At 35.8% G+C, this 72,089-nt stretch overlaps 4 protein-coding genes and 1 non-coding gene across 6 annotated transcripts; 4 read left to right on the top strand and 1 right to left on the bottom strand.

Annotated features, from left to right (window-relative positions):
* Positions 1-24,022: 24,022 nt before the first annotated feature.
* LOC136222137 (uncharacterized) lies at positions 24,023-29,908 on the top strand. Of its 2 annotated transcripts, none has more exons than XM_066009629.1 (5): positions 24,023-24,237; positions 28,350-28,585; positions 28,688-28,719; positions 29,054-29,233; positions 29,321-29,908. In XM_066009629.1, exons 2-5 carry the CDS (start codon positions 28,357-28,359, stop codon positions 29,591-29,593), a joined length of 714 nt encoding a protein of 237 aa, XP_065865701.1. In that variant the 5' UTR covers positions 24,023-24,237; positions 28,350-28,356; the 3' UTR covers positions 29,594-29,908. The 2 variants fall into 2 exon arrangements, with proteins under 2 accessions (XP_065865701.1, XP_065865702.1); XM_066009630.1 differs by having other exon boundaries at positions 29,054-29,228; positions 29,321-29,460.
* A 1,223-nt stretch (positions 29,909-31,131) lies between these two features.
* On the top strand, positions 31,132-34,090 carry LOC136222136 (uncharacterized). Its single transcript, XM_066009628.1, has 8 exons — positions 31,132-31,269; positions 32,047-32,174; positions 32,304-32,360; positions 32,458-32,550; positions 32,947-33,025; positions 33,139-33,263; positions 33,433-33,576; positions 33,675-34,090. The coding sequence occupies exons 2-8, from the start codon at positions 32,049-32,051 to the stop codon at positions 33,912-33,914; spliced, it is 864 nt and encodes a 287-aa protein (XP_065865700.1). The 5' UTR covers positions 31,132-31,269; positions 32,047-32,048; the 3' UTR covers positions 33,915-34,090.
* Positions 34,091-35,673: 1,583 nt separating this feature from the next.
* LOC136224311 (membrane-associated protein VIPP1, chloroplastic) lies at positions 35,674-43,393 on the top strand. The gene is made up of 11 exons (XM_066012608.1): positions 35,674-35,918; positions 36,441-36,562; positions 36,693-36,803; positions 37,060-37,124; positions 37,333-37,414; positions 39,130-39,204; positions 39,862-39,932; positions 40,045-40,127; positions 40,729-40,793; positions 42,053-42,133; positions 42,989-43,393. The coding sequence occupies exons 1-11, from the start codon at positions 35,771-35,773 to the stop codon at positions 43,085-43,087; spliced, it is 1,002 nt and encodes a 333-aa protein (XP_065868680.1). The 5' UTR covers positions 35,674-35,770; the 3' UTR covers positions 43,088-43,393.
* A 22,647-nt stretch (positions 43,394-66,040) lies between these two features.
* LOC136225333 (U5 spliceosomal RNA) lies at positions 66,041-66,152 on the top strand. Its single transcript, XR_010687052.1, has one exon. It is a non-coding gene; the product is annotated as a U5 spliceosomal RNA (small nuclear RNA).
* Positions 66,153-69,806: 3,654 nt separating this feature from the next.
* LOC136224951 (endochitinase EP3-like) lies at positions 69,807-72,080 on the bottom strand. The gene is made up of 2 exons (XM_066013376.1): positions 71,613-72,080; positions 69,807-70,346 (listed from the first exon to the last, which is right to left on the bottom strand). Exons 1-2 carry the CDS (start codon positions 72,034-72,036, stop codon positions 69,940-69,942), a joined length of 831 nt encoding a protein of 276 aa, XP_065869448.1. The 5' UTR covers positions 72,037-72,080; the 3' UTR covers positions 69,807-69,939.
* Between the last annotated feature and the right edge of the window lie 9 nt (positions 72,081-72,089).

Genomic DNA, 72,089 nt, shown 5'->3' with positions numbered 1-72,089 from the left:
TCACATCTATACAGAACCAGCTGAGTACATCGGCTAAGAAAAGGTTCCATCCAAATGCTGAGTATCAAGGTACTGGTCAGCGTAGACAGTACACTCAGCAGAACAACGAGTGTGACTGCTGTGGAAAAAGAGGACACACTATAAATGTGTGCTGGTATGCTCAGCACCATCGTGCTGATCAAAAGAGGAAATACCCTCAAAGGGTAATCTTTTGTGACTATTGTGGTAAAGATGGCCACACCATAAATGTATGCCGTCACAAAATAAAATATGATGCTTCACCTGTCTATGCTAACCAACGAGGACCCAAAAAGAATTGGGTACCTAAAGATGAATAGTTTAAATTGCAGGTGAGCCTGAGGTGCGCGGAGAAGTCAAAGCTATGGTACATTGACAGCGCATGCTCGAGGCATATGACTGGTGATGAAACTCAGTTCATCACACTTGTGCATAAACGAGGTGGAAATGTAAGCTTTGGAGACAATAAAAAGGGTAAGATAGTAGGATCAGGTACTATCGGAGGAAATCCTACTATTGAGTTAGTCTCCTTAGTCAGGGGTCTTAAATATAACCTATTGAGCGTGGCTCAGCTGTGTGACAGCGGTAGAAAGGTTGTATTTGATGCCACTGAGTGTCGGATACTCGAGGGAAAAACAAATGATTTGATTTTAACTGCCCCTCGTGTTGAGTTTAGAAAAGAAGTTTTCGGAAAACATATGCTTAGTATCAAAGGAAGATAGTTCCTGGCTATGGCATAGGAGACTTGGTCATGTAAGCATGGACCTCCTTGCCAAATTAGCAAGAAAACAATTAGTTGAGGGTTTGCCCAAATTTAGATTTGAGAAAGATCAATTATGCAATGCTTGTCATCAAGGTAAACAAACCAAAAAGTCTTTTCAAAGTAAAAATATTGTCTCAACCAAGCGTCCATTGGAATTACTACACTTGGATCTTTTCGGACCTGTCCAGCCACTCAGCTTGGGCGGTAAGAGATTTTCCTTGGTCATTGTGGATGATTTCTCTCGGTATACTTGGGTCATCTTGCTGAGTAGCAAGGATGAAGCTTTTGAGATGTTCTCAACACTGATCAGAAAACTTGAAAATGACAAAGATTTAAAATTAGCTCACATCCGAAGTGATAATAGCGGAGAATTCAAAAACCAACAGTTTGATGAATTTTGTGAAGTCAGCGGCATTGACCATAATTTTTCTTCTCCTAGAACTCCTCAACAAAATGGGGTAGTTGAGAGGAAGAACATAACATTAGTTGAAATAGCTAGGACAATGCTGAGTGAGAATAGGCTTCCAAAGTATTTTTGGGGTGAAGCTGTCAACACAGCATGATATATACTCAATAGGGCTTTAGTTAGACCTATACTTAAGAAAACTCCCTACAAACTTTGGAAAGGATGAAAACCTAACATTGGATATTTTTGTGCCTTTGGTTGTAAATGTTTTATACTCAATACGAAAGACAACCTTGCCAAGTTTGACTCTAAAGCTGACGAAGCGATTTTTCTAGGGTACTCAACTAACAGTAAAGCATATAGGGTGTTCAATAAACGAACTCAGGTCGTAGAAGAGTCTGTACATGTTGAGTTCGATAAAACTGACCCTGCAGGTAAGTCAAGTCAGTCTGCCGAAGATGACCCATGCTCAGCTTCCGCTGACCAAAATGGAGCCGCTGAGTCATTACCACACGGGCTGACCAAAGGTAAAAATGAACCTGAAATTACCTTTGCTGACCAATCTAAAACTGCAGAGATTGTTGAAACACCTGCTCTTGAAAACTCAACATTACCCAAAGAGATCAAGATTCCAAGAGGACACTCGGAGAAGTCCATTCTTGATGCTGTTGAGAACAACCTGATGACCAGAAATCAGCTCAGGAGATATCTCAGTAATGTTGCATTCATCTCAGTTCATGAACCAAAGAATTTCACCGAAGTTGAGCACGACGAATTCTGGATTAATGCGATGCAAGAAGAGCTTGATCAATTAAAGAGAAATGAGGTATGGGATTTAGTGCCAAAACCTAGGAATCAAAAGACCATAGGAACTAAATGGGTCTTTCGAAATAAGCTAGATGAACAAGGTAATGTAGTCAGGAACAAAGCCAGACTTGTAGCTCAGGGCTACAGTCAGCAAAAAGGCATTGACTATGGTGAGACCTTTGCACCCGTAGCTAGGTTAGAGGCTATAAGAATATTGTGTGCATATGCTAGCTTCATGAACTTTAAACTATTCTAAATGGATGTCAAGAGTGCATTTCTTAATGGAGTTATAAACGAAGAGGTATATGTTAGTCAACCTCCAGGGTTTGAAGATCCAAAATTTCCAAGTCACGTTTATAAACTCAAGATGGCCCTGTACGGCCTGAAACAAGCACCACGTGCTTGGTACAAAAGGTTAACCAGTTTCCTGCTGACCAGGAACTATGTCAGAGGTAAAGCTGACACAACCTTATTCATTAAGAAAAAGGGGAAAGATATCCTGTTGGCACAAATATACGTAGATGATATTATCTTTGGTGCTACTAATGAATCTATGTGCAAGGAATTTAGTAAACAGATGCAAACTGAGTTCGAGATGTCAATGATGGGCGAACTCAACTTCTTCCTTGGACTTTAAATTAAGTAAGGGAAGGATGGCATCTTCATTAGTCAGACCAAGTATGCCAAAGAAATATTAAAGAAATTTGATATGGAAGAATGTAAGCCCATATCTACCCCAATGGGTACTGACACTGTGCTTTGTTCTGATGAGAAAGGTAAGTCAGTACACAACAAGTTATATCGAGGTATGATTGGATCTCTACTTTATCTAACCGCTAGTAGGCCAGACATTCAGTACTCAATATGTTATTGTGCGAGATATCAAGCTGACCCTAGGGAATCTCACTATATAGCTGTCAAAAGAATTTTTAGATATTTGCAGAGCTCAGTTAATGCAGGTCTATGGTATCCAAACACAAATGACTTCACACTCATTGGATACACTGATGCTGACTATGGACGAGACAAGCTGGAGCGTAAAAGCACCTCAGGAGGATGTCACTTCCTTGGAAGCTGTTTAGTGTCATGGTTTAGTTAGAAGTAATCGTTAGTGGCCCTGTCAACAACTGAAGCTGAGTACATTGCTGCTGGAAGCTGTGTGGCACAAGTCCTATGGATTAAGCAACAGCTAGAGGATTATGGAGTACAAACAAAAAAAATCAAAGTCAAATGCGACAATAAGAGTGCCATTGACTTATCCAAAAATCCAATCAAACACAGCAGGATGAAGCATGTCACCATTAGGCATCACTTCATCAGAGACCATGTACTCAAGGGTGAAATCAAGCTGACCTATGTTCCAACAGATGAACAGCTTACGGATATATTTACGAAGCCTTTGGCTCGTGAGCAATTTAACATACTAAGAGAAGCTATCGGTATGTCTAATCCTCTTCAATAGATTTCTACGTTTAAATGAATGTTGAGTGATTTTTACATGCTGGGTGATTAGTGCTTAATGAGTAACTATTGTATACTGAGCTAATATGAATAACATAAAATCACCTTATGCTGAGTAGACATACATACTGAGTGATTACTATGAGCTGAGTTACTAAGCATGCTAAAATCCCTTCTACGTAAAACTGTGCACTCAGAACCTCAAAACGTTTAGTATTCTAGATACTGAGTGAATCCACTTGCACAATTAAAGCTAGCACGCGCATTTAAGTAGCCACCTAGGATGAAGTAAGCGTAATAAATAGAAAACACATGCCGAATGTGTCATAAATGCCAGAGATAACGGTCGATTGATCAACTCGAGGTGAAACCGCCATTCCGACCTATCAGATTAACTCGAAACGACTATAAATAGTGGACGAATTCCCACTAACTTCTCTTTACACTTGAAATCTTTGGCATTCGATTTCTCTCTCTCAAAATCCCAAAACTTCTGCATCTCTCTAATTCTTAAGAAAATCATGTCTAGCGATTCCCAGAACCATTCCGGTTAAGATTCCGACGACAATCGCTCCGATCTAAATCCTCCGTCTCCTGCTGAGCAGGACTATGAAGAGACTTCCACTGAGTCTTAATGACAAGGTCAGCATGACCAATCCAATGTCAGCACTCCCAGCAAAAAACCCCAAAGTTGACCAAGCAACTCCGTCAAGAAAGAAAAAGGAGAAAAAAAACAAGCAACCCCAAGAAAGGGTTTTTCTTCCAGTCTTCAAGAGAGTGCAAAAATGTAAAGTCTTCCGTTCCCGTTGGTTCTCCAAAGGATTCGTAGAAGTTGAGAAACCTTTCTGTGAATGGATCTCCAAAAACGGCTGGACCGAGCTCTTCAAACTCCCCGGTACCACTTACCCGCAGTTGGTAAGAGAATTTTACGCAAATTTAAGGGTTGCCGAAGATGATGTTGACCACTTAGTGACCAAGGTCAAAAACAAGGACATCACCATCACTCTGTCCTATCTCGCTAAACTGCTAAAGTTGATGGCCAAAGGATTAGAACTCAGGTGCACGAACGACTACACACGCATTGACTACCCAGTTGAGTTCTGTAAACCCAAGAACCATAAAGGCGAAATCGCCAGCACCTGCATGGGTCAGCCTCAAAAGATGGCCCACTATATCCTGACCAACTTCCTATTCCCCAAGGTCAACTCCTCCTCATCAGCCTCTAACTTTGAGCAGTGCTTCATTTGGCACATGCTGAATTATAAGCTGCTCAATATGCCCGTTTTTCTCATCGGCGCCTTCCAACGCAGTACCGGGACACTCATGATGGGTTCTCTCATCACAAAGATACAGCAAGATCACAAGGTCAGCATGATAAAGGAAATTGAGATTTCAGGTACGGAAATCACTGCAGCCATACTATTCGGCTTAGCCTACAACCAACCCATTAAGCCTAAGAAAGGAAAGGGGACTATAGCTGAAGAAGAAGCTGCTGATGAAAATGAAGAAGGGGATAATATGGTTGAAGGGGATAATATGGTTGAAGCAGCACATGATGCGCTGACCAAGAAAGGGAAGAAAGTGATGGGTGACAAAGAACCCGTTGACTGCACTAGGCAAGACAAAAAGAGGAAAGCTGGCCAATCCTCCTCCAAATATATTAACACAGCTCCGAGGAAGCTTCGGATAATCTCTAGTGCGAAGAAAGCTGCTGCTGAGCAAGCTCAAGGGGAACCTAAGTCAGCGGAGAAGCAGAAAAGGCAAGTTGAGCCAGAGGAAGAAAGTGAGGAGACACCTAATCAGCCCCTGAAGAGGAAGAAAACCTTCGGGTTGAAGCCAATAGAAGCTGACCCACTTGACTTCATGATTACTAAGGAATCACACTTCGTGCGGAGTCAAGAAATTGATCTGGAAAAAGTTCCTTCTGGTCAAGAGGAAGAACTGGGTGATACTGAGGGACAGCCTCAAGCTGACGTGATGGGTCATACTGAGCAAAGTAGACCAGTTGATACTGAGCAAGCTAAGCACCTCGCTAAGTCACCAGTGAAGGACAAGGTTGTGGAAGGCCTTGATACTGATCTTAACTCCTCCTCTGAGTCTCTTGAGTCTATTCCTGCTGATCCTACTCCACCAACCAAAACTCCTAAGGACAGTATGGACAAGCGTTTCAAACGCAAAGCTCAAAAGCCCAACCTCATTGATTTGTTGGATGACTCCCCACTCAGAGATCCAATCACAGATTTGACCGGACTTCAGTTCCAGTTCTTCACCAACGTCGTTGAACCTACTCCGGACCAAATCAAGGAAAAACAAGCCTCTGTTTCTCAAGCTGAGGAACAAGCCGGCCCAAAAGCTCCTAAGGGTCCAATTTCAGCCGACACTTCTGCTCAACCTTCCACTGAGCAAGTGCTCAAAGTCCATGCTGCTCAACCAAACGAGCTAGCAAAGGAAACTCCTGCTCAAGACAGTTCTGAGTTGCCTCAACCTCCAAAATCTACTCAACTTCAGACTGACACTGAGCATGTTCATAACTCTGCCGATCCACCTCTTCCTACTCCTACAAAGCAGAATGAAAATCAGTTAGCCCCTGCTGCTGACCTGGATAAAAGTGCAGCTGCTGACCAAGCTGGCACTACCACTTCCCAGCACCAAACACCTCCTCTATCCGGTGTTGACAAGATTCCGGCCCTTGAGCAAAACATTGATGAATCCTATGCTTACCTAAATGCTTCTGAGTCTGGCAGGAAAATTATTGACTCAGCTCAAGCTCTCCTTCAGGATATTCATCAAACTCACGCCGATGCTGCTGGGTCTGTTCATGTTGAGCCAACTCAAATCTCCTCTGTCATTCAGCTTCTGACCGAACTTAAGAGTCTCAAAGATTTGATGAGTGTCATGACATCTTTTGTATCTCAACAGCCCAAACAAGAGTTAATAGTGAAGCTGGCTAAACTCCAGCTGATGATGGTGAACCATATGAACTCCATCCAAGGTCAACTCAATGCCTTATCAGCTATGAACTCAACATATGCAACATCTGCTGAGGTCCATCAACACTTCTCCCAGCTGACCTCTGAGCTGACTAGAGGTCGTGACCTTATCTCCTCCTCCTCTCAGTGCTCCATCGAACAGATTGGTGAAGCTATTCGCCTACTCAACCTAAGCAAAGAGGAAATGGACACTGACCAAGTGAAGACCAACGAGATTCTGCAATGCACTCAATCCACCCTTACGCAGGTCCGGCACACAAATAGTCAACGTCAAGCATACGACACTGCCCTGCTCAGGATGTATCATCAATCCTATGCCCGGATGACAGAATCGATAACTTGGATCGGGAAATCTCAAGAGTATCTGCTAAGTATGCTCAGTGCCAACATTAAAATCCCTGCTTCAAGTATGGACGAGGGTATGCAGGTCTTCCAAGGTCTACGAGAGAGTACGAGTCAACTGCAACTGTACTCATCCAAACTGACTCGTGCTGTTCAACAGGGAATCTTCTATGCTCCTTCTCCTCCATCTCATGATGCTGGCAAAACGGGGGAGAAAGAAAGAACTCAGCAGAAAAAGGGGGAGATATCTAAGCCAGCTACCGAAACTTAGCAGAAACCTGGTTCAACTTCTGCTGACCCGCGCACCCACACTCAGCAACAACGAACTGCCCAAAACAAACCCAAGTCAAATCAAGTTCAAGCCAACATTAGGAAATAGTGCTAGCAATAGTCTATAGTGCTTGTAACTTGTATTTTATGGCATGTTAAGCTGAGTAATATGATTTGTAAGCATCTTTTATTCAAACTGACTTTATATATGCTGTCGCACCCTGGCTTCCGGTTTTTACGCAGGTCGAGGTGCGTGGCCGGCTCGATCCGCCTCTCTCGTGTTTAAGGTTTCGAGTCGCCACCAATCATCACTTGGGGATACGTGTGCGGGCGTGATTGGTCGCCCTATCTGTTTGGATTGACTCTGTACAATTTGGTTTTGGTAAGGACGGTCGTCGGAGAGATTCAAAGTTCGTTTTTCCGGTTACGTGTAGGGAAGAGATGTGGTCTCACCCTACCCCGCCCGACGTATCGGTACTATTGTGATATTATGTGTTTGCTATTCATATTGCTTTGAATTGTCAATATAAACCAGACACTCATGGATTTTGGGCATTGGGTTTAGTATTGAATTCTAATGACGTTTTCACATCGATTAGAATTACTTTGGTTATAAATTCGAACGACGTTTCCATATCGATCCGAATTAATTTAGTTTACGAGTTCGAATGACGTTTTCACATCAATCCGAATGAATTTGATTTATTTTCTATTGATTCGAAATAATATTTCGAATTGGTTCATTTTTTATTTTGGGACTACGTGTATGACATACACGTAATTTGTATTTTACGAATTGAAATTCAATTTGTCATTCGTATATCACATATACAATGAATAAAAATATGAATTTAGGTCCAAAATGTTTTGGATATATTATGAATTCAAATGACGTTTTCACATCAATTTGAATTAATTTTTATTAATTTTATTGACTCGAGATAACATCTCGAATTAAATTAATTTTGATTTAGACTTTTTCGAGGGATCTAAAATAACATTTTGAATCAACTTGTTTTTATATAAATTTACGCATATCATACAAAAGCGGAAACATTTAATTACGAATAAAATTACGAATATTAACGATTAGGCTAACAGACATGAAAGACAATTTATTATAGAAATTCAATTAATTAGGATGTACTAAACTATGCTAATAAAAAGTAAACTAATCAATCTAGAAGTCATTAATAAAATTAATCTAAACCTAAAGACTAATTGAATCACCTTTAAATTAATTAAAACCATGAACAAACTAAGCTAATGATCACATAAATAAATTTTAAACTTAAAACATCAACAATTAATTAAAGCATCAAGGTATAAGTTTAGTGGACCTAAGCAAAAATCGGATTGGCAAGTGCTGTTAAGCCCAAAATAGTAATTAAAGCATAAAAAAAAAAAACCCAAAGTTAAAACAAGTTTCATTTTAATCCTAATCTTAAAAACATGTGTTAAAACCTAAATTAGATCTCTCTTACCCTCACTTCATTTTCTTCTTCCTCTTGCCTTTTCACGAAGCCAGAGCTCGGCCTCCTTCATGGCGGCTTCATTTTTGGTCGACTCTCCCTCTACTCTTTCCTCCTTTCTCTTTTCGAAGTCGGGAACCAGCGAGAACGTTGACCAAGGCCTCCTCCGCCTTCCATCATCTTTGGCAGTACACTCAACACCGGAAGCGGCGGAGGTAACGTCCTTTTTGGCGGCGGCGAGACGGTGGAGAAACTGAAGACGTCCTCCACCGATTTGAGTTTAGTTCCGGTAAAACGCCTCCGCTTTGATCGTTTCTATTTTTATATTCTTATTTTCCTTCACGTTTCTGTTATTTCTTTTTGTCTCGTTTTATCGGTTTTATTCTGTTCAGATCTAACGATTTGATGGTAGGTGGTGGAGGTTTGTTGTGACTTCGATGAACAGAACGTAAAGAAAGGGGGCGACTGGTAAAATGCTTTAAAAATAAAGGGATGATAATAAGAAAATGAGAGACCCGGATGAAGAAATGACTTTGTATTGATATACTTGATCTGTTACATTTGATCTCCTGCTCTCTGTATCTACCTCTTCCCCTTGAAAAAAAGCCCTTACATTGTGTTTTTTTTTATTACAGCCTTTATCCTCCCCCTTTACATTACAGATATTTTCCCTCCTTACAGCAATGGATCCCTTTCTATTTATAGTAAGAAATTGACTGTGAATTATTGATCATCATTTTTATCTATTTCCTACTGTGCCTTGAGGGTTGTTTTGTCAATCTGCTTGCCTCATTTTATATAGAGTGAAGTTTCTCGATACTTGCTGAAATAATGTCATCTCTCTGTGTTGAATTATTGATTTTTCTTTTGGAAAAAATGCCGTTTGGTCCCTGTAATTGTGATTTTTTGCAGACTGACGCCGTTGGACTGAATTCTGACCTGAATTTGACCTGAGCGGACTCTGTTGGACTCGTGCGGACAAAATCCCGAACTTTGGAATTTGTTAGGCTTGAACTGATAGTTATTTGTGCCTTGGAATCAGCCTTGAACGGACAATTATCCGTGCTTTGGATTTTGTTGGACTCGTACGAATAATTCTCCGAACTTCCGATTTGTTGGACTTGTACCACAATGAGATAACTCAGCCATTTGAATATGATTCGGTCACTCTTTAGAATGTGCGTTCTGATCTTGCTTTTCGGGGACAACGGAAATTTTTGGGTATCTCAGACATTGGCGAGCGGGTCTTTGGATCTGTCAAAATTACTGTAAAAAAACAAAAATAATAAGAGAAATATTTATATACCAAAAATTCCATTTTTAAGCGTTCAATTGTCGTTAATTTATTGACTTTCAATTTTCGAATCCATTTGTTATAATTCGTTATTTAGAAATAAACTATATTCTAAACGTTTAATTATAATATAAATCGCAATCAAAGTCAATATTAACTTTAACTTTAATATACGATGTTACATCATAATTCGCAATTCAGACTATAAGCATTTCTAAATATAGTTTACGACAAATAAACAAGTATTGAAATGTTAATTCGATGGATTGACATCTGAACCTTAATTAATAAATTATAACTCGAATTCAAGCAAATTCAATTTTATTCAGAATACGAGGAATATATCTCGAATAAAATTCATAATAGGTTAGAATTATACCTTAATTCTATTAAGTTGCACTTTGAATATAATTCGATATTTTTACCGATTTATACCGAAATACGACAAATTAGCCTTAATAGCATAATTTTTCCCCAATAAATCATTTTCGAGATAATGCCATATATTCTGGATAATTCATGAATTGTTCAAATTTTGAGTGAAATTTATTAAAAACTTAAAAATTGGTCCGGACAAAAATGGGTATCTACATATGCGATGCTTACTTGTTGTGCTTATATGCTGATCTGTCATACTTAACTATTCATTGAACAACAAATTAAATCTTGTGAACATAAGGAATATACAAGTAAAAAAATACTCAGCAAACAACTCTGATACCTATATACGACACTGAGTAATAACTAAATGTTCCAAGCATTGACCTACTTCTGAAAGCTGGCATAGGCTCATCTAAATTAGATCTTGGAAGGTCTAGAATTGAACTAAGTCAGTAAAGGCATGTCTTAATTTCACTCGATTAAATCTTAGAAGGTTTAGAGTTAATTTAAGTCAATAGATGCAACCCTTACGGGGGAGTAACTTCAGAAAAATAAAAGAAAAAACAATTATGGGGAACTTCAATGTTGAGTTCCATAATTAAATATTTTTGCCAACATCAAAATGGGAGAGTTTGTTGAAACACCTTTCCACATGATTTTGATTTGACAAAATTATTTAAGTTAATCCCATGATTAAGACAATTAAATTTAAGTGCTTTGATTTAATTTTACTAATGTGTTTGTTCAATGTTGAGTATATTAATAAATGAGAACATGAATAAAAAGTAAGACAAAACGAAGTCAGCATGAGCCACAAAAGCTGAGTAGAACACAACTCAGCATCATAGAAGAAAAGTCTTCTTCGGAACAAATGCTTGAAGACGAAGCTGACCGAAGAAGCTGAGTAGAACGTAACTCAGCCTCGTCAAAGATAAAGATCGAAGGCAACGTCAATTAAGTCAAGCTGAGTGTTCGTCAGGACAGCACCAACGATCCGTTAACTAGAAGACAAAGCCCGACAAAGGTCTGCATCAATTCAGAAGCCTCGGAATTGTGCCAAGAGACCTTTTCGAGACACATGGATCAACTGGCGTTTTGCAAGAAGACAAACCTGGCGCTAGAAGACGAAACTGGAAAGCCTAGCGCCTGCTAAATTCAGACGACAGGATTGGCCTGCAAATCTGAATGCTGACCAAATGGATGACATAAGAAGACCGTTTGAATTCAATGGATATGTCCGAATTCAAATCATTGGAGCTTCAGAAATTGCTATAAAAGGACAAGTTCATCACTTGGATCCTTAGCCGAAATACAAGAAGGCACGGACAGAAAAGCAAATCTTCACAAGAGTGAAAATCCAAAATAGAAGCTGTCTAAATAGAAAAAGCAAGTTCTTACACCCAAATCCAATCTATGTGTAAAAGTCTAGAGTGAATATGTATTCATCTAAAGTGTTCTTCGTTTGAGAGAACAAATTTTGTATCAATTGTAAAGGTTAAGAGAGTGAAGCTGAGTACTCGGTTTTAGTACTCAGCGGTAGAGAAAATCTGAGTGTTCGGTCATAACGCTCAGTAGGGTTGAGTAGACGAATAGAGGACGGTACTCTTGCATACTCAATTGCTTTGTAAACGGTTTATGCTCTACCTTTAAAGAGCTCAGTAGTGGATTCAAAAAGCCCGGAAGGATTCTGGGGACTAGACGTAGGCGGTGAGGCCGAACCAGGATAAGACTGCTGAGTAATCTCTAACCCTTCTCTTGATATATATGTATATGTTGTTTGCTTAAATTACTCAGTATATAATTTGTATAAACCGACGCTGAGTAATCAGAGTGCTGAGTTGGAAGCTGACCTCAAGAGTTATTTCCCAACTCACAAGTGAAACAGTTCTAGTCAGCATCTGACTAAAGCTGTCTTACACTACGCTCAGCCTTGCTGACCAAAACTGAGTGAAGTAATTTAAAGAATTAAATTAAGTCAGCATAATTAAGCGAAAAAAGTTACATTAGTTCCTAACCCCTCCCCCCCCCTTGAAACTAATCCTATTACATTACACAGGACCAAAACTATTCGCAGACTTCACGAACTAATCGATTCGCGAGGTAGATCCAAACGTTTCAGACTCTTTCTTTTCGCAGATCTTCGCGAAATCATCGATTCACGAAGTAGATCGTCACTTTCCAGACTTTTTCTCTTCGCAAAGCTTCGCGAAACCATCGATTGCGAAGTGAATTCATGAAAAAATGTAGAAAAAACAACAGATACTTACATTTTTCGCCCCTTTCACCCCCAAAAGCGACAATAACAATATGATAACATGGGGAAAACGAAGGAAATAACGTAGAATAACCATTTTTAACATGGTAACAAGAAGAAAGAAACCAAGTAACGAACAGGAAGATGAAGAACCATGGCTTCGTTTTCTAGGGTTAGGAAGTTGCAGAATCAAGAGAGGAAGAGAGGAAAAAGAGAAATTCATTGTGATTTTGGCGAAATGGTGCAGATTTCGTGCAATTTAAAGGAAGAAAGGAAGATCAAAAGTCTTCAAATCATTAATGCAGGAGCAACTTTTCGCGTAACCAAGGAGATAGGGGGAGCGGCCGTTCGCGAGTGGTGGGAAGTGGGAAGGTTAGGGGTATTATGGGAAGTCACACAAAATCAGTCTAGATATGTAGTAGGTTGAGTAAATGGGTTAAATATGTAAATGAGCCTCCAATTTGACCTAGTTTTGTAATTTTTCCTTAATATAATTATAAAATAAAACTCATTTTAACTTTCTCCTTAATTAGGTCATTCTCTCGTCACGCTTCTTATCTTTCCTTATATTTTTCATCTGCATCGCCTCTTCTCCTTATCTAAAAAAGAGTAAATTTTTCTCTTCATTCATGCAATTAATTCTGGGTTCATTTTCCTCCGTCTGTCTCCATCACCGGTTCGTTCGATCTCTACTTGTTCGTTCTCCTCCGTCGCTAACTCTATTCTTCCATTTCGTCTGCTTTTTTTCTTTTTCACCCAAGTAAACCAGCTTTGAATTATGCACGGCTGGTGAAGCAAGAAGAACAAGCAAGTTTTGATAGCTATTTCGGTAGCTACTATGTAAATTCTCATGTATCCACCATTAACACAAATAATGCTCATGCTATTCAGTTTTTGGCTTCAAATTTTATGAAAAAATTATCCACATCCAAGAATAAAAATGTACAAAAAGAACCCTTAAATTTGTAGTGTAAAAGAACAATTACATTAATTGAAGAGAAAGTTGAGGAACCTATGTGAATTGGTGGAATTGTTGCAAAAACAACTCAATGAAGAAAGGAAGGGGTGGTACAATGGAGTCAAGTAATTAAAATTGGCGGTATAGTTGGAGAGGGAGTAAAAGTATTTTTATTTGTAATTATAAAAATTATTATACATATGTCAAATTATAAATGGCCTGCCATACCATTCTAGGTGGTATCCTCTAGGGCTGGGCACAGTTCGATCCAAGTCGGGGAGTCATGAATCTCCAATATTAGATTGAAATTTGGAGATTAATAAAAGGAAATCTTCAGGATTGGATTAAAAGAATAAATCTCCAAAATTGAATTGTCCCAAAATTTCAGTCCAGTCCAGTTTGGGGATTCGGAGATTCGGTTCTGGTCCAATCTAATATAATTTTTCGGTGATTACGATAAATATCTAATATTTTAAGTCCTAACAAATAAATGAAAAATTTCACATACATGATAATAAAATATAGAATTTTATTATCTTACATAACTTGAAATAAATAATATTTTTTTAGGAAGTAAACAACATTCATTAAAAGTTACAGTAGACAACAGAGCTAAAAAACCAACAAAATCAAAGTTATAAAATAACAAATCGATAAAAATAAACAACCTTTAATTCCAAAAAGACAACACTCCAGATCACAAATCACCAAAACGTATCACAAAAATAATCATAAAAGTCCAGATTTAACACATGCATCAACCAAAAGAAAAGGAAAAAAGTAAAAAAACAAAAACTCATGTTTCAAGAAAGGAAGAAGATTTGAAGAACACCCAGAGAAATAGCAATCGACAGATGTTTGCATGAAGAGGGAGAATAGAGAGCAATAGAGATCCGAAGCTGACGTCTAGCAAATGAAGAACGAAATCCCAAAGCAATTGCGGATTTGATTATGAGGAGAAGAAAAGGGCCGGTGGTGAAGAAGGAAGAAGAAAAGAAGAACAGGGACTTTTCGTTTTACAATTCCGTGACAGCTAAAGGTTATAATGTTTAATAATGATTTTTATAACTTTTCGTTTTAATGATTTTTATTTAATAATATTATACCTTATTAACCTGCCTTGGAGTGAGGTTTGCCAGCCTAAAGATTCTGGGGGTCTGGGTATTAGGAAAGCAAAGGACAATAATAAAGTTTTATTAATGAAACTCCTTTGGCGTATGTGGCAAAACCCCTCCTCTCTTTGGGTTCGCCTCCTTTGTGGTAAGTATCGGAAAGACAAAATCTTCGGGGGCCCGAAAGAGAGAGTTGCTAATTGTTCCTTCCTCTGGAAAGGACTTAGTGCTGTGTTTGATGAGTTCTGCTTGGGAGTTGGCCTGGAGGTGGGGAATGGTAAGTCCATTAGTTTCTGGTTTGATAACTAGATTGGGGATAAACCGTTAATTGAGGTGTGTTCTTCCCCCCCGCCTAGTGATATACGCAACTGGAGGATTGCCGATGTGGTTGACTCGGAAGGGGACTGGATCTGGTCAAAGTTTGATACTTTCTTTAGCCTTGAGACTCTCCTTAGAATGCGGGGAGTGAAGGTGAGTAATCAAGAGGAAGACTTGGATAGGCACTGTTGGGCGCTGACTAACAATGGAGTTTATTCTTGCAAATCGGCCTTTGAAGCTTTCTCTCTCTTTAGATCTGATCCTCCCTCGGATGTGTGGAAGTCGATTTGGACCCTTAAAGTTCCTTTCCGTATTAGGAGTTTCCTGTGGCTGGGCGTTAAGGACAGGCTTCTTACTAATTCGGATAGGCACAGAAGGCACTTGGCTGATTCTGGAGCTTGCAGTAGATGCAGAGGCCATATTGAGACTTTGTGCCATGCTCTTAGAGATTGCTCTAATAGTAAAGAGGTTTGGAGGAAAATTCTCCCACACCATATTTTCTCTTCCTTCATGGCACATTCTGAGGTCGACTGGTTCTCTGATGGTGTTAGAGGAAAGTTGCTTCCATACATGGAGCATGGTGACATTTTCTTTGTTATTATCTGTCACCAAGTTTGGAAATGGAGAAACGAGGAGATTTTTGGAGATAAAACTGTTTTTATGACAAACTTAGCTGATTTCTTCTCGAAAAAACTTTTCTCTATTATCGATAGTTTCAAAGGAGAGTCCCTTGCCAGAGCCTCTCAATGTTGTGATGTCCATCTCGTGGGATGGAGCAGGTCAAGAGAGGGGGTTGTGAAGCTGAATACTGATGGTTCCTGCCTCAGTAACGGTAAGATTGCGGCTGGAGGTGTGCTTAGAGATGTAGGGGGCGTCTGGCTTTCTGGGTTCTCCCAAAATTTAGGGTTGGGTTCTTCCTTTTCTGCGGAGCTCTGGGCTATTCTTACTGGAATCAATCTTGCTAAAAGGCTGGGTGTTAAGAGGCTCTCTGTGGAGTCTGATAATTTGGAAGCAATCAAAATGATTTCTGAGAATCATTCTATGGGTCTTAACAATCGCAACCTCATCAAAGCTATTATAAGGCTTTGCTCCTCCTTTGAGTTCGTAGAGTTCAGACACATTTTTAGAGAGCAGAATCGTGTTGCTGATCGCTTGGCGGCGGCGGGCCATGAAGGGACGTTAGGCGTTACTACCCTTCCTGTTTCCCCTAGTTTCATCTCTCATCTTCTCTTAGAAGATAGGATTGAGGTTAGCTTCCCTAGGCTAATTCCTGGGTAGTTTGTTGTTATTCGTTTTTCTTTTCCTTTTCTACCAAAAAAAAAAATAAATTATAAATTTATATTATTGTAATTACTTTACCAAACCTTATAAAATATATAATTATATATTATATAATATTTCTCTTTATATATTATATAATATTTCTCTCTATATATATTTTATAATAATATCAAATAATATCATTTAAATTAAATTAAAAAAATATATAGTGGAAATAAAGTTAATGTATGAAATATAAATTTATTATTCCTAAACTTTCGGTTATTTCAGTCTAATTCGGTCTAATCCAATTCAATTCGGTTATAGGTCCGGTTCTAGATAAATTTCGGTCCAGTTCTTTGACGAAAAGTCAACGGTCCAATCCAGTTCGGTTTTCAAAAAAAAGTCAATAGTCCAGTCCAATTCCGAAATTTTTTCCTCAGATATTCGATCCAGTCCAGTATCTCCAGGATCCATGCCCAGCCCTAGTATCCCGGCACACTGTAAATTTTCTATGATTTGATGAAATAACATTAAATTAAATTATGTAAATTTTCCCGGCACATCACCATTTAAATTTTCCCAAAATAATGGGTGATGTAAATTTGTTATACTTTGTGAAATTCAACACTCCCTTTCCTTTTCATCACATGGATTGTTTTCAAACTTTTCTTAAAATATATTGGAGAAATAGACTTGAAAAGGAAAATGAGAATAATAGTTTTTTTTTTCTTTTCTTTTAATAGGTGAAAATTAAAATATTGCCTCCAACTTTGCCTTCATATGGGCCACAGAAAAAGCCCAATTTTGTCCAAGTAAAAAATCAAGAGGAACTTATTCGCTTTATTTATGTCCTTTTTTATAACTTTCTTTCACTAAAATGTCATCAAATACAAATATGATATATATTTTCATAATATCATATGCTTCAAAACACTATTCCTACAATATCAATATCCTTTCCAAAAATATGTATGCTTTCTTTAAACTACTTTTTTTTTTTTTTTGTATTTTTTTGTAATCTTTTCTTTAATTTTTATTAGTTTTATGAAAATTAAATAAAAATATTAGTTTGTAAACGAAGGAAAACTACTATTATTACTAAAGTATTACCAAAAAAATGTTATAATAAAGAATCATGTTATTTTTGGTACGTACAGAAGCAAAAGTTTTCAATAAAATATATTTTTAATGAAATTAAAGGTGAAGAATATTTTATATCCTTATATAATGAATTGCATGACACAATAACATTACTTTACATGGATTAAATTATAAATCCGAATAGCAATTGTTTCAAGTCTTCAGATAGCAACACAAACTTGCTCCTCCGAGAAATTTAGTGAAACTCAAATGAAATTATTCTAAAATATTAAAATGAAGTTTTCATTAAGTTTCACTTCATTTTCAACATGTTTTAATTGAGTTCTGTAAGAGTTTTAACCAATGTCACTTTTTGTGAAATGGAATGAAACACGTATAAAATTCATGTAGAAATAATTGAAGTCAATTTACAAAATTTACGAAGAAAGTAAGAAAAATGTTTTACCTTTTTTAAAAGAGTAAAACTCATATATTATTTGTCCATTCATTTTTTTTGTTTGTTTTTAAGTGTTGTAACCCACAAAATTTTCCATTACTTAATATTTTTTTTTTTACAAACAAATGAAGCCTTATTTAATAAAACTTATATACAACATTGCTAAAGACTAATAATATTGTTGATTACGGTGTTTGAAGTTATACTAGCATATAGATTCAAAGAGAAAAATTACAGTCTCTCATATACAATAAACTACGGTCATGTGGTCACACATACTTCAATCGTATGTGAGGGAATGTGATAATTTCATAAATCCAAAGTAGGATATAAGAGAGATTTAAAAGTAAGAAGAAAAACTGATTGATTTTTATCGTACATCCATACTTTTTTTTTATTAAAAGGTTGGGAAAGAGAGAAGGGGGAGACAGACATCCCAATTAGGTCGGCACCCCCGTCAAAACCCTCCCACTCTACCCCAAATATTATTAATAGGAAAAAAAAACGGTTACAGAAAAATCAAAACCACAAAAGAAATTAAGCGAATCGATAAACAGTTCGACCGCGAAGATTACAGAGGTACTCAGACAAGCAGAGAGTGGGAGGAGAATCCCACCACATGTAACTAGTTAACGTTCTACCTTGGTTGGCCAAGCGATCCGCAACGACGTTTCCTTCTCTGAAGACGTGCGAAGCCACAATATTCATTGAATCAAGCTGATGCAAACAGGTGAGCCAGGCTTGTCTGACTGACCACGAGACGTCCTTAGACCGGGAACGCAGAATCTGGACAACGTACGATGAATCGCTCTCGACCCAAAGATGATACCAACCTCTATCGAACGCAGCTCCGATGCCAGTGATCACTGCAGAAAGCTCAGCAGTAAAGGCTCGCGTGGTGGAGATTGGATATGCAAATGCACATGCGAAAGTCCCATTGGCATCTTAGAAAACTCCTCCACAACCCCCGTCCCCTTGGTTGCCAGCAGAAGCGTCAGAATTTAGCTTCAGCCAACCCGTCGGCGGGCGTTGCCAAACTACCGGAATAATGCGAGGAGCGCGGGTCATCCGCTTGTCAAGCCCAAGTTCCCGCAGAACATTTCCCTCAGAGGATGAGTTCCACATTCCGCCAGTTCCTAGTCCGCCCGTCTCCCGAATAAGGTGCCAGAGGCGACGAAGAACCGTGGTTATAACCGGCTTTTCATTGTCAAAAATCGCCCTGTTCCGAGCGTACCATAACATCCAAACTCCGTTTACAATAGCCGACGCCCATAGGTCCTGGACTTGCGGACTAAAACGCTGCTTAGCAGCCTCCTGAACCAGAACCGCGACAGAAGAGACGGTGCAGACCTGTCAACCAAAAAGGGAGCTAACGCCTTTCCAGACTTCCATAGCAAATTCGCAGGAGACGAGCAAGTGATTTGCAGTTTCAGTGTGCGCTTCACATAGGGGGCAGCGAGAGACAATGCAAATCCCGCGATGTTCGAGCCTATCATGAGTTGGGAGGGTACCATGTAGCTCCTTCCAGCAGGTAATAGAGTACGAGGGAGGAATACAAAGATTCCAAATAAAACGACACCAACGCTACTCCTCCGAAGCCGAGCGCAAAGAGGCATAGAAATCTTTAACCTTAAAGCAGCCACTCGAAGAAACCTCCCAAATGCATGTGTCAGATGGATCCTGCCCTCGAGTAATTGTCAATATGCTCGTTCGAACCTCCTACGGCAGGCTTGGTAAATCAGCCCAACCTTCATCTGTAAGGTAATCGTCCACTTGCGCAAGACACTTCCGCCTAAGCCGAATATCCAAATCAATTCGATCCGCCACCGTAGGCCTAAGCCAGTTCCCATTCCAGAAGTTCAGTTGGGATCTCTCCCCAATCCACCAAAAGCAGTTGTCCCGCAGCAGCTCATAAACATGCTTAACCGAACCCCAAATTGTGGAGTTTACCACCACTCTTCTCGGAAGACCAGCAGCAGTGAAAAAACGCCTACGCAGCAGCGAAAAGCACATAGAGTCCTCCTGTAAAAGACCCCATGCAGCCTTCCCAAGCATTGCCTTATTGAGAGTACGGAGGTCCTTGATACCAAGGCCGCCCTCCTTGATAGAGCGACAACAGACTTCCCAAGACACTGTGATCAACTTCTTAGTGTCAATTGAATCGGTCCAGACAAAGTTCCGAATACAGCGCGTCAAGCGATTGATCAATGCAATCGGCCATTTGTAAATAATGAACGAGTGAATGAAGCTACCTGTGATAACCGAATTAACCAACGCCACTCGGCCTGCAAGAGAAAGAGAATTACCCTTCCAGTGGACGAACTGCGCAAGAATTTTGTCCATCAGACCACGCAGAACTCTACTTCGGGGAATTCCAACAAAAAGAGGCACCCCCAAATACCAGAAATGAAGCGTCCCCATTCTGATATTAATAATGTCTGCTAAAGCGGATCTGCGACGGGCAGCGATACAGGTGCCGAAGTAGACTTCCGACTTTTGCCAATTTACATGTTGCCCAGAGAGAGAACTATACAGATCGAATACCTCTCGAATAGCCTTTACATTCCGTATGGTTGCTTTGCAGAACAACAGCACATCGTCTGCGTATAGCAGGTGGCTAGGGAAGCTAGAGGTCCTAGCATAGCCCATAGCCTCAATCCCGCCCGAGTCCCCAACATGAAGCAGCCATCGACTCAGAAAGTCATCAGCGATACCAAAGAGTAAAGGAGACAGAGGGTCCCCTTGGCGAACACCTCTAGTACACCGGATTAAACCGCTGACCCCCAGACTAGTCATTAACGAGATTCTGGCAGAATTTAGAATGTTGTATATCCAATCCCGAAACTGCGAGCAGAAGCCAAAGGCTTCCAGAACAACAAGCAGAAAGTCCCAATCTAGGGTATCAAATGCTTTCTTGATATCAATTTTCATTGCTAAGTTTCTTCCGAAACACTTTTTATTGAGCATGTTTACACCCTCAGAGGCAAGAGCAATACATTGATGAATGCTCCTCCCGGGAATAAAACTGAATTGTTTGTCAGTGATAATCTTTGGAGCAACCAAAGCTAACCTGTCCGCCAGAATTTTAGAGATGATCTTATAACAGAAGTTACTCATAGCAATTGGCCTATACTGGTCAATAGTAAGTGCATTACTAGTCTTTGGAATGAGAACCATCAAGCTAGAATTCATACCGGGGAGGATAAAGCCTGTAGTGAAAAAGCTAGTGACCATAGAGCACACATCCGGACCGATAATATCCCAGTATGCTTGGAAGAATGCCCCCCCGAAGCCATCAGGCCCTAGCGAGCTTCCCTTATCCATAGCAAAAACCGCCCTTTTTACCTCTTCATTATTCGGGCAAGAGGTTAAGGCGCAATTATCTTCACCCATGACCAGCCGCGGAACCACCTCAAAAACAGGAGAGAAGTCCTTGGTCGAGTTCTCAGGGCTCCGGAATAAGCTAGTGTAGAAGTCATTAATATGCTCAGAAATCAAATTAGGGTCGGTTACTATTTGGCCTTCAACCTGAAGCGCGCTGATACCCTTAGAGGCCGACCGAATGGAAGCAACTCGATGGAAGAAAGAAGAATTACGGTCACCTTCCTTCAACCAACGTATTCTACTCTTATCTCTAAGATAGACTTCCTTCCTACTAAGCGCGAGATCAAGCGCAGAGTGCACCTGAAGCTCCTGCTGATGAAGAGTCTCCGAGAAACCCTACTCTGTCAACTCAGCTTGAATCCGACCCAAATTCGCTTCCGCTGATTGTATATTCATGTTAAGGTCCCCGAAAATATCCCGATTCCAAGTCTTCAGAATAGGCCTGAGAGCCTTCAATTTAGCATAAAGGTATTGCATCGGAGGAAGATTAGGATGTAAACCATACCAGAAACCCTCAATGACAGACCGAAGATTAGGGTGTGACAGCCACATATTCTGGAATCGGAACCGCCTAACTGCCAGTAAGCCATTTCCGCAGGAGAAGAAGATCGGACAGTGGTCCGAGTGGTGCCGCGCTAAGACAGCGCTACTGATTTGCCTCCAGTAGTCAGAAAAACCAGATGACACCAGAACCCGGTCTAAACGGCATTCCACTCTAGCTGAGCCGGCTCTACCGTTGCACCAAGTAAAAAGTGGCCCCTCTGGGGGCTCGTCAATAAAAGACCCCTCCTCAATAAACCAACGGAAGTCTTGACAGGACCTAGCAGCCGGTGCGCGACCAGACTTCTCATGAGAGCCAAGCACTGCGTTAAAATCCCCCAGCACAGCCCAATTACCACTGAAACTCAACCGGAGAGACAAGATATGCTGAAATAGATTCAATCTGCTGTTTGCCCAGACGCTACCATAGATAAAGTAATAATAATGCAAGGAACCAAGCAGCTGAACCTGTAGAAGAACACATTGCTCATGGGAAGAGCATATAGAAATAAAACTAACAAAATTAGCCTTAGCAAAGACCCATAATGAGGGTCGATCCCTGTTATTCGTAGCCACTAGTTGTAGACCCAATCGCACCCATAGAGAAGGCTGCAGAGTATTAAAATCAACCATTGGCTCAGAAAGGCAAAGGATATCTGGTTTATGTAACTGACATAATTGCAAAAGGTATCGCTGCGTATCCAAATTGTGGATACCCCTACAATTCCAATAAATAACATTCATTTAAATCTTGCTGGAGGTTTGCTTACCCGCTTAGCCCGAGTTTGCCCTGTCCCCTCCGATTTTCTTTGTCTGCTTTTAGGCTGCGGGACTGATTCCCATGTGTTCTCAGAGTCATCATCTACCATATCAGCCCAAGATTTAGTGCCTGGTGATGCCTCAGGTTGTTTTAGATCCTCCAGATTCCCGTTTCCAGGCGATATCGGCTCAGAGGATGCAGGTTCATCAGTTGGCTGTCGAATCTGCGGGCTCCCCTGTAAAATAGGCTCATTGAGCTGCTGCCCCGTCTGCTCAACTTCATTCTCAAGTAGGAGCTGCCCTTTAGGCTGCAGATCCTCAACAATTCGTGTTGTAATATGTTTGACAATAACCTCTAGACTGGGGTCAGAATCACTTTAATATATTTATGATACATCCATACTTTTGATCATATCACAATCACTTTAATATATTTATGATGCTTAATTCTATTTTTATTATGATAGAACTTTTGCTTTATTATTGATAAAATCTTATCCTCATCCACCTGGATCCTCAACTAATTATAGATGTACATAAATTCCAGTCACATATAACGCAACACATTTCTTATATTCATATTTACAAATAGTTTGTGCGATCAATGTACGGTTACAACTCGTATACTATATCTTTATTAGGGATATATAACATCTCTATTACAAATATAGATTTGTCATTTTATTGTTACATTGAATTAAATTGTAACAATCTGACCCAATATCACGTAGACATTATCCGTTTTGGCCCAAATTTAATACATTGAGCCTTACAACTTTAAAATGCACATACATGTTTTAGAAATTCATCTTACTAGTAAATCTAATCACTTTCTTTTCATTTTCAATATGAGATTTAGTCCATTACTGCTAACATTGCCTTGGAGCCGCTCCTTACACATACTTTTTTATTCCAAAGCCATCCACCACAGACCGAATCATTGCAGATATTGTATGAGGCTATTGATTTGAGATTGTTTGTTTTATAGTGGGTCTTGTTTAGGTTATCTATTACTCCGTTCGTTCCATTATATAAGTCATTTTATAAAGTGAATTTTTTTTTCAAAATATAAGTCGCTCTAATTTTTCAAAAAATTTTAGTTTAATTTTTTTGATCCAATATTAAATTTTTGTATTGTTTTTCAATGTATATATATTTCTGAACATTTTAAGGTTTATTTTCCATCCATTATAATGAGAGATTTTTTTTAAATCAACCAATATAAATTTATTAATTTAATTTTATATTAATTGTATTTTTTAATTTGGGTGAAACTTATCTAATAAACATTTTTTAACAAGGTCATATATTAACATAGAGCTTTAAACATTAAAAAGGTACTATTTCCGTTCCATAATATAAGTCATTTTAGAGATTTTTAGATAAATTAAGAAATACAATTAATATAGAGCCTAATTAATAAATTTTACATTGGTTAACTTAAAAAAATTATCTCTCATGTAATGGTTGGGTAATAAGTATTGGAATGTTAAAAAATACATAGATTAAGACAAAAAAATTTAACGCTTGGTCTAAAATTTTTTAGAAAATCAAAACGACTTATATTTTGAAAAAAAAATCACTTTTTGAAACGACTTATATAATGGGACGGAGTAAAAGATACCACCAGTTTCATTTTTTTTACTCATTAAAGCCTTTAATATTTTATTTCTAACATGTTACAATCGATCGTTTATCCTTCCTCATTTTTGGCTCAACTAAACCCATCTCTCTCGATCTGCATATCGCCTCACCCCTCTCATATTGCTCTCTCGTTCTGTGTCAGCAGCCCCTCACCCCTCTCTATCTTTCTCCCTCAATCTGTGTCACCAGCTCCTTTCTTTAGACGGTAACACCTGCGCTCAGACCTCTCTCCGCCATCAAACGCCAGATTTTGCTTCAGTTTAGGTAAGTTAATTTCTTAATTTTGAATGGGCTTGAGGATTTTCCGCTTAATCTGGAATTTAGGGTTTAGAGATGGGTACACATTCAGAGTATAATTTAGGGGTTTCCCCCTTAATCTAGGATTTTTGAATGGGTTTATAGTTTATTATTTAAGGCATACTTTATTTCGAATTAGATGCTTCAGATGTTAGTTAGGTTCTAGTTCTAGTTGCAATAATTTATTTACGAGAGTTTCGTTTCTGTGTCTTCATTAGATAAAAGTAAAAGTAGCTGATAAATTCTGTGCATCTTTTTATGTCTGCCGAGTTCCATTGGATATGGACTTGAGTTCTATGGAATCTTTAAATCTGTAGTTTTATAATGGTAGAGACCAAATTTGAAGTTATGAGGAATGATATATGTTTTACATTTTGGCATGGATGAAAACCTGGAAACCAAATAATTAAATATGAATTAGAAATCATATAAATCTGTAGTTTTGTATCTGCCGAAGAGTCTTTTTCTCTAATCCAGTGGACAACAACTCACACTTTGTAACATTAGAGCCAATTTTTACCCATAACATCAAGCTCATACTTCCTCCTTCAAGTACCAACAAATTCAATAACATTTGTTTTTCTTCTTCTTTTCTTTCTTTCTTATTGACTCAATCAAGATGTAAAGTCTCAACTTTTAGTTTTAATTCCATTGTTATAAGGGAAATTTACAAAACTAACCTAATGGGAGACCCATTTACATTTTAGACCTATTTCAACACATGCTACCAAACTAGATATTTACTGTACATGTTTTTAAAAAATACCTTTAGTATATATATGACTAACAACACAAAATCACAATTCAAGCTTCATCTCTTTTTTTTTTTTTTTTTTCTCATCTCCTTTCATTCAAGCTTCATCTCCGACATCACTTTCAAGAATCAATCCAACTTCTTATTGATTTCCAACATCATGCAAATTTTTGTTATTTTTAATTACATAATAATCAAATGCAATTCTAAGTTAGTTGCAATAGTTTGAAGTTAATTCTGAGTTGGTCGAAATTTATGATTTTACTACGCATGAGGTTCGCAATTTATGATTTTACTACGCAATTCACGAATTGCGAAGTAATTTAACCTAGTTTTTTTTACTTCGCATATTGCCAATTGTGAACTTCTTGTCCAATTGCGAACTAACTTTTATCATTCGCATTTTATATTATTTGCGATCCAAATGCGAAGTAACTCTAGCATTTAGTACTTCACGATTGGCAAAATGCGAACTCACTTTGCCAAAAAGGAAACTTATTTCGCAATTTATACAAATTGCATAAATTGCGACACAATATATAAAATTGCGATTGGCAATACCTCAAATGCGAAATGGCTCTGCCATAATGTGAAGATTCTGTGGATTTTCAATCAAAATGCACTCAATTTCATAACATAAGGCACTCAATTTCACAATTGCGAACTATATATTCCATGTCTTTGTTTAATATGATAGGATTCTTATAGGAATTTGACAATGAATTTTGCTCATTTCAGTAGAAGTATGTCCACAGAGTTTGTTATTTGTTTGATCACGTGGAATGGCCAATGGAAAAAAGTTGCAAATAGCATGGCATATGTAGGTGGTGAATCAAAGTTGCTTCGGGTTTCAACAAAAATCAAGTTGGAGAGGTTAAAAGAGAGAATTTACACTTTTGTAGGTGTCGATTCAACCTCATTTGACCTACATATGTCCATGCAAGCAAAAGATGGTCCAAACAAAGATCTTGGCAAAGTAGTATCTATTGTTGATCGCAATGATGTAAGATGCTTTCTAGAGTATTGTTGGAAGAATCCGACGTATGTGATCCCACTATATGTTGAATTGATACCGCAAACAATAGATCCACAAATATCGCGAGGTCGTAAGGAAGGGAATGTTGAGACAAGTAATCCCCCGCAAGAAGATACATGTCCAAACCATGTGACATCAAGTATCGGTGTGACAAATGATGAAGACATAAAAAGGAGGAGGATTGATCCATTTCGGTGGCTTCCAGAGGTCCATGATGCACCCGTAATTCCTATTGTATCCAAAGCATCAATAGGGGTGATTGGTTTAAAGATGCATGATATATTCTTAAACAAACGAGAATTGCAAGATGCACTTAGAAGACATGCAATTCAAGAGAAATATGGATGGAAGGTCTACAAATCCAATAAGTCTTTGTTTGAAGTTAAATGTACACATGATATATGTAAGTGGCGGGCTAGAGCTATTGTCATACAAGATTCTAAGATGTTCGAGCTTCGAAGAATGGATAAGATGGACCAACACACTTGTCCCAGAGATCAATTATTACCACTTTACAGGCAAGCAGGGAAACGCGTTGCAGACACACTACTAACAAATAAGTTTGATCAGGATGATAGTGTAGCCGAAATACATAATGCAAAAAACCCAAAGAGATGAAGGAAATTTAACTTTTGATTTGGTGTTATCAACCTTTTGTATATTTTTTTTTTCGAATTTCGCCATGATTCGCCCTTAGTTTTGTTTCATGAATCGCTTGTTTTATCACAAACAACAAAGAGAATGCGAGGGGTTGTGAGAATAAGGCGTTTTGAGCTAAACGAGTATTGTAAATGTCTAGTTTGATAGCATGTGTTGAAATGAGTCTAGAAATGTAAATGGACCTTCCCTGTTGTTTTAGTTTTATAAAAAACCCTTTTTATAAGGGAAAATCGTTTCAACTAGTAATTAAGAGCATTTTATACCCTTGGCAGGTTGAAGAGTTGTAAATATTAATGTGCATTACATCATTTGCTTGCTCATAATTCATAAACGTATTGTACAATTTGAAAAATTGAGTAATGTCAAATCAAAGGAAACAAAACGAATTCAAAATTATTTAACGTATAATTAAACATTTAAATTTGTCACTTCATCATTTGGTATCCTAAATTTATAATCACACCTAAATTTTCAATTTTATTGGCTTCTTTGTTGTCTTGAGTTTTGACTGTTTTGACTGAGTTTGTGTTGGTTCATTAGGATTTCATGGTACTGCTTTTTTACATATGATACTGTTAAGAGTGATGGTGTTTTATTATCTCTTTTAGGTGCATTTAGCTGTAATATTTTTGCTCTGTTTTCTCGAACAGACATCTTGTTGTGGCGATTCAATATAATAAATCATGAACCTTAAGATGAGCAAAGACCATCATACTTTTGCTCTTTCGATGGCTGATTTATCATAGCTAATGTAGTAAGTCCATGGTTAAACAAAAAGGAACGCCCAAATTTTATGTATTTGCTAAGGGTTTAAATTGAAATCATTTGCTTTTCTATTATCTCAATGTTATTTGTTTGTCTTAATAGAAACTATGTTTCCTCTTCTTTACACCAAGGAGTCTCTTGCAACCCTAAACTTTGCTAGTTTTGAGGTAATTATGTTTGATAGAATCTCGTGGACCTTTTTGTTTGCAAATTGACCGCTATTAACTGTTAACATTTGGATGCGACAACTTAAATCTTTATTATGTATACAGTTTGTTGTTTTGTTTGATTGTAAATCCAGCTATGCCCATTATGCTTCTGAAGTCCGAGAACACCTAGCTGAAGTGCAGAAACATGTTGTTCTTATATTTTACTGTTGTTTGAAATTCTTGTACCGGAGTTCCTTGTCTATTATTTGATTTGTACTGATCTTTCCCAAATTGGGATTTTCTGTTTCTTTCACCTGCGCATGTGTTCGATTATTTTGGAATTTTCTTCTGTTTTGCTCTCTTTTTTTCTTAATTTTGTTGTTATAAACTAATTTGGAGCTAGGGATTTCCGGCTATCAATGTGCTTGTCAAATAGCAGCTAGTATTTCCTTTTCGTATCATCGAGCAATTTTGTTATTTTGCGGTCATATGCATAGGCCAATTGTATATATTCTTTAGGTCGTTTTCCCTTTCCTGCAGATGTAATATTATTTGGAGTTATTTAGGTAATAAGAAAAAGAACAAATTGAGGTTTTTTCCTTTACACTGCAATAAAATAATATATATCTGCCTTTTCATTTTCATTGATTGGGACTATAAAACTTGTTGATTTATACTTGTAATTGAATGTTTTCGCCGATCCTCCAATCTCTAGAGTAAAAATGGATGATTTAAAGGCGCGTCTAAAACAAGTCTTTGGCGAATCATCAGACAGTGAAGACGATAAACAGCAACTAACAAACAATGATCAAATTTGCCGCAACAAATCTTTCTTGACTATCGATCACAATCCTATTTGGGAACCAATTAAGGAAATCAATGGATTGTGGCTATGCCGGGAGTTCTTGTCTCCGCCGCAACAATCTATCCTGCTCTCTGCCATTCAAAATGGTGCGATTATTTCTTTTTTTACTTTCTTTATGATCGTAAATTTGGTAAAGCAATATGGATTTAATCTTTGAAACTTTGTGTTTCTCTATTCTGTGGATGCAGAGGGATGGTTCACAGAGAAGTCGATTAATCAGGTACATCTGCTTTGGATTATCTTTTATGGTTGAGCTTAAGTTTGACAATTTCAAATTTGTGATCAAATCTTATCTTGTATAAGCGATTTACGTTGAACTCAACAATTTACATGGTAGAAGAAAACACTGAATGAAGTATGGGTTTTGGGATTGTTGTGCTAATTGATGGAACAAAGTGATTAATTATCATACTGTGTCAATCAGTTTCTAGTAGACAATTAGGACATGTTATTTATTGCTTTATACCTGATTTTTCAAAATGTTGAATTGAAGAAAGAGATATAATCATATCTTTTTGAGAAATTGATTTATTTGATCTTAATGTTCCCTCTAGGCTATGAGATTCGGAGATCTTCCATCTTGGGCTACTGAACTCTCTAATTCCATACGTGAAGCAGTCCTCTTCAGTCATCAGAGTGATGAATCTAGTGATCAGTGTGTGCTTCCATCAGATTTGGTGTGGAGAGAACCATTATTTGATCAACTGATTGTGAACTCATACGGACCAGGTGAGGTGCGATACAGAACTCCGACTTGATGTTAACATTTTTTGACATTATATTTTATTATAGCAATGGGTGTTGAATGGTTACAAATGTAGGGGATATGTGCACATGTTGATCTATTGAGGTTCGAAGATGGGATTGCGATTGTGTCACTGGAATCGTCATGTGTGATGCATTTCTCAGAAATTTCAAGGGCAATTCCTGTTTACTTAACTCCTGGGTCGCTTATGATAATGTGGGGGGAGTCTAGGTACTTGTGGAAGCATGAAATCAATAGGAAACCAGGGTTTCAAATATGGGAAGGCCAGGAGTTAAATCAGATGACAAGATTATCAATAACCCTTAGAAAGCTTTGCTCTGTTGAATAGCAACACTGAAGTTTGGCTATGGTTGTTTTCCATGGCAATTTCAAGAAGGCTTAACAAAGGCAAGAGCAGCAAACATAGCCAAGCACACAACCAAACCAACTCAAGTGGCTCCTTTCCTAAACATAATGTCAATGGTATCCCAAACCCAACCCAGGGCTAGTTCAACCACTTAAGTGAGCTCAACTTAGTATAATTTTGTTTCTTTCACATGAATAGTTTGGAAGCTTTTATTACATTTGATAATTTGGGAGACACATTCTTTCTTACTTGACATGTACATTTTTTATTGTTATTCACACTTTTTATTTTCTTTAATGTGTTTTATTATATTTATTCTGTTTTTTTTTAAATGAGGAAAAATAATATATCAGAGAAATTTGAATCTGCATTTTCACTAGATACGATAGAAGTGTGAGTCAAAATCTAACCGTGTCCCAAATTATCACCATAAAATCAAGAAATAGGACGAACAAATCGAAACAGAGCGCTGAACAAAATTTAGCACAGAGAAAAATTGAGCCAAAAATCATAGGAAGGATTACTGGAATGTTTTTTTTTTCCTCAAAAGGTAACGTGTTAACTTGCTATATAGTTGTTCATCTCTTAGCTAAGACGGTTAATTTCCAGTCTGTTCGTGGTGTGTGTATGTCCACCACCCAATCTCAATGTTGTTATTTCTTCCCATTCTAATAATTAAGAAGTGTTTTATTTCAAAAAAGAAAAAAAAATGACACTAACATCAGAGACGAAATGATGTTAGTGTCATTTTTTTTGTGAGGCAATTTTCAAAGAATTAAGGAGCAGCGGCATGCGGCGGTAATCAGAGACGAAATGAGAGCCTTCCTACTATGTAGCAGCAGTTTTATTCCAGGTATCAAAGAACCTAGCATTATTGAAGCTCTTACTATTCGCACGAGTTTGATATGGCTTGCTAATATGGGATATATATCTGTTGAGTTCGAATCTGATGCTAAACTTGTGGTCGATGCTATTCAATCTGGGAAAACAGGATATCTCTAAGTTCGGAATGATTATACAGGATTGTCGAGTGTTGTTAAAATCCAACCCATCTTTTAAATTAGCTTTTATTCCTCGTTTAGCGAACAGTGCAGCTCACTTGGTAGCTAGACTTGCCTGTTCCAATGCTAGGGATTTCTTTTCAACTGTTATGCCGGAATGACTTTTGAACACAATTGAAATGGACGCGAGTCCATCATTTATATGATATTCATTTTTTTGGTTCAAAAAGAAAAAAACAGAGATTTGTTAAATCAATTGTGCATCCTACCATTCCTTTAAACACAAATAAACCATTTGAAAAACTATTGACATTAACATTGTTGCAAATGTAATTATTTGCATATTCAAAAAATAAAAAAAGAACATAATTGAAACCCGAAGAAACCAGAGAAGAAAATAAAATAAATATTAGCAGAACAAGTAAATTGATCGTATGCGAATCCAAATGGTTCGCAAAAACATGTTATTCTCCCACATCCCTACCAAAAACTAGTCAAGCGCCTCCCTCCCACATTATCTTCTTCGATTTCCCTGGACTGCCTCTTCTCTTCTTAGATTCGCCTGAACTCGCCTCCCACCTCTTCTCTTCTTCGATTTCTCCTGGAACCCGCCTCCGTTGTTCTTACTTCTCCGGCGTTCTCACTTCTCTGTTGAAGGTATTTCCATTTCTTTGTTGATTTCTATTTTTTTTTTTTTTTTTGTTTGCTTTTACTTATTCTCTGTTGTAATATACTATATTGCGGGTCTGTTGCTCTGTTGTAATTTGAGAATGAGATATAATTAAGACTTCATGTAAAACCAAAGATAAGCTCAGAGCCGAGACTAGGTAAATGTACAAGATAATTATTCACTGGATTATAATCAGAAAAAGATGTAACATCACATATAATATGATCAGTTGCACCAATATCTATGATCCAAGGCATATAGGAAGTTGGAGAATGAGAAATACCAATTGAGTTTGCTTGAACAGCAATGTTTTATATTTTTTTTCTGTGAGACTGTAGTTGTTGGAGTTTCTGCTTGGTAAATGCAGTCTGATCAGTATTAGGCACTGTTGCATCTTGCATATCTTCATAAGATTCTGATTCTGTAGATTCAAACACCTCCAGAACTAGCATAAGCAGTAGTGTTAACTTGATTTGCCTTGGAACTGTAATTCCTTGGTTTTGAATTATTAATTTCTCGTGTAAATTAATATAAAATTCATTAATTATATTACTGTGTTTGTTTAGTCGAAATTATGTTAACTGAATGAGGGTTCCATTCCATTCTATTATAACTTTGATTTCATTACTTCCTTACATTGTACAAAACTTAACCTAAGGGTGTAACATTGGACTTAGCTTAATTTGTTGCATCTAGCTGTCTTTTGATTTTTAGTAGACTCTTTAAATTGTTTGCTATTATTTATTTGATTGTTCATTGCTAAGAAATGGTGGGACTCTCTGTTGGGGAAAAACATTTTATAAATGGCGGCATTAGTCAAAATCTCCGCTCTGATGGTCGGAAAAGAGATACCCATCGACCAGTTTTTGTTGAAACAGGAGTCATACCTCAGGTAGGTAAGTCTTTTTCTATATGCATATCTATTTGAACTTGACATGGTAGAGCGGCTAAAGTCATTTATCAATGTCTCCTCATACCTGCATCCAATTTGCTTAATTTTCTGTTTATTGGATTGACATAGGCAAATGGCTCAGCACGAGTTCGAATAGGTGCAACAGAGGTTATTGCCAGTGTGAAGGTATTTTGTCTTCAAACTTGTTTGTGATTTTGTAGGAGATGCATATTATACGATTTTTCTTTGTATTCTAAGTGCATTTTGATTGGCTTAAGTGCAGGCGGAACTTGGAAAGGCAAGTGCATTGCAGCCTAACAAGGGAAAGATTGCTATATTTGTTGATTGTAGTCCAGTAGCAGAGCCAACATTTGAGGTTGTAGAATGTCTCTCCCTTTTAAAATTTATGCACTCTTAATAGAGGTTTAAATAGTATTGCCTATCCTTTAGAATCAGGATCAAGATTGTCACCTTTTATTTTGCATAAACACTCTTGTTAAAAGCATCTGTGACCAGATAGAAAGTACTAGGTTTTTCTATACTCTCAATTATTCATATGGATGAAGTTCCTAACATTCTGCTTAAGTAGCAGTTGGAAAATTTTCATATTTGTAGTTTGACTTTGCATATGCTTTTTCTCGCTTTATTCATTATCTCTATCCAGTTTTTTAACCTGACCATTTATCCATTATGAGGGACTATCTGCATTCGTTATAGCCAGTGTGATATTTATATTATTCACAAGTTAAGCCCATATTCACATCTTACGTAGGCTAGGGGAGGTGAAGAGCTGTCAGCAGAACTCGCAACTGCTCTGCAATGTTGTCTTTTGGGTGGTAAAAGTGGAGCAGGTTTATATTATTGATTGAGGAATATTAGTAACCTTGAACCTTTTGCTTTGCGTAACATTTTCTGTGTTACTTGTTGCAGCTTCTTAATAATCAAGTTGTTGAAATTTTCTCAGGGGCTGGTATTGATCCATCATCTTTAGTAGTTGCAGAAGGAAAAATCTGTTGGGATCTTTATATTGATGGCCTTGTCATCTGTTCTGATGGAAATCTTCTAGATGCTCTCGGTGCTGCAATTAAGGTACATTTTTTTTATAATGCCTGGATTTAACAAATCCTAAAAATTATATTTGTTAACGTGTATTACCATCACCAAAGTGCGTGCCAGAAAAATTATTTGAGCGAGTCTATGAGCAAGTATTCATTTATGGTTAAGCTGATTAGTATTATACTTGTTTCTCTTTCAAAAGGCTGCTCTGAGCAATACAGGGATCCCAAAGGTCAATGTTGCAGCTGGTGCATCAGGCGATGAGCAACCTGATGTTGACATTAGTGATGAAGAATTTCTACAATTCGATACATCTGGTATTCCAGTTATCGTTACCTTAACAAAGGTGATATGCAGAACTGCTTCTTTTTATGCTTTCAATTCAAGAACTGTACATAGCAGAACCATTTCATTACAACTTCTGCTTGCTGATATCTTATGTAGGTCGGAAGGCACTACATCGTAGACGCCACTACAGAAGAGGAATCCCAAATGAGCTCTGCTGTAACGATTTCTGTGAACAGGAAAGGGCATGTTTGTGGATTGACGAAACGAGGAGGAGCAGGTATTGATCCAAGCGTTTTATCTGACATGATATCCGTGGCACAGCATATAAGTGAGCAGCTAATTAATAAGTTGGACTCGGAAATATCTGCTGCTGAGGCTGATGAAGATGAGGTCTGAACCTCCAAAATTATATACTTAGACAGTAAACATGTATCCTGTGAAATTTTAGTGGATGATAACTCTTGTGTAACAAAAATGTTGGAATGAAAGAAACCACCACCTTTTAAAAAAAAATGTATGGACATCAATGGGGTGTAGAGTCTTTGAAAAGTCTTTTTGGGGAATTATATTTCAAACATAAACTATGCAGTTTAAAAAGTTGACATCCACGTATTTTGAGGTTGATTCCGTTAGTAAATACAGTCCAAATTGACTAATGGTATTAAAAAAAAAATCAAAGGGAAAAGAGTTAATTTTGTTTTTATATTTATTTATTTTATAAATTAACTCCCTTATTATCTAATTATTACTGGCAAACTCCAAACAAAAATAAAAATTCAAACTTACCATTTCTTTTCTTTCTTCCTCATCAATCAAATCTCTCTTCAAATAGTGATGGTAAGGAAATTGAAATTGTTAAGGTCTAAACTATCCCATAACCTTTATAAAAAAAATAAATTATTTTTATACTTTTTCCTAATAATTATTTACGGAGATAATTTTTCAACAATTGAAATAATAATAATTTTTTTATTATACTTGAAATTAGTTTTGAATTTTATAAAAAAAAAAATTAATTCTTTTTTAGTCAGAGGTCCTTTTAAACGGTAGGTCCTAGGCGATCGCCTATGTGGCTTGCCCCCTGCATGTACCTGATGGTCCCTTCTGCTATCTCTAGCTTCTCTTTGACTTCTGCCATTTGGATAGCGTGCTCTTGTTGTATTACACAGACAAATGTCATACACATATCCAAGATTTTCTACCAGTTGTTTAGAGATCGCGCTTAAGAGCCTTTGTTGTTGTGGTATCCTCCACCATTTCCAAAGCTAGATCGTGATCGACCTGAAGCTGTCAACGTGCTTCTTCTTTTGTCGCTCTTTAGACTCCAAACATAGAGAGTGTACTGGAGGAGGGAAGTTGAATGAAGCTGTTTAAGTGAGTCACTGTTTGTTAGGTCCACGCTCACTGCATTCCAAGACCTAAATCAGATTTAAAGGAAGATTTGAGGATGAACATAACAATAAATCAATATTGTAATGTAAGCGTAATGAATGAATGAAATAGTGTAACTTGAAGAGTGTTTTACTCTATTTATACTGTTATCGAGTTGTAGAAGACAATTATAAATTTAGGAGTGAGATGTGCCACGTGTCACCTGTCGATAGGTGAATGTATTTCCGTATATCAGGGATCAATATCTCCCAAACCCACTAGATCCGTGATTTACGTGATCAGGCGTGATTACTATAATGGATAGATCCTTGACATGGTCTTTAGAAACTTTCCGGACCAAAACCTTAAGATAGTGTCGTATTGAGCAGTTTCACTATGGTGATCCACATGTTCTCTCTTCTAGACGATGATCCTGACCTCATAAAAACCACATGGGTAAATTTATATTTCTCTATATCACGTAGCATTTAAAATACACATAAAATAAGTAATACTTTTTTTTAAATAAATTAAATGTTGAAAACTAATTAATTTAATATAATCCATCCATTCAAATCGCAACCATCGAATCTCCCTAATAGGTTTTTGCCTATCAAAATTATGACTTTTTATTTTTACAACACAAAAGTTTTTCGTACATATAAAAGCTAAGCGAAATATGGTACTTAGCCCACCCACTAGTACTGAAGGATCCGGCCCGTTCAGCAATGGATGAAAAACAGACCAAAAATATAAAAATAAATAAAAAGAATTAAGTGATTGTAGTAATATGATAATATCATTTCTTCTATCCAGAAATTAGATTTTCTGAAGCTATTTGTGATTCATAGGGGGGAGCAATCGGGTTTTGATTCTGAAAAATGGCCGCGAATTCTCAATTAATTACGGGATTGTCCTTGTCGTTGCCGTCACCGCATCCCTCCACTTCTTCAAGCTCCCACTGCGGCAGCAACACTCTCTCTATGGTTAAGCGGCCAAATCTCACGACGTCGTTTCTCAATGGCGGAGGTATCCTTCTTCCTTGACTGTGCACTCATTTCAATGGGGCTCTTACTTTTCTTTGATGATTGTGGCTTGCTATTTTCTAAATTGGAGAGAAATTTTTTATATTGAACTTTTGATTATGAAGAAGATCACCGTTGGTGATTAATTTGGACCAAGATAGGGTAATTGATTACACTGACAACTTTAGGGCATATGAAATTGGGTAAGAATCATCGAACATTTGAAAAATATGTATGGTTAATATAGTTTCTTATTCGCACCCTGCAGTTTTGAGTGAACTATTTTTAGCTAGAGCAGAAGCTGCATAGCAGGTATTAGGCTCTTGAACGAAAATCTTTAACAAACATAACTTTCTTTTGAAGAGACTACTGAATGAACTGTTCAGTAGTAAAATTGATTTTTGGGACAGAAGTTTCTGTTTTTATTAGTTAAAATGTATCTATTTAATTCCACAACTTACCACACTTTGATCTTCTTTGGCTAATAAGGTTGCCTTGGTTTTTTTTATTTTAATTTGTTTTGCAGTTGAAGCTTTAAAAGTTAGGATAAGGACTAGTCCTTCCAGTAGGTCTCATTGTTATGGACAAGGTGGAGGTGCCCTTGGCACTCGTATGAACCTTTTTGATCGCTTTGCTAGAGTTGTCAAGGTGATCCTTGGAATTGTATTCATATGTTTACATGATAATGCAGCGTCTTATATGCTGATTTTTGGGCTAGTACTATCAGTTCTGCAATTTGACATAACTAACATGATTTTGCTCTCTCTCTTAATTTCAGTCTTACGCTAATTCAATCTTGAGTAGTTTTGAAGACCCAGAGAAAATTCTAGATCAGACAGTACTTGAAATGAATGATGACTTAACGAAGATGCGTCAAGCCACAGCACAAGTAGGCATAATTTATGTTTTTTAAGCCTTTTCCTCATTCTGTTCCTACTTTTCTTATTTTGTTCACCTTATCTCTCATTTCAGTTTTACTTACTATTTTTGTTCTTTTATTTTATATACAACATAGTTAATGCTGGACATCTATTATATGATGTCTGTGGCATTAGCTGCAAAAACTTATGGCATCTGTATGCCCTTTCAATTTTCCATGTTGTGTTCTTAGTTTGAAATGGTTTTTGCCCTTATGGTCAACTTAGGTATTGGCATCTCAAAAGCGTTTGGAGAATAAATACAAAGCTGCAGAACTAGCTTCTGAGGATTGGTAAACACAAATGGATCTATTTATTATTGAATTATTTTGGTTCATAAGAAATAAGCTCAGACATCCAACCTTTGATTCCAATCTAGAATTAACTGCATTCAAACTTATTGAGCCAATTCAAACCAGATTCATTAGCAAAAGTAAGTGTAATTTGTAGTTGTTAGTGTGAACCAACAAAGCATTAGTTGCAGTTTATAATTCCTTGTAGGTACCGGAAAGCACAACTTGCTCTTCAGAAAGGACAGGAAGATCTTGCACGTGAAGCTCTTAAAAGACGTAAATCTTATGCTGTAAGTTGCCATCTTAGTAATATTTTTTTTCCTAATGTTTGTTCAAAGTATGGTTTGTGTTCTATTGAATCAACAATCTAGCAGATTTGATGGGTAGAATTGCATTTAACTAATCTATGTTGGTTGTTTTTGAATTAATGCAACTGGTTTTATTTGTAGTAGCACTAAAGATCATGTCTTTATCGGTTTTGCTTTCTTGCATGCTTATCTGCTTGTAATTCAAGCCTGTGTTCTATATGAGTATTATCAACAGACAGGACAAGCTACCATTTTATTGAGGAGATGCATGCATATCATAGCTTCTGATTTGTCGAAAAAATTCTGTTTACAGAGTAACAGAGGGATGGAGCGAATTATTAACTACTATCCTGGAAGAGCTAATTGAATATAAACTTTGTATCATAGATGTTAAAGGCGCAAGGCACACTAAGGCGCCAGGGGGTCCTGGAGCACAAGGCACAGGCGCAAGGCTCAGGCTTGCGCCTAATGAACAAAAGGCACAGAAAATGAAAGAAAAGAAGAAGATACAAACTTTAATTATCAATATTTGATACTAATGTCACTAATACTCTCTTAGTATAAGGCACAAGTTATGATTAACTAAAACACTCTTATAACCACACAAAACAAGACAAAACCACATAAAAACATAATATTAGAAAAATATCAAGTTAAGTGTTTATAACAGACTAAGATACTAGAATTTCAGCAGACTTCAGCTTGTTTCTTGCGTCGCACTGAAGAATAAGCTCCTCTTATTTCTTTTACTCTTCTTCCCTTCTATTTTTACGTCTCTCCTTATTCTCTTTTACTTAAGATCAACAGTTTAGATTTAAGTTTACTCATAGTTATTAAAGGCGCGCCTCGGCTAAGGCTCCAGCCTTAGCACCTTGGTCAGTAAGACGCGCGCCTTGGCTACCTTAGGGTAATTTAGGGTATTTTAGGGCTGAGGGTATTTTAAGGTTTTGAGGGTGTTTTAGGGTTAGGGTATTTTAGGGTTTTTTAAGTTCAAAAAATAAAAGAAAAACAGAGACAGACAAAGATCGAAAGTTTTTACTACACATATCGCAGCAGACATTATGCCTTAGTAGTTAACTAGAACTTAACTCATGCATTTTATGGTTTTATTGTTGGTATTTGACTATTTGTGACTAGTATTATGAATTTCTGAATACTTTTTTGGTGCGCCTCGAGTCGCTCGGGCGCGCGCCTTAAGTTGCGCCTTGCGCCAAGGCTCCAGGACCCCCCTTGCGCCTTAGTGCGCCTTGCGCCTTTAATAACTATGAGTTTACTAAATAGGATAAGTGGTTGAGATTAAATAACCTTTTATTTTAATGAGAGCAGTAAAAAAGTTAAAAACCTAATCGTCAATCGAAACACAAAGGAGGCGCATCTGAGGAGAGCCTGCAAAGCCAGGCGAGCTGCAATTGCCTAGGACTTATTACAAGCAGGACCTTGAGCCTCGCCCAAGGCGTGCCTTTAACAAATAGGTGCTGCATACTCCGATTTAGTTTGATGGCCTGTTTTGAGTAAAAGTTATTATTATCTTGAGAACAAGTAATGAGTAATTGAATGGTTATTTATTGTTTGTAACTGACTGATGCAATATGCTTGTGAATAACTACACAGATTTTTTTGGTTGTTAAAAGTTGGCCATATAGCATCATACCAAAAGTTCTTATGGAAAACTAACTTTTCTAGTTTTCTTATTTCAGGATAATGCTGCATCCATGAAAACTCAACTAGATCAACAGAGAACTGTTGTTGACAATCTTGTCTCTAACACTCGGGTATGCTAATTTTTTCATGCATTTGTTTCTTTTATGAATTGCTAGTGCATCATTGTCGTGTGGCTCTGTTTTTAAACTAAATATTTTTATGAATAGCCTTCCCTAAAATTTTACCTTTTTAGTCGTCAATACTTGAATTAGGAAGTATGGTTTTGAATGCAACTCTTTAAGGAACAAAATAGAACACGATATTGCAGGGCTCTCTTTCTTATGGTTAGATGATAATCAGGAATTAAATACCTTGATGGTTGCTGTGGAACATGAAATCAGTATAATCCTTGAATAGGTGAGGATAGAACTGGGGACTGTATTCCATAATCATTTTTATATTGCTACATTTTAAACTGTAGTTGAAGGAAATAAACCTGTTTACCTTAATAAACTTTTGGTCCTTTCACTTCACCACCTGTGGAACAGCAACCCAAAGTACCAATTTTCATAAGATTGCTGAGATTCCTTTTTCAGTTTTCTGATTGGAGTTTGGAGCCTCAAAATTAACCTTTTTTGCTTTTAGACAAGCTAGTTTGACTTGCCATGTTAGTCATACAAGTAATTGTAAATTTATAACCTATGTTCATCTTTCTTGATTAGTGTAATTATATATTATGAACCTGTTCTCTACATATAGTTGCATTCAGTGAATTCCATATCGTGTAGCTTCTGGAGAGCAAGATACAGGAGGCAAAGTCTAAGAAAGATACTCTAAAAGCACGTGCTCAGTCTGCAAAGTTTGTCTCTGCCACCATTCCTTTTATGCAGTCCCTTTTTTATAAGTAGCTCCTTTTTATGGATTCCAATCCCTTTTTTATTGCTGTTAATGGTCCCATTTCTATGTGCTAGAACTACGACCAAAGTGAATGAGATGCTGGGAAATGTCAATACAAGTAATGCTCTCGCAGCCTTCGAAAAAATGGAAGAGAAAGGTAAGGCGTTTTGAATTCATATATATATAAATATATATCAACTGACTGCAGTGTCCTGCTTTGACATTGTTGAATATGCTTGAGCAGGTGTGTATTTCTTTTTATTTATTGAACTCTATTTTCTGAAATGCTTGATTTTTTCTTGGATAACCACCGGCTTTCCTGTATTTATGAAAATGCTCTCTTTTTCTCTACATATATGTAAGCTTCTCCAAACATTATAATTTATATTGTATGATCAATTTCCTTGTATAATTTGCAGCTATTTATCAGTTTGATGTGTTTTCGGATAATTCTTGTAGTTGTTTATCAGTTTTGTTTACTGCAACTTTTTGCCCTTACTGCATGCCACTTCAGCTGCCATTAAAAAAATTGCTATTTTAGGAACTACTTTGAAACTGCATCTTAGCTGTTTGGATTTTGTGTAAAAGGTGCCAAAAACTGATGAAATAAGAATTTTGTAATTAAAATGTTCAAGAAATTGTCTTATTTTTAACTACAGAAAAAAGCCATAGAAAGCCTTACTTTTCCTATTAGCATGTTTAAGAATAGAGTGGCACTGATTTTGATTCTAACCTTCTCTCTTTCTTCGTTTTGATAGTATTGACAATGGAATCAGAAGCAGACGCTCTTGGTCAGTTAGCTACAAGTGAACTGGATGGAAAGGTATTGGTTATTTTTCATTAATCATCAATGTTTTGTTTGTGAATTTTCTGGAGTAACCTGTCTTTTGCTATTATAAATCTTTGGACTCTCACTCAAAGTAATGGGTTATCAATTTTCTATTCCGTGTGTGTGTGCGCGCGTGTATGTATGGAATAGTTGGCTGATAGAATTTGAGATGCAAACATTTTTACATGCATGCATAGGCTGACATCAATACCTATTGCCTGGTATCACAAAACCAGTGTATGCCTAGACACTTGCGCTACGCATGGAGTTCCTTAGTTTGCTTGCCAAACCATGGAAGAAGCACACAATTACCACACATTTAAGACTACGAATTCAGTTGAATGAGTTGAAGTTGGAGTTCATTTTATTCACTCTTATGTTCAAAACCATAAGTGGTTAGGCATGAATTATTTGTATTTCCCTTCTACGAGATGATATAGCAATACGATCTGTTACTTATTATTTGTATGTGTCTATTAACAATATGGACTCAGTTTAAGTCTTTTTCAAAATCTTCCAACTTTTCTTCGTTTGCAACTTTTTTCATTAGTTACAACATCTAAATGTCAAATTTATGATTTTTTTTATCCAATATGAGTTTGGAACTAGTAAACAGATTAGATTTCAACGAGATTTAGTATATGATAAACTTCTATGATATGGTGGAGCTTTACACCTAGATTGAAGAATCATAGCAGATCCCTGTTGTTCAAACGGACTTGTAAGAACATAGATAGGCCTGTCACGTCTTGCAACACAAAGGGGCTTACTTTCGGGTTTCTCTTTCTGCAATCTTTTTTTCTTTTTATGATATTCTTACTTTGTCTAATTATACTATGTATTTTATGCATTTCGTTTTCTACTATGCTATGCCTTTGGGTAAACAGAATTTTGTTTATAGAAACCCTTTTTGCTGACATGTTTTGATATCAAATTCCTAATGTTACTTTCAGTTTCACGGCATAATGAAAATTTAGAACTAAATTGCAGTAACAAAACACTAGATTGCAAATGGTGGATTTAGGTTATCACATGCAATTGCCTGTTTTTGGTTTGTTTGTACAGTCTTATCGCCTGTTGTTCTTTTGAAACATAAAAAATTGTCATGTAAGTGGCAACATTTCAAAACAAATTTGAATTTTGAAAAATATTCTCTAAGGTGAAACACTATAAAGTGGACTATTAAGTTGTTCTTTTCTTTTCGCTATTCAAAATATCTTATGACCCTTAAATGCTTGTCATCCCTTTTGCAGTTTGCTTTACTAGAGAGCACATCAGTTGATGATGATCTGGAGAACCTGAAGAAGGAACTTTCTGGTAGCTCAAAGTCAAAGGTACAAGTTAGACATGTTAATTTATGACTTAATGAGATATTGGGATTGATACATATATTATCCTTTTCTGGCTTTACGAGAACAATACTGTTAAACACATATAGAGGTGGCGATTTCTGACACGATAACATGATTTGTCGAGATAATCCGATTGAAATGCTACATTTGACATGATAGTTACTTTTGTCGTTTATATATATATTATCATATAGATTATGTAGATAATGTAACACAATTATGACACGATAACCCCAATCGCCACCTCTAAACACACAAAACCAAGCAATAAAATCATTTCTCAAGTGGTTATGTAGCTCATCAGCATATTCAGCCAGCAATGGGCGGCCCGGTCGCATTACGCGTCCCCGCTGAGCGAGGGTCCGGGGAGGGGTCCCACCACAAGGGTGTATTGGGGGCAAGCCTTCCCTTGCCAATTTAATTGGCAAGAGGCCGCTCCTAAGACTCGAACCCGTGACCTCTGGTCACACGGCAACAACGTTTTACCGTTGCGCCAAGGCTCATCAGCATATTCAGCCAGCAATAAAAAGAAAAAAATCAAATGATAATTATTTGATATCTACAGAAACTGGAATAGAGGTAATTATGGGCGATAATGTCGTTAGCATTAGAAAACTTGAATAACAGATACAGAATACTATAAGGATAAGAAAAGGAGATATTGGGTTTTGAAACCCTACCTTTAGTTTATATTTTATTTAGCAAGAAAGCAGAAGTAATTGAAATATTCTGAAGCTTTGATTTAATCATTTGTTATTAGTTGTTTTGTACTTTCTACTCCAAAATTCCTTTATTTGGTTTTTGCTGTTGATATAATAATCTTATTCTGAATGACAGAAAGGCGAACTGCCGGCCGCCAGAACCATGGCCTCATATCTTGATCCTCAGATAGAGATGGAGCTTAATGAACTGAGACAAAAGAGGAAGGACTTCTAAGAAATTTTCAAAACCGTACCTTACAAAGTTGGAAAAGGTCCTCTTTCTGCTAAAAACAAAATTTAACATTGTAAAGCCAAATAGACAGCCAGTTATGTATAGTTGCAGCAGACTCGATTAAACAGGTACCTATATTTTTTTTCAATTTTTTTGTTTTCACTCAAAGGACCAAGTCATCCCTCATAATTGTAATTTGGAATGAATTTTTATTTTGCAGTAAATTGTTGTTGTTCTGTTTGTTTATTAAATAAAACTTGTATTTGACATGATAATTTCGGATTATCGTATCAAAATCGTGTTACGGTATCTATATGTTTTATATAGTTATATATCTTATAAATATAAGAAAAATGATAATCGTGCTGGGTGCGAATGGGAAATTTTCAATCCTTTGGTCCAAGGAAGTATGCAGCTGGTCAGAAGTAGAGTTGGCTGCTAAGCTTGCCTTAGACAACCTTTGTATGCTGATTTTGCGTAAATGGCAAGTACTTTACGCATTATCTTATTTGAAGCCTATTTTGAGGAAATTGTGTACATTTGACTAAACAAATTTAGATATGGTGTGGAAATGAAATATTTCACATATTAAGTTGGTCAAAGCTCACTTTTGTGGTTGACCAGAAACATGTAGGGGACATGGGTTGTCTGAAAATAGATACAGATGGGAAAAGGCTAACAAGAAAAAATGGGTTCTTGCTGATGCAATTAATTTTATGCTTTTAGATATATGATAGATCCAAATAAGGGTACCCAATAAACAAGTTTAAGTGAATAATTAAAATCCAAATATAAGTTAAAGGTACCCAATAAACAAGTTTAAGTGAATAATTATGTATGGATCTTGATGTTTCGGAACTCGGAGATATCATCGGTATGTGTCGTTCTATTCTTTTTTCTTCTCGAGGCTCATTCTTGGCCACTTTTTCACGGAGACAAGGTAATGAGGTTGCCCATATACATATTCTTGCTCGGGAATCTTGTTTTGTTAATAATCCTGTGATTTTTGATTCTATACCAAGTTGTTTAGAGAATGTAATAATTAATCTTTGATTCTATACCAAGTTGTTTAGAGAATGTAATAATTAATCTTTGCCTTTTGACTCATTAATGAAGTTTTAATTCAAAAAAAAAAAAAAAAATTATGTATTAAATTTCTTTTCGAAAAAATTATGTATCAAATTTGAGGCTTATTAATGTATTTTTCTTTAAAAAAATAAATTATGTATTAAATGTACTTTTATTCATAACTAAATGTAATGATTTACTATCTCTCAGTTTCATAAGTTAAATCAAGTTAAATTTTATTTGCATGTATATATCTTAAGAAATTTTTTTTTTATAAAAATTGGGACGATGTGTATCTTAAGAAAATTTAATTATTTATATTTGAATAATTTAACAAAAGAAAATTACATTGATAGAATAACTTAATTATTCTGAATTAATACTTTTTAATCATTGTGAGTGAGATATGTTTTTTTGATAAAATTAATTTAATTTAATAAAAAATGTCTATATATTTTCTAGATCATCTCCATGGCTAGCAAAGTTGTACTTATATTTTTGAAAGGGAAGGTGTAATAATTTGAAGGGATATTATTAATTCCTGATTGAACAAAAGAAACCTAATAATTTTCTCTTTTTTTATCATTAAAAGAAAACTACTCCAAATTATAATTATAGTAGATATACTTTATAAGTAATAATTTATATAAAATTATAGTAGATATACTATACTTTATATAAGGGAGAATTATATTATATATTAACGTGGACTCATTCATGAATAAATGAAGAAATATAATAAATTTTCAGATTAATTTACTGTTATAGCTTAAGCTTACGTACCCAGTTGAACATATCCTTCAATTTAATTGTTGTTTATTATTTAATATCAGGTATCAAAATAGACCTATAGTTTTTGGAGAAATATTAATTTAGGCTCCACGTATAAAATAGCATAAATATAGGTTTAACGTTTAAAAAAGATATCAATTTAGGTCTTGATAACGGAACGAGACACGTTAGTACGTTATCCCTTTAATATTTGGAAAAAGCAATAAAAAAATATCTAAACGCAGACTCCTTCATGCATACAAAGATTAATTAGTTGCTAATTACTATATTACATTAACACGTACAAGTTTTTATATTATATAGTCAATTCAAAATTTCCAACCTTGAATTAAAAATGCAATAAAGGGCACTCACATTCTGTCAAATTTCTACATTACTCTATTCAGAATGGCCAAAATGTCCCTACACCTAAGAAATCCACATCATCACACTGTGTGATGCAATGGGGCAGGGATTCTCCGTCCCCGTTGATGATCCATCCCAACGGAGACGGAGAATCACCGATAAGAATCCCTATGGGACGGGAATGAGATAATTTTATCTCCAGTGACAGGATGGAGAATGGTATTCCTACCCCGTTAATCTCCAATCCCCGACGGATCCTCAATTATTTTCCTATATAATTAAAATTATACTTTAAATACTATAATTTATAACATTTAACTTAAATTAAATAGACTTATTTTCAAATAAAAAATTAAATGGGATCAATAAAATATTAGCCAATAACTAAATGAATATTTTTTCTAACCTAAACTAATTTCTGCCATTCTTTCTAACAAAATCTAGAATTAGAAATGAGAAGAGAAAAGAAATATATACTGATTTAAAAAAAAAATATAAATGGTGATTCTCCGCATGAACGGAGATATGGAATTGGAAAAAAATGATTTTAAACGGGGTTGGGGATTCCCCACGGGACGGGGATGGGGACAAATCTGTCCCCGTCTAACTCGTGGGGATGTGGACGGGGAATCCCCGACTAGTCAGAAACGGGGATGGGAAATGCATTCCCCGCTCTGCCCCGCTCCGTTTGCATCCCTAATCACACAAGAAGAAAACATCAATATATTCGCTGTTTCTTTTTTTAGATATTGACTCTTAAATTTTTCTAATTAATTGTAAGGATAATAGCTAAATTTAGCTCAATTCTATCATCATGATAAAAAGTTTAGCTCAAATTAACTCTCATGATTAAAAATTTAGTTTAATTAAGTGTGTGAGTGACCTAAAGTTAGTCGCTAAAAAACTCCAATATTTTTTAAGTTTTGAGGTTTTCTTTCGACTTAAATTGGAAGATGAACCATTGCTTCACTTTATCTTACTTTTTCTTTATCTAATAAATTCTTTGATCCATCTACTATAACAGATTTGGTAGTTTCTTATTTATGTGGAGTTTTTTTTTTTGTTATTTTTCTTCATTTATAGGTGGTTGTAGTCCATATGATTGTGGGTTGTCGCCTTATATAAGTGTTATAATGTTTTCCTTCATAGGAAAATAGAGTTTTATCTATCATTACATAGATTTGACTCATTAGAAGATCATGAAGTCATTCCTAAACAAAAAAACTAAAAAATCGATTCAAATTTGTTTGGTGTACTTCTGAATTGTAATTTTTTTTATTTATATTGAAATATACTATTTTTCCATAAATGAAATAATTTTCTTTCTCCAAAAAAATTCCAGTTTAATTCTATTATTTTTAAGTAAATAAAAAAAAATTAGTGATATAATACCGTCTAAAACAGTACAATTAATTAATCCAATATTTAGAATAGGGTGAACATCCTATAGGTAATTAGAAAGTTAGAATCTCTGGCTCATTGACGAGTCCCCTGCCGCCTTCATCGCCTGCCTTCCGCCGTTAGGGTTCAGCCCTGATTTTCATCACTGCCGGCCATGGATTCCCAAACCGATCGAAGCGACCAAGTCACCCTGGAGGAAGAATTACGAACTGGTTTAGTTCTGCAGCCAGACGAGCTCGCCGTTCCTCAACAGTCAAAATCGTGGAGCCTGCTTGGGCGATTCCTCACGGACCGGCCGATCAAAGCGGCGTTTATGAAATCGACGCTAGCAAATATCTGGAGTCAGTCTAAAGGTATATTTATTGAGGGTTTAGGCCCTAATCTTTTCCGTTTTGAATTCTATCACCCCTGGGAACAAGATAGAGTGGTTCAGGGGGGCCCTTGGACGTTTGAGCAGCAGCTGTTGATTCTTAATTGCATCGAAGAGGGACAAAATCCTATGAATATACCTCTCGAACAAGCCGATTTTTGGATACAGGTTCATGATCTCCCAATGGGGTTTATGTTGGAGAAGGTCGCCAAAAGCATTGGGAACTACATGGGCAGTTTTATCGAAGCAGACCCCAACAATTTCACGGGTATTTCTCGTACTTATCTCCGTATTAGGGTGTCTATTGATGTGAACATCCCCCTCAAAAGAAAAATGCAGATTAGCTTGTCTGGAGGAAATATCTTCTGGGTGAATTTTAAATATGAGAGACTTCCAACTTTCTGCTTTGTCTGTGACCACATTGGGCACACTGACAAGTTCTGTCAGGCTCTCCTGGAGGTTGATGACCCGAATTCAGTGGTAAGAGTATATGGTCCTTGGCTTCGGGCTCCTACTCGTCGCTCCCTCAACCAGCCACAGTCAAGATTTCTGCTTAACAGACCCCCCAACAGCTCCCTCTTGCTACCAAAACGACAGAACCAGCCTCAGGGGAAGGGTCAGGGGTATCAGGAACTTCATCAATTGTCCCAAAAATTGCTACTAGAGTCCCTCCAGGCTTCAATGCAGGGCTCAGTCAATGTAAGGTTGCGCTGAAGGGAAAAGAGAATATACTAAAGGGGGTTCCTCAGCAGTCCAAATTTTACAAAACAAACACAAATGATGAAGGTATTAAGCTGTTCGACCCTAAATGAAAGAGAGTATTTGGAAGGGAAATCAACCAGCAAGACACTCAATCAGGTTTTATGGATTGTGAAAGCCCCATTGTTAAAGAATTGGCGGGTGTGCTAAACGAAAAATTGGAAGCGAGCCGGGCTAATCTGGCTCGCAAGGACCCATGAGCGCTCTCTCCTAGAACTGCCGGGGGATCGGGAACACCTGGACAGTTCATCAGCTGATGGAGCTGGTTTCCATCTTTCACCCCGAATTTATTTTTCTAGTGGAGGTCAAATGCAATAGACAGAAGTTGGAGATCCTTCAGAAAAAGCTTTCTTTTGCAGGTTTGTTCTTTATAGATCCTGTTAATCAGGGTGGGGGTCTTGCTCTTCTCTGGAAATCTGCAGGTTCAGTCCAGCTCTTGGGCTACTCTCTAAATTTTATTGACTTCAAAGTTTCCCTTATTGGTTTGCCGGAGTATTGATTAACCGGTTTTTATGGCTTTCCTGAGCGTGCTAGGCGGTCAGATTCTTGGCAGCTCCTCCGCAGTCTTTATACTAGGGACTCGGCCCCCTGGGCTGTTATTGGTGATTTCAATGACATGCTCTCCCAATCTGAGAAACGGGGGTGGCAATAGGAATCCTTTGGCTTTACTTCGGGGGTTCAGTGAAGCAGTGGTGGATTGCGGTTTGGCTGAAATTCATATGTCAGGATACCGTTTTACGTGCGAAAGGGGCAGAGGTACTGAGAACTATATTGAGGAGAAGCTAGACAGGGCATTTGCTACAGCGGCTTGGCTTTCCTTATACAGTTCAGCTTCTGTTCGTAATGAAGATGCATCCTGCAGCGACCACTCTGCCCTTCTCTTACTCCCTATGTCGGCTATAGCTCCTTCTAACAGAACATTCAGGTTTGAAAATGCATGGATCCGTGAGGATGATTGTGATGATCAGGTGAATATAGCTTGGGTAGGCGCATCAGGGGTGGATTTCTTAACAAGAAAAGCAGATTGTGGCAAGAAATTACACACTTAGGGTAATGCAGTACAAAATCGCTTTAAGCTCCAGATCCGTCAGTGCAAGCATGACATCCGGCGCTTCAGAAACTCTTTTAATAGCGATACCAAAGACAGATTGCAGTCTGCACGGGTTCGGCTTGATGAAATATTGCTCCAACAAGAGCTATACTAGAAGCAAAGAAGCAAAATAAATTGGCTATAGGCGGGTGACACAAACTCAAAATTCTTTCATGCAGCTGCAAACAGTAGAAGACGGAAAAACCAAATCAGTAGGCTGCAGGATAGCTCGGGCAGCTGGGTTGACTGGGACTCTGGTTTATCTTCTTTAATCTCTAGCTATTTTACGGATATTTTTACTTCCTCGGGTTGTGCTCCTGACCCTATTCTGCAGAATGTCCAATGTAAAATTACTCCTGAGATTAACGCGGAGTTACTAAAGCCATTCACTGAGGCCGAAATCAAGCACGCCCTATTCTCTATGCATCCGGATAAAAGCCCGGGTCTTGACGGGTTCAATCCGTATTTTTATCAACACTATTGGGGTCTTGTTGGGCCTGATGTGGTTAAGACTTGTATCCAGTGGCTGAATGATGGAGTATTCCCCGACAGTATGCATGAAACTAACATCGTTCTGATCCCAAAGAAGAAGGTGCCTGAAAAGGTCTCCGACCTACGACCAATTGCTCTATGTAATGTGATTTACAAAGTTCTAGCTGAGGCTATAGCTAACATGCTAAAGAGGGTACTCAATCTCATTATCTCTCAATCTCAGAGCGGTTTCATTGCAGGTAGACTAATTACAGATAACATCATACTGGCTTTTGAAGTGAACCACTACCTGCAGGGTAAAATGTTTGGAAAGCAAGGTTATGTGTCTCTAAAACTTGATATGGAAAAAGCTTATGATCGGCTTGAGTGGGAGTATCTGAGACGAATGATGTTGAAGCTGGGGTTTTATGAAAAATGGGTATCTCTGGTTATGCAGTGTGTCACCAAGGCAAAATATAAAGTCATCCACGATAATCATGTGATGGGGCCGATTCGACCACAAAGAGGTCTCCATCAGGGGGATCCAATTTCTCCATATCTCTTCTTAATATGCGCTGAAGGCCTCTCAGCGTCTCTATCTGCTCTAGAGGATCAAAATCTAATACACGGGTGCCGTGTAGCAAGGTCAGCTTCATCTATATCTCACTTATTTTTTTTGCTGATGATAGCTATTTGTTTTTCAAAGCTTCCAGGGAGGAGTGTCTCACAGTCCAGCAATGCCTTAATTCATATGAGGCTGCCTTAGGGCAACATGTCACTTCTCCAAGTCTTCAATCTCCTTTAGTAGGAACCGTAGTCATACAGTGTGGGCGCAGCTGAGTTCCTTATTTGGGATTTTGTTGGATGCATATGCAGGCAACTATCTTGGTCTACCATCCCTAGTAGGGAGATGTAAATCAAAGGTCTTCCAATTCGTCACTGATAGAGTTCGGGCTAGAATAACAAGCTGGAAATCAAAACTGTTGTCCCGCGCTGGAAAGGAGATATTACTCAAATCAATCATTCAGGCTCTTCCCTCCTATGCCATGAGTCTGTTTCTTCTTCCTAAAATGCTCTGTGCGGAATTAGAACGTATGATGAACTCGTTCTGGTGGGGCTCATCAAGCTCAGGTAACAAAGGCATTCACTGGAAATCATGGGATAAGTTGTGCACACCAAAAAGCGAAGGGGGTCTCGGATTCAGGAAATTAAGTCTTTTCAACTTAGCCTTATTATCTAAGCAAGGGTGGTGACTCATTTCTCACCCGGATTCGTTGGTAGCTAGAGTCTTCAGGGCTAGATACTATCCCTCTTCATCCTTCCTTGCAGCTTATACTGGTAATAGGCCGAGTTTTATTTGGCAAAGTTTGTTAGCCCCGCAGCCTGTACTGGCGGCGGGGTGCAGGAAGGTAGTTGGAACTGGAGATTCGATAAATATATGAGAGGATCTATGGCTGGCTGACCCGGTTAATCCGTACGTTGAAAGCGACCTATTCACCGGCTTGGGCAGCTCAACGGTGGATAGTCTGCGATTGGTTTCAGGGGAGTGGAATACTGATCTGATCAAGGGTATTTTTGTTGACAGAGATGCAGCTCTAATTCTAAATATTCCGCTTAGCTTGCGAACCGTACCGGATGCCTAGGAATGGATCAGGGACCCAAAGGGGAAATTCACGATCAGAAGCGTCTATAAACAGTTGTGGAAGGACCAGAGTAACGCTAACAGTGACATTCTCGCGTCTGATAGGATCTGGACGGATATCTGGAGTCTGGAGGTTCCTCCAAAGGTGAAAAATATGGTCTGGAGGGCTTTGTCAAACTGCTTACCGACGACGATAGAGCTGTTTAGGCGCAAGGTTCCGGTGAGCCTTAAGTGCCCGATGTGTGATCAGGATGAGGAGAGCGTCTACCATACGCTGGTTGCGTGTCATAAATCGAAGGAGGTGTGAAGCCTCTCCCCGTTATCGGTACTTAGTAGCCGTTGCTCTAATTTCCGTGAGTTCTGGGAGGTAATCTTTAAAGACTTTTCGAACCAGGTGGAAATTTCTGCGATGTGTTGTTGGTTTATTTGGCTAAACAGGAACAACAAAGTCTGGACCTCAAAGCAGTTCCCTCCGGTAATCGTTTACGGGATGGCATCATCATACTTGGTGAGATGGAAGGATGCGCAGGTCCATGTCAAAACGCCTGCCATTGCGGTTTCGTCCGCCAGGCCAAAGTGGCAACGCTCCCCTCGGTTTCGCTAAACTCAACGTCGACGGAGCTATTTTTCAGGGTGAAGGTTTTGCTGGTTTCGGTTTCGTGCTTCGAGACTCCGACGGTCTGTTTCTGGCAGCAGGAAATGGACCTATACAGTGCAGCCTTGATCCATTTCTGGTGGAGGTTATCTCGTGTAGAGAAGCATTGAGCTGGCTTAAAGATTCTGGGTGGCAAAATGTTATGATCGAAACAGACTCTCAATTACTAGTGTATGCTCTTCAGCGAGAAACTGGTTGCAGTTCGTCTCTTGGTTTAATCATTGAAGATTGCAAATCCCTTCTAAAGGAAATTCTTAACGCATCTATTTCTTTTATTTATAGATCAGCAAACTTCGCTGCTCATTCTGCAGCTAGAGCAGTTGCATCTGCTTTTGTTAGGGAGGTCTAGTTCTCTGTGCCTCCTCCATGTATTTGTTCTGCTCTTTATTCTGATCAATAAATCTTCCTAGTTCAGTTTCAAAAAAAAATTAATCCAATATTTATAGCATGAGGATAAAATTTACTAGTAAAATTTCTCTCAATTTGAAGAAAGAAAGAATAGTAATTTCTTGCTTTATTGTACATTAGACTGGACAATGTGCAAAACTAGTTTTAATCGTTACCAGTTAATAACAATTTTATTTTTAATGTTTAAAATAGTATAATTTTATCCTAACGTTGACAACTAGTAACAATTTTACCTTTAACATTCGCAAATTAGATTAATGTGAAAAATTATTTGTTTAATATGGCATCTCATTCATTAACCACATAATCTTCCGTACATACACATATTATTTTATCATTCATCATAAGTAGACATTGTTTAAAGGTTCTATCGTGGTGGTGCTGACCCTCCAGAATTGCCTCGTGATTTGATCGGAGAAAAAAACAAATATAAAAAAAATCAAAATATATATTCTTTTCCATACTAGTAAAATGGGCATTTGATAAATTCAAAGATGGGAAGTAGCCTATGTAAGAGGTAAGCGAACATAAGCAGAAACATGACTAATTCAAATAACATTAGTCAACACGTTGTTAAAGCCTCCAAAACGACACTAGCTTACACACAATACAACTCCAAAACGACACTATAAATACCCAACCCAACCTTTTCATATCTCTTCATCACACTCTCTCTCAATTCATCAACATCTACATCTTCTTTCTTTCTTTCCTTCAACAACAAAAACTGATCATCAGATTCAGACAGCTTAATCTAAAGATGAAAACGACTACGTTTTTGGTGATTTTGTTCATATCTTTGGCTATATTTAGCCAAATTGAGGTTGAGGCAGGCAGGGTTTTACAGCAAGATTTTGCAGCAGAAAATCATCTGGAAAAATACTCAGCTGTAGGTGTTTATGACAAGGCCAAGAACAGTATGGCTTTTTGGTTCCAACGCCTGGCTTCTGGACCTAGCCCTAGAGGCCCTGGTCACTAGTTTTTTTTTTTTCTTTCCTTTTTTCAGATCTATACAAACAAACACCAAATCAATTGGAAAAAAAATGTTTTTCTTTTTGTTTGGGGGTGAAGACAATGTAAATGAAATATACTATTAATTAATGATTCTTTCATTTTAATCAATTCCTCACCATTTCATCTTTTGCTAATTGGGTAATTAAGATTATATATATATATATTTCCGAGGGTTTAAAGAAGAATTTCAATTATACTTATTGGATATTTTAGGTGAATCCAATCCGATCCAATTAAACCCGACCTATTTATTGATTATAAATAGGGAAGTGATGAAAAGAAAACTTACTTCTTTTATTCTTAGAAAAACAAAAAGATAAGTTCTTTTCTCAACAATTAAAAACAAAGATAATTATGCAATTTCAACTCTTACTTTTGGTTATTTGTTCTTCTCCGTGAATCGAATTGAAAATTTACTTGAATGTCTACAATATGTATTTATACTGTGAAACTAATCTATAGGGTTCCACAATTATTGATGTGATCGTGTTGTTTGATTCATATGTTTATATATTGGATATGATTAAATATGTTTTAATCATTGTTATTTCAACATTACTTGTGATTAGTGTTTATAATAAAGGACGAATCCGCTATTTCAACTAGTGAAGGAAAACTATATATATAAAATAATAAATTTACAAAAAATCAACAATAATTATATAAATTATTTCGCTTACAATGTATCAAAATGAATTACGTAAATTAATACCTTTCGTAATTGTATTCTATGAGTCTTTATATGTACAAATCATTCATATTTTTTTTCTACAAGTCTTCATATCTTTCATAATTTTATCATTGTGCTATCAAATATTTATCTCTCAATATATGTAAACAAAATGAACAATTATTAGTAAAGAGAGAAAACCTAATGTCATCTTTGTCGTCGACCTCTTCTTTCCCCTATTCCCACATCACAGCGTTCATGTTCCGTCGGATGGTAGTGTTCCTGCTCTGACACCCAAAGCTCGCCCCCTCCTTCCTATCCTGAAACTGACCCGGAAGAATGATATCAGATGGAACCTTGGCAGGGTTCCATTGAGTATATGTATGCAATCCTTTATTCACGAGCATCACAAAAGCCCCTAAATTGATCTAAGAATGGTCCCAGCCCTGAACGGATGCCCTAATCTTGAAAATTTTAGGAAAGAATGTTGGTTATATTGCCTTATGTCAACGTAACTTTTGAATTATGGAAACCTGAGGGTGAAGTGGAGATGGTGGACCTAAAGCATAATTTCCATCTCATTACCTTTGCTGAAAAGAGTGATGGATAAAATGTTATTTATGATGGACCTTGGATGGTTTAAGGAAATTATCTAACGGTGCATACTTGGTCCCTGAACTTTTCTCTATTGGAGGCAGTTGTTGATTCGACCCTTATTTGGGCAAGGTTTCCTGAGCTTCTGTTGCAATATTATGAAGAGGATGGTTTGATGATTGGAAACTCTTGTGCGAAAGCTATTAAGGTTGATAAAAACATCGCACTAATTACTAGAGGTAAAATTGATTGTGTTTTGTGGAAATCAATTTGTCAAAACCCCTTACGACTCAATTTATTTTCAAAAGGCATTTGTTACCACATTGAGTATAAGGGATTGTACATTGCTTATAACAAGTGTAGTAGTTATGGCCATGCGAAGGAGGTTTGCTCCCATCCTAGTGCCTTACATGACACAACTATGAACTCCACAACCATAAACTCTATGACCATATCTATTACTAATGTTGCAAATAATAATGGCCAATAGGCCATTGGGAATGCTGAAACAAACACCATTGCGGAATATAAAAAGGAGGAGGAAACATATGGAGCTTGGATGATTGTTCCGAATAGGGGGAGAGTGTAAAAGTGGGGGGGGGGGGGGGGCGAACCAATGTAATTCCAATGCATGTAATGGGGGAGAGTTTGGATGTAAAATGGGGGACAATGTGTAGGCAATCGGGGGCAGTGGTGAATGGAACATTGTAACGTCTACTGTCCATTGGCCTCGAGTTGGTGTAAGAAACACTATAAGAGGGGTGAGTAGTCTCCCCGGGACTTGACACTAGGATAGTCTTAGGATCTTCTCATCTCCCCCTACTGCTACAGATAGGATACTGACAGTGTAATATTAGTGTGTTAAGATTTTGGATATAGGAAAAGTCGTTTGGCCGTAGACCAATCTCAGCCCAAGGCATGGGCAGGGCCATCTCAAACGTCGGGCCAAAGCATCAACGAGAAGTTTTTCCAAGCGGCAAGGAGGATCAGGCCCAATGGTGGCTAGTGGTGAATGGAACATATGAATGTGCATTGAAGGCATCCTCATCCACCAATTTCCTAACAACACTACCTCTATCCGCAGGACAATCCACAATTGGTTTCGAAGAGCTGCAGCACACTTTAACAGACCTCACCTTAATAGGAGAAGCACATAAATATTGACTAAACGGTCACTCCCTCCCCACACCCTCCTCTGAACCCTCCACACAATCATCATAGCCATGCCCAATTTTACCACAACAGTAACAAAAATTAGGCAATCTTTCATACCTGAAAGAAACCCAAACACAAGCCCCCTTACTGTTCTTAACCATTACCCCTCTCATCAATGCCTTACTAATATCCACCACCACTCTCACTCTCACACAATTACTCCACGAATCCACACTCCCTTCATCAATAGCCACCACTTTACCAATACGTAATCCCACCGCCTTAATTGATTCTAAATCCCTTCTATTCAATGGGAGATTCATAATTCGAACCCAAAATTCACATGAATTTAAAGCAATATCAGCAGGTTGTTCATATCCTGTTAATTCTTGGAATATAACCAACTGCCTTTCAAAATGCCAAGGCCCTTCATTCAACACTTTATCCATATCACCCTTACAACCAAACTCATAGAGAAATAATCGATCCCCAAAATCTTTTAACTCAAAAGAAAGAATTCTCCATCCGATCCGAAATGCCCATGCCATCCCTTTCAAATTAAGAGGTTTATGCGATAATACCTTTCCAATCACCCCAAACTTCCTGACCAGACCATCACCACCTCTACTCGATTCCAGATCCAAAATCGCCCCCTCCGATTCCGATAGCTTGATATTCTTCAACATCTGATCAATCTGATCTGCCATAATTCGAACCAAAAGAAGAAAACAAAACAAGCACATAGGAGCCAGAGAATAAAATCAACACACCACCGACGGAAATCGACCAAAAATGGCAAAACACACCTCACACTGCCCTAGCAGAGAAGGAGAGAAACAGACCACAAGGACATATTCAAATAAGACTACACAAGTGAACTTTGTTACTTGAGTAACAATTTTCTGGGAAACACATTAATATATATATATATATGTATAAAATTAATGATATTAATTATAAGTTATTCCATTTTTCTTGTCAAGTACTTAGGAATTTTTGGATATTATATATTGACAAATACTAATATTTATTCAAGCACATGCTTTGAAAAGTAAATTAAGAAAGACTAACAAAATTTATAATAGTTTACAAATTTTATTTCAGAGCTGGCACAAAATTTAGACATCCATTAATATATTTTTAACAGTCACACGATGATAATTTTATTTGCACTAAATAGAGTTTGAATCACATATATAATTGGATCGTCCAAAAAAGATTTAATGTGTTAAAAAATAAATGAACAATAGCCTAATATCTCTATTTAACAGACTACGAGCTTAATTTATTAAAAAATAATTTATCGTATGGTTAATATATCCATTAAATGACTAAAAATTTAATAAATTAAATTAAATTGATGAGAATGTAAAATATACATTTTGATTTTCCACAAGTTTAGCATAGAAGAAAATGAAGTAGGTCTTCAATTACTAATTATCCAATACTATGTAAAATTATTTGATAATAACAAAATAAAAAGAACTTTGAATGAGATTGGTATGAATTAAATGTAATTTGGATATTAGAAAGTCATACATTACATTACCCACCAACTATCTTCAAATGTTTTATTTCTATTTCCATCATTATTCTTATTCAGATATGAAGGCTTTCTCATCTCATAAATACACTTCATTTTCCATTACGTACGTCTAACCATTTTTTTTTTCTTATTCAAAATATGAGAATTGTATTTAAATTAGTCAATTCAAAATCTCAATCACGACTTTTCTTTTTATTATTTTTCTTTTATCAGGGATGATATCTCTAAATTTATCTACAATTTTTTTTTTTTTTTTTTGAGAAATTAACCAAATTTATCTTTAACATTTTGAAGACGTGTATAGATATATCCATGATAAAATTGTTTAAAAAAAGAAAAAGAAATGATAAAATTGTTCTTAACATTTTTAAGTTGAAGTAATTTTGACACTAAATAACAGTTAATGTATTATTTCTTACATTAAAATTACATTTACACTGTTCCAAAAAGGTTAATCCAAAAACTTTAATTAAATGGTAAATTTGATTTTCTTTGAAAATATGGGCAACATTAATGAAAATTCTCCATTCGATTTGCACTCCTAATTTTCACACGTGGCATGGACAGCGTCAGTCCAGAAAGATGAGCTGGCAGCTGGTCCAAAATTAATTAAAAGAGATTCTTCAATATCTATACATATAAATCTTATGAAACACATGAATTTTCAATCTACATATTACTTATCATACTATAATTTGATTATTAATTAACCATTTTGCCTATTCTTGACCGTTAAATATTGTTCAAACACATGCTTTTTAAAATAATTAAGAGGACTGGAAAATGTATAAATTTGTTAGCATTTGGTCTCTTAATATTATTTTCCACTAGTTATAAGATAATATTTATGGGTTCAATTGCCATAAATGAAAAAAAAAAATCCTTCCTGTAGAAAAAAAAAATGGGGTGGAATATATAATTTTATGGGATAAAGTTTAAATTTCTCTCATACGTTTTTAGATAAGTATAGGTATATCGTTAATATAAGAAAACCGAATTTTTTTTATCTTCAATATTTTTAACAATGAGTAATTTTGAATCCATATAGTGGTAGAATCTTTAATTATCCGGACTATATGGCTGGATTTAAAATCTTTTTTTATTCAATCCATACACAAACTTAGTCCGAGCTTAAAATATTTTTGCCCACCGTTTTGGTATCGATTAGGGCAAAAAAAATCACACAAGGGTGGATTAGGGTAAAAGCATCGATATAAGGGATAATTTACGACGATTGAGGGTGTCCATATACTCTCGTGCCCTTTGTCTAAATTTTGTTATTTAAATTAAAATTACTCATATAGCATTATTTGAATTCAAAATTATTTCAAATTGAAAATATTAAGTATAAAAATCTATTGTTTATTATCCAATAGTAGACTAGAACTTGCTGACAAATTTTTAAATTTCTACATATAGCACAAAAGCCTCTCAATTTGACAGTAATTTTAAATTAGATGTCCTATACTAAATAAGTTATTGACTTTTTTCTATTTGAAGTTAATTTAGACTAATTTTAAATCAATACTTGCAGACGTATGCTGAATTTTTTGCTTAAAAATGAAAGGTTCACTTTTACCTAAGAAAAAGTTTAGGTTTAAAATTTATTAATTATTTCTCCATCAAATCTATATAAGAAAAAAATTAAATATATAAAATTGACATATTAAAAGTTGAAACATAGCCACGTGAATTAAAATATTTCAGCAGAATCCAATCCACCTACCTTCAAATGTTATAATATAATTTCAATTACTACAAAATATTTGATCATCTTTTAATCCCAAATCATGTGAAGGCCAATCATGTTTTAAATAGAATTTAATTTCTTTTCAAAAAATAAAAAATAGAATTTAATTTGTTTCTTATTATATATATTATATGTGGTGTTTTAATTAAATTAATTGGTCAAATAAAAAATTCATTGGACTGAATATTAGTATATGGTATGGTGGAACTAATTAAAACTGTTATCCTAATTTGATTTCAACATTGTTACCAACTTTGCTTGGATGACCAACTGCTTATTGCCACATAATCAACGTCATCACATTTAGTTGAATAAAATATATTCAAAATTATTCTCTTGCTATATGACACATTCAACACAAGATCACACGAGAAAAAAAAAAAGAAATATAATGCAAGATTATTATTATTGTACAAAATTATTATTATTATTATTATTATTATAATTATTATTATTATTCTGATGGATGTAAGACAATTAAATCTTGTATATTCAATAACTAACCAAGAGATTAGATGGTATATATAAAACCTTAAGGTAGAATCATAGTAAAACAATAAGTAGTAAGTACTTAATTAAAAATTAAATGCTTAAGTACTTAATTAAAAATTAAATGCTGAAAAATATAACTACTGAAAGTATCATCAGATGATGTAAACATAAGTGCTAAATATAAAATATTAGTAGTTGAGATTATTTAACTTACGATATTAAAGTTAAATATTTTTACTTATTATAAGTGATTTTAACTTGATTGACTAATTTAAGTGGTGTACAACTTAAATTAAATAAGTGTTTAACATCTTTGATAAAAAAAATAAGTGTTTAACATTTTAATTTAAGTGATTAAATTGGTTATCAAACAACACCTAAGTCTAACTTTTCAGTCACATCCCCGAAAGTTGAACATAGAATGGAACAAGTGTCAATTTGGAGCGTGTAACTCTTGAAAACTCCTCGAGATAATGCTTTCGTGAGAATATCAACAAGTTGCTCCGAAGAACACATGTAACGAACATGTAATCTCCCACGTGAACCATAATCACGAATAAAGTGGAAACCAATTTCCAAATGCTTACTGCGGGAAAGGAAAATTGGATATATGGCACTCAAATGATCACGTACGTCATAAAATATAGGAGCAGGAACCGAAAGTCAACTTTCATTAAGTAATTGGAGCAGCCGCAGAACCTCGGAGAAGACAATAACAAGAGCATGATACTCCACCTCCGTAGAAGCCTGAGCAATTGACCATTGTTTTCGAGAAGACCAAGAAACCAAATTTGGTCTCAAAAGGCGACGAGGGCATATCTTTGGGCAAATCAATGAGGATCACACGACGTGTTACCTTAGCCATACACCGTTTGAGAAGGTTATTTGGAGAAAGAATCCTCTAGGGGAAGAGACATATTATGTGTGGACCCAACACACATCGTATGGGATGCTGGATGTATCTCTTGAACTTTAGAACTAATTCAAATGTCGTGTGAAACATAAGGATATCAACTCTTTGAAGATCTTCATGTGCGACTAAGGGCCCAAGGATCGTGTGGGTAATGGTTCGAAATAAGTCACATGACGTGTCAGATAGGTCACACGCCGTGTGGACTACTTCTGTAACACCCTGGTCCAATACTATGTACGTATTGTCCGATTTGGTCCAATTCCAATATATTGGACCTCACGGCTTTAAAACGCGTCTATATGTATTGGATTCTCATTTTACTAATAAGCCCCAATCACTCCCTCTCCATTTCCGATGTGGGATTCAGTTCATCCCTCCCCCCATCGTCATCCCTTAGGGTCGCTCCTTGCTCATGCCTTCTATCCTGGTGCCACCCACTCCGGACCGGGTTATTACAGGCCCACCAGATTCTTCCTGGTTCGTCCCCGAACCACACATCGACGCGTTTTAAAACCCTAAGGCCCAAGGTGTTGGAATTGGGCCAAAACGAAAAATAACTCCATGGTATTGGACTAGGGTACAGGGCCGATCCTGAGATTTTAGAAGTCCAGGGGCGAGTTATAAAGTGAGGCCCTAATAAATAAGTACAAGTAAAAAATAAAATAGAAAAGTCAATTGTATAAAAGAAGAGTACTTAAAAATGATATTTTTTTGTTAAGTTTAATGATCTAATAAAAACATTTCATATGAAAAAAAATTATATTGCTTTAAGTACCTAATTTCTTATACAAAATGATGTCCATGAGCATTTCTAGATGCAGAATTCTTAAATTTAATGAATTATGAAATAGTTCTAATAGATTTAATGTTATTCAAGACACAAAACATGATAACAGAAAAATGAAAAACCAAATCCGAAAATCATCTCAGATAATGGCCTTTAGTGGCAAAGTTCTTGATATTGGAAGATTTTGATGCGTTTCTCCCAAATTGCCTCTGAAGACCAAGTAAATCAGAATCTGATAGAGTTTCTCAAACACAAAAAAAAAAGCTATTATCAATTGGAAGTTTCACTATGAGGTGATTAGATAACAAAATTGATTGTCTAGCTAATGAATTGAAGATGAAGGATAATATTACCGTTTAATATTCTTTGGGATTGGAGCGTGACTAAAGAAGAGAGAGATAAATTAGATATTTTTGTTAGGATTGATGGTGGGAAATATAATTATGGAAAGACTTTGAGATAAATTAGGGAATTGATGTTCCACATTTTTATTAGGAAATTTGGAAAAAATCTAAAGTAAATTAGAGAATTTGGCAACACTACTTAGTAATTGATGTCAAGCATAAATTTTTTTTTTTTTTGAATTAATCTAATGCTAATGTTTTTAATTTGGAAAGAATATGATGACAATATTTTTAATCAAAGTATTTTTTTTTAATTTAATTAAGTATAGTTTAAAATAGTACTATATATTATTATAATTGGACCCCTCTCATCCTTGGGCCCTGGGCAGACGCCCCTCCTGCCCATGCTCAGGGACGAACCTGCTAGGGTATTACAACCTCAGCCACCAAGTTCTACGAATTCTTGTACAAGTCTGCAAAACTTAGTCACCGTTTTACCACCTAATATTTGTTGTTTTGTCATTTAGAGTTATTTACTGATTTTTCATTAGTTTAAGTTCCTCCCATTATTTTTCCGCTATTATGTAGTTCAAACTTGTAACCCTAGTAAGGGCTTTTGGATATATTTTCTTACCTAGTTTAGGGAGATACGTAAATCACTCTTTTGGAAGGATAAACAACTATTATCAATCAAATACAAATTTCTTCCAAAGAAGCAAGGTCATTCAACCCTTTAGGATTATTTACTACTAGTTGAGCTAGTGAAGAGATTGTTCTTTACTGGTTTAATATCAAAACCATCATTATCATCACGAATTCGTATCAGTTGGTACCAGAACCGATTCTTTCCTAAATCAAGACTTCTTTCGGCCATGGTTCAACTGAAGTTACCACAGATTAATTTTATATAAATTGAATTTTATAATAATTCTAATTTATCATTTTAATATATTATATTTTTCAAAATATTATAAATTAGTATTACGAAATTGTTATTATTAGTATTAAAACAAAGTAACCATAGTAATATTATTAAATGAGATAAAACTATTATAACTTTTTGAACTTAGATCAAGTTGAAACATGCGCCGCGGAAGTGGTACTAAATTTTCCGAATAAGAAGTAAAGTCAAGGACAAAATACAAGTCAACAGGGGGTTGAACCAATACAATTTGAAAAAGGATTATTTTGTCATATACATATAACCAAACACGATCTTACCCAAAATAAATAAAAATAAAATAAATATATAACCAAATAGGATAGAAAATTAAAAAAAAAAAAAAACAACTAAATGCATATGAAGAATCCCATTTTATGTTTCACATTATCCAGCACTAGCACTGCTAAAATCAACAAAATTGACAAAAAAATAAATAAATAAATGTAGAGGCTGCAAAATAAAAGAATGACTCTTTCAATAAGATTTGGTCAACACGTATGTATTACTCCCTTAACATTCAAACAGTATAAACCCAAACCCAAACATTTATTAAATAATAATAATAATAATATAAAGTCCAAATATAACATTTTGGACTATAAATACATGTTACCATTTTCATTTCATTCACCAACTCTCTTTCCTTTCTTCCAATTACATAGCATTGCATAAGCATAAATTATGAATACCAGAAACATAACTACCTTTTTGGTCATTTGTTTGCTTTCCATGGCGATTTTGGATAATCAGATGCTTCGGGTGGAGGCGGCTAGGGTTTTGTCCCAAGATTTTGCGAATACAAATCATTTGGAAACTTATTCGTCGCCTGTTTATAAGAAGGCAAAACTTACTATGTCATGTTGGCTTCAACGTCTTGCATCCGGACCTAGCCCTAGAGGGCGCGGTCACTGAGAAATTTTACGATCGTTTTGGGTTCAAATGGACCCGATCAATGAAATCGTATCTTCACGTAATGGGTAAAAAAGGTTATGTGACTAGTTTTTATTGGTCGGGTTTATTTACCATCGTAGAAACAATGTATTTCTTTTTTCACTTTGTTGGAACATTAGTCTATAAGCTAATTTTTTTTATAATATTGTAAATATTTTTTCTTGGCTTTTATACCGTGTTTAATTAATTAGTTGAAATTAAATTTGTGACATGACTTGTATTATGAAAATAAAACGAGACAAGAAAGAAAGATATGTTGTAATATGGATATTATCTATGGTATGGTTATAAATGGAAAAGGAAAAATAAAATATTATTGTGTCTTTATATGCGCAGAAATTCTACTATGGGTCCGATTCATTTTATTTAAATCCCCTTAGCCTCAAAATATATATCACAACAATTGTTTCTGCCGCATTATTGCATGAGATATGATAAAAACGAATATCAGAAATGTTATTTCTAAAACATGATCTTCATAAAATAGCTTTCAAACAAAAGCAGACATAGATACAAACATAAAATGCAAAAATGCTACTAAAGTAAAGTATACATGCAACATATATAGTTAGTTGGTGACGTTGATTTTCTTTTGAAATCGGCTCCGTTACATTTGGATTTTAAGTGATAGAATCGCGAAGTCATTTCATTAATTTTAAAAAGTTATTTCTTTAATTTTGATTTTAATGAATTTATGTGGTTTTAAAATTTATAAATAAGAGTTTATGGTTATGCGGTTTGCAAACTCAGTTTTTATTTAAAAAAATGTTAGTACAATATACTCTAAATAGAAGAGATTTGGAGCAATTAAAAAATATAAATTTGCAAATTAACTGAACTATACATATTTTTTATTAAAAATTTGACTCAAAATCCTCCCGTTGCAATTTGCACAAATCACAAACTATTATATGCAAGTTTTTAAACAATGGGACTGTGTTTGCAAATCGAACAACCATTGGGTTTATTTTATTACTTTAATTTTATTGTTAAAAGATAAGTTGTGAAATAAATTTTAAGAGTCACCTATTGTGCTATTGTTATTGAAAGACGATTATTGAAAGAAAAACGTAGTGTCTACTATTGTTGCTGATTTTCAATTCTTTAGTAGACTATATTTTTATTTTCTATATGTTTACTATTAAATTTAGATATTACCAATTGAGATTTTAATAATTATTATATTTTAATTGAAATAAGTGTCGGATTGAAGACCCACTTAAATAGAAGGTATTAAGCAAGCACATAGGTGGGTTCCCCTAAAGCCAACGACAATGAAATTAAATGGCTAAACCCACAATTAAGCCTCTGAACTTTTATGGGTTTAAGGATTGAGCCACTGATTATTTGTTTTCACACACATTGAGTCACTCACTAATGGTTCCGTTAAATAAAGATTAGGAACATAATCAATAAAAATTATAAAGTTCAGAGGCTTAATCAATACTCCATCTATTCCATTATATAAGTCATTCTAGATGTTTCACACAAATTAAGAAATACAAGTAATATATAATCAAATTAATGAATTTATATTGGTTAACTTAAAAAAAATCTCTCTCATGTAACAGTTAGGGAATAAACATTGGAATATTAAAAAATATACATTTGAAAACCAAGACAACAATGCAATGCTTGGACCGAAAAAACTAAACTAAAAATTCTTGGAAACCTAGAACGAATTATATTTTGGAAAAAAATTCACTTTCTAAAATGATTTATACATTGGAGTGGAGAGTGTAAAAATTATAAAGTCAAAGGAGCTTAATAATAAAAGTTATAAAGACCATGAGGTTTAATATGACTTTTTTCTATGAAAAAACGAGCATGAATTAAATATACTCAATTTATTAGAAGTTAGCAAATATAATATGCTTGTACATGACATTTTTTTAAATGCTTGTATATGACGTTATTTATTAAAGATTTTTACTTATTTTATCGACATTTTTTATTGGTTTTTTTTATATATATATGTTAGTGTAGGATTAAATGGAGTAAATGAGTCTCGGCCAATTTACTAATTCATTTAAGGCCTGCCCATTAGGGATGACAACAGGTATTGTACCTGTGGATACCCGACACTACCCGATCCTAATGGGACTATCCGTATACAAGGGTATGGAACAGGTATGTGATCAAAACCATTACCCGTTAGGGTAATAGGACGGGTATGAGAATACCCCCTAGGATACCCGGTACCCGTCATAACTTTTTTATATACTAATAAATATCATTATTTTTTAGATGTAAGACTTGAGATTTGAACCTTAATCTTTTGTTTTTAAACCATTGAGTGACACCACTAAGTTACTTTATTCTTATTAATTAAGGTTTAATTTTTTCAGTTTTTAGATAGATGATTTATTAAATTTATACTTTGTTAAATTTGTAATATTTTTTATTTTATTTATTGATTCTTACCGGGTAAGTATAAGATGCAAAAAGTATACACATTAGAGTAATAAGAACAGTGACGGTAAAAATTAAAGTTAAGAACTAAAAAAATAAATGACCAGGCTGAATCGTTAAAATCATAGAAGTTTAGAAACTTAATTATAGGTTTATCCAAACTAAATTCATTGATTATCATGTAATTAAGAGAAAGGTTGCTAAAGTCTATGGAATTTCACAAGACATATAAAAAGTTGGGTCAAAATAGTTTAGCATTCAGATTGTAATTAGTGTGAAACAAAGGGAATAGGGAAGTTGCCGTCCCACATCGAGAACAAAGTTAAAATAAGCCGAAGCAGTTGCAGTATATAATTAACCTTGGGATTGGATGAGAATGCACGGAGCTGCGCTGTAATCACAAAGCGAACTATTCTTTCGCCTTTTACTAAAGACTACCGTGAGATTGCAGCTCAAAGCGGCATACGCTTATTTTTGGAGGGGTAATTCTGTCTTTGAGTTGCTCCCAATAAAACTAGTTTTGTAAATTTTGGAATTTGTAAATTACAAGTATTGGCCTTATTTAGGAAGTCTCTGATCCAAAACTTTTATATAAAAATTAAATATTTAGTTTAACAGTAATTATCAATTGATACTATTGAAAAGGAAAATTGGGAATATTACTCCGGGAATAGAAATATTTTCAAAAATATTTATTATCTATTAATGGTCTAATACACAAATAACCTTTGAATTTGTCTAAATGTTGCAACTGTCACTCCAAACTTTTAATTGTAACAACTTACCTTTTAAATTTGTCCAATTGTAAAACATAACCCTAAATTGGATTTTTTTTTACCCCGTACTTGAAGCAATCGTAAAAACGTTTCCTCGGATTTGTATCACACTATGAAATCTTTAATGGAGCTATTTCTCCACATAAACACATTTTCACCCCAATAATATCCCAAAACTTTGAATAAAAAAATTACTAAAAAACGAATAGGAATAACAAAAAGAAGACCGTTAGGTTGAAGAATAAGTTGAAGAATTGGGGATTTGGTTACTTAAATACTGATTTTTTTTAGGTCCAAAGATCTGATTATCACATTCTACGAGTGTTGCAGCTTTTGTATTTCACGTGTTTCTTCAATTGCAGTCATGTCAGCAATTTGAGGTTCTGTTTTACAATTGGACAAGTTTGAGGGGTTATGTTTTACAATTGGACAAGTTTGAAAGGTAAGTTGTTACAATTGAAAGTTGGAAGGACAGTTACAATATTTGAACAAGTTCAGGGGGTTATTTGTGTATTACGCCTCAATTAATTGCTATTAAATTATTTTAAAAGTATTTATTATCTATTATTTGTATTTAATAGCAATATATAGAAAATAAAAAATCAACTTGCTAAAATGAGATGGGAAGTTGATAATATTAACATTTTTTTAATCTTAACGGGACTTTAAACTTTACAACTTTTTTTTTGGGATAGGAAATGCTAAAACTTCGTTAAAATATAAGATTGATAGTACATGATGACAATAGTAAGGAATAAAACCTCACATACATATAGGCTAAGCCTAATACAAGAATCACAAGGGCATGAAAAAGACTACGAAGAGCAAGAAAAAGACTACGAATAGCAAAAAATACCATTAAAGGTACAACTAAAATAGAAAAACGTTGAAGCATATATTTATCGGAATCCCAGATACGCAGCAGAACAACGGTAGTCCAATCTTCATGCTTTGAACCATTCTGAAACTTCGGATCTATGTCCTTTCTTTTGCAACCACGTAGATCTAGTGATCTACGGATAAGATCTACCTTTTCTGCACTTGCTACAACAGAAAAGGTTACAAAAACAAGAGTCTTAAACAACAGATGTATTTCAAACGGATCTAGAGATCGGATAGAATATATATCCAACTAAAATAAACTGATACACACCAAAAGAAAACAACTAACACAAAGAAAAACAAAGACAGGGGGAGGAGGAAGAAGGAAGACAAGCTTCCTTCTTCCTCCTCAACTTGATAGAGATAACTTGGGCTTTGTTACGAGGAAGATGGAAAAGAAGGAAAAAAACTGATATTTTCCAGAAAGAAGGAGGAGAAGAGAAGGAGAGGGCGTCGGCGACGGATGAGAAACAAGAGGGAAAGTGATAAGGTTAGAGAGAAGGGAGACCTTCTCTCTCTATTATGCTACTTTACAACTTCTTCTTTGACAATAATACGAATAAGTTACAAATTTAACTATATAGTTTTTGCCAACCATCGGATTTAGTTACTATATGTAAAATAGTACAATTTTAAATTTAACATTTATCAGATGGTGCGATTCTGAATATTATTAACAAAAGATATATTTTTTTATCAACAGAAAATCTACAATTTTATTAAAAAAACTCATCTTTTTATCAAGGAAACTTGAAATTTTATTGTCTGATAAATGTAGGTTTAAGATTGTATTCCGTTTCTTCAAATTATTATAGGCTTAAATTTGTACATTATCTCACAATAATATAAAATGCTAACTGTTTCGTTATCTATAAATTGTCCAAAAATTTAACCCTTATTTAGTTCTTTTTACTCCAATCAAGAATTAATTAAATATTTTATTTTTTTGAAGGCAATTAAATTTTCTATTTATTAATTTTAGATTCGTAAAAAAAATGGAAAATAAAGCCTCTAAAATACTGAACATCTGAATTTATAATGTTATGGTGATTGTGTTGATCTTGAGCAGGCTTGTTGGGATGACTAATACTCATATCTATTATACTATTGGGTTGGGCTTTATTAAGTACTGAAAATTCTCAATATCCATTTTCATGGGTTAAAGATGAGGAAGAAAATTATCCTCATTTCTGTAAGGTAATTTTATTATTTTGGTTGTTTATGAAAAGGATAAGATATATTATATTAGAAATTGAATTACATCTTGATATTGGAATATCTTCTATAATGAGTTTCTGATCATTTAAGAAGGAAGAAAACCGAAAACCGTCACACAGGAAGGCAAACCCTCTCTGATGTCTAAATTAGTACATGGAATACGTAATCTATGAAGGATTTAGTGAAAGTAGTTATCGAATTGTGTACATGTCTTCCTGATTTCTGTGCTATTTATGGGCATTTGTGTTTGTGCCTTTGTACACGTATCACTTCTTGATTGGTCCAGAAACTATATTTCCGTACTAGAATGACTTGAGCATGTAATTTGGAATAAGAAGATCTTTCCTCATTGTTAATTCCACAAAAAGACCCTTCATAACTGGATGGACTGACCAGATATATGAAATAATGGACTGGGCTTATATGTCTAAGACCATTCTCATATTTCATACCATATCACATCTTATTCCAACCCAACCAATTAATTCCATTTGTATTTGTGTCAAAAGCTATCCAGCTCCTCACCAAAAGGTTTTTGGCAATAAAAATCAACACTTCTTTCCCATCCCGGGACAACTTCTTTTCTTCATGTCACTCTACTATTCTTTACGAAGTCCTTTCTTGTTCGTTATAATAAATTTATATCCATTCGTGAGTAACACGTTGTACTCTTCCTCCATAGCTTGCATCCGGAAAGGTACTCCAGAACTTTTTAACCAATCTAGGCACTGGAAACTTGTTATTTTAGAGAGCTGGTTTGAGCCCGTGTAACCATTTTGACCCGCAATCAAGAATAAGGGGTGTCGAGGTTAACGAACTATTTGAACTAAAAGCATCCGTAAATGTGTCACTGCAAAATATCGATTTATTTACTTGAATTTTATACCTCCACAACTATTTTATTCTAAAACTTAAATGGATTAATTAAATATACATGACCCATTATATATACTGATCATTTTTGGCCCATCACAGTTCAAAATCATTCAGATGCTTAAAATTCCTCTATTAGCTAGGAGGCATTAGGCAGCATGGTTTAAGATGGAAAAACTTTTCCTCAGCCTTCTCCCTTCGCCACTCTTCTCAGCCTTCCCTCACCACCGCATTCTCCCTCATCATCAGACATCCGTCAAGCAAATGTTTATTGAGATTAAAGCCCATACAATACATGTTGATTTTATCATGTGTTGTAATTTACCAATTAATATGATTGTTAAGATTTGAACTCTTCGACCATTTGGTATAAAAGGCTCTAATACAATGTTGATGAACTATTTGAAAGAAAAACTTAATAATAGCTTTTATTATTATCTCTCACGAGAAAAAATGGTAGATGACAAATGTTTATTAAGTGAATACTGAAACATGAATTCTAATAATTATCTATTTAGTTGAAATGATAATAAATTAACAAGTGAGGTTATCACCAGGAGATACACCAAATTGGTCACAATAATCAACATAATATTGAACCCTAGCTTGAACAGTTGCAGCATTTCCACCATCACATTCAAGAGCACCATTAATGGCTCTAATTGTAGCTCCAAATCCTTGACCTATAACAGGTTGTACGGAGTTCATCCAATACCACAAAGCTGTCTTGAATGAAATTATAGGGTCATTAGCGACGGTTTCCGGCATGTTTACTCCGTCGAAACCAATGCTTTCTCCGGCAGGTCCATAGTTGAAGTTCCATGATAGTTGTATTGGTCCTCTCCCATAGTACCCTTTGTTAGGGTTGCATGGATATTGTGTGTTGTCTTCGTCACAATAGTCTTTGGATGGACCATCTATTTCTTCTATGTGGCAGAAATCTGTTCAAGTAACTTGTCATCAGTTTCATCAAATCAAATCTTATATATAATATAATCAAACAAGGATTAAAGCACCAAACTGAAGTTAGAGGTAATAAGAAAAATTATTCTTTGAATTAGCTAAAACTTTTGGATAAATTAGATTTTTCATATGCTATTACAGAGTATTAGAACGAGTCCTGGAGTAGGGTTCAAATCCTAACCGCTCATTCTTTCTGACCTTTATCAATGAAATCGCACGAAAAAATCTCATAGAAAATTCACCTACAAAAATTGTAATACTTCTTCGCATAGAGTGAATTGAAAGGTCTGGTTAAGAGATAATAATATATATACTAAAGCTGTTTTGGAAAAATCTAATTTGAGAGTGTGTAGAGATACTATAATAAGTCTAAATATGTAAATGAATTTCTAAATTGAACCAATTTTATAATTTACCATATTTTATATTATTTTAAAAAGTCAAATAGCTAGTTAATAGTTAACATGAGACATGCTCTTAAACTTCTAAACTTGCTTACTATTATCTATACTGACTCCTGAACTTGCTCAAAGTGACTTCTTGGTCCCTAAGATGGTTATGATGATCTATTAGCTTCTTAACTTGCTTGGATTAACTTGTTAAAATCTCTTTTTATTTTCTCAAACGGATTTAGAAGGATAATGACACGTTTTAAACAAGTTCATGGAGCTAATGCCAACCAGATAATATGGAAAAGTAAAAGGGCTCCTAATATATTAAGTCTATATTTTAAATTAGTCCCTATTTCTTTCATTTTACACATTTAATAATTCTATTTTTTTTCAAATAAACAAAAAAGTCCTTAATTCTTTGTGAACTTAAAGTATATAAATAAATGTCAACCCTTAAACTTAATGAGCCATTGATTTTTTAAATTCTAGATTTTGAAAAGTCTAAAGTTTATAATTTATAAATGATTGGACGAAAAAAATATTTAAAAATTTGTTAATAATTCAGAATTCAATACCCAACATGTAAAAACAACAAAATTTAGAAGCCTCACTACTATATGGATGTATGCAAGAAAATGAAATATTGATAGAATTTCTCAAGAAAATTTTTTAAAAAAAAAATTTGCGCAATGCTCTTACATTACATTAAAGAAGAAAGAAAAATCCCCACCAGACCCGGATGTCATTCGAACCCATTACCTCCCAATGTATAGGTAAGCTCTCAATCACTAGGCTAAGAGCTTCACCACGAATTTCTCAATAAAATCAGAGAAGATAAAAGAGAAAACTTACGTCCAGTTTCATGAGTAACATGAGCAAAGAAAGCAGCAATCTCACGCCTAGAATCATCGACAGAACCAACTCTACCAAATCTAGGATACGAATTCAAAGCTTCAAGAAATCTATCTCGAGAGTAGAAATTCTTTCCGGCACAGCCAGCATCAGCTACATCAATTATCCCATTAAAAAATCCAGTAGTGACAACATCAGCGACGGAAACATCGTTCGTCGGAGAAGCAGGAGTACAAGGTCCCTCTTGGCACCCGGCTCCGCAGTATTCATCGGTTGTACCGCAGAAACCCCATCGGCTACAGCACTGATCCGAAGGGCACCCGCAGTTCTGAGCTACCGCATTTTCCGGTACGATTCCGGCTAGGAATATTCCTACTAAGACAATAGTTATTGATAGATTTATGGTTTTGCTATAAACTGCCATTTTTAGAAGGAAATTGGGAAGAGCAGAGTGGGATGAGAATAGAGATTGGAGCA

This window comes from Euphorbia lathyris, chromosome 3 (genome assembly GCF_963576675.1).
Source record: "Euphorbia lathyris chromosome 3, ddEupLath1.1, whole genome shotgun sequence".
Classification (NCBI taxonomy): domain Eukaryota; kingdom Viridiplantae; phylum Streptophyta; class Magnoliopsida; order Malpighiales; family Euphorbiaceae; genus Euphorbia; species Euphorbia lathyris.
The sequence above is the reverse complement of the archived record's forward strand: the minus strand, read 5'-3'. Positions and strand labels throughout refer to the sequence as shown.

Bases quoted from the DNA above. Each gene is read 5' to 3' on its own strand.
- LOC136222137 (XM_066009629.1), top strand. From the start codon at position 28,357: ATGGATGATTTAAAGGCGCGTCTAAAACAAGTCTTTGGCGAATCATCA. The intron at 28,586-28,687 runs GTGCGATTATTT...CTGTGGATGCAG, and splicing joins GCTCTCTGCCATTCAAAATG to AGGGATGGTTCACAGAGAAG. The intron at 29,234-29,320 runs GTGCGATACAGA...TTACAAATGTAG, and splicing joins ACTCATACGGACCAGGTGAG to GGGATATGTGCACATGTTGA.
- LOC136222136 (XM_066009628.1), top strand. From the start codon at position 32,049: ATGGTGGGACTCTCTGTTGGGGAAAAACATTTTATAAATGGCGGCATT. The intron at 32,551-32,946 runs GTTGTAGAATGT...CATCTTACGTAG, and splicing joins TAGCAGAGCCAACATTTGAG to GCTAGGGGAGGTGAAGAGCT. The intron at 33,264-33,432 runs GTACATTTTTTT...CTCTTTCAAAAG, and splicing joins CTCTCGGTGCTGCAATTAAG to GCTGCTCTGAGCAATACAGG.
- LOC136224311 (XM_066012608.1), top strand. From the start codon at position 35,771: ATGGCCGCGAATTCTCAATTAATTACGGGATTGTCCTTGTCGTTGCCG. The intron at 36,563-36,692 runs GTGATCCTTGGA...TCTTAATTTCAG, and splicing joins GCTTTGCTAGAGTTGTCAAG to TCTTACGCTAATTCAATCTT. The intron at 40,128-40,728 runs GTAAGGCGTTTT...TCGTTTTGATAG, and splicing joins CGAAAAAATGGAAGAGAAAG to TATTGACAATGGAATCAGAA.
- LOC136224951 (XM_066013376.1), bottom strand. From the start codon at position 72,036: ATGGCAGTTTATAGCAAAACCATAAATCTATCAATAACTATTGTCTTA. The intron at 70,347-71,612 runs GTAAGTTTTCTC...TTACTTGAACAG, and splicing joins TGTTACTCATGAAACTGGAC to ATTTCTGCCACATAGAAGAA.